We start from the raw sequence: 71,377 nt of genomic DNA, 5'->3' as shown, positions 1-71,377 counted from the left end.
CAGGTCCTCTGACTCCCAGTCCCGTGCTCTTTCCACTAGGCCCTGCTACTTCATCTTTTTACTGCATGTTGTGGATAGAACACTGTCGGAGAGCTAGGGAATATTCTTCCAACAGCACTTGTCTATCTGGATAGAGCACAGTGGGTTGTATCAAAGTGTGTGTTGCAACACAAACCTTCCTTAAAGAAGGATATGTTGGGAACAAAACCCCCACGTTATGGGAGGATGAGTTTTCGATGCTTTGCTCACGCAAAGCCTAGCCCTGTTGTGATTTTTTAAATGGTATTTGTTACGTGCTTACTGTGTGTCAAACACTGTTCTAAGCGCTGGGGTAGGTCGGACAGGGAGTCCCTATCCTGCACGGGGCTCACAGCATAAGGAGGAGGGAGAACTGGTATCGAATCCCCATTTTCCAGGTGAGGAACCTGAGGCACGGAAAAGTCAAGTGAATTGCCCAAGGTCACGCAGCAAGGAATTGGCAGAGCCAGGATTAGAACCCAGGTCCTCCGACTCCCAGACCTGTCCTCTTTCCAGCAGACCATACTGTTGGTGCCCCAGAGTTTTGCGGCGGTCAGTTAAGCAGTCACCCAAACGATGACCCGCTCACTGAGTGGACACAGCCTTCTTTTTTTTGTTTGTTTATGGTATTTGTGCCTATTATGTGCCAGGCACAGTACTAACCGCCGGGGTAGGTACAAAGCAATCAGGTTGGACACATTCCATGTCCCACATAGGACTCAGAATCTTAATCCCCATTTTCCAGATGAGGTAACTGAGGCCCAGAGAATTGAAGTGACTTGCCCAAAGGCAAGTGGCAGAGCTGGGGTTAGAACCCAGGTCAAACTAGGCTTCCCTCCTAAAGCTGGCTTGAGACCTCTGGAGGGGAAAAAGCCTTTTCTTGACTTTGTACGACATCATGTCACACTGAGAGCACAAGAGTGGATGTCAAATCGAAGTCCGCTGAACCCCCAGAACATAAAACATTTCTGCAGAGGGACACCTCATCTCCCTTCACTCCAGACCACTGCGTCTCCCTCCCGGGACCCTGCGACTCCCAAGCGTCAGTCTTCCCCTCTGACAACTCACCCCGAGCTTGCTGGCCTACTCGCTTAGCGCCTCCAGCCAGCCCTGCCTCTCTCCTAAAAAGGGTGGTATTTGTCGATCGCTTACTGTGTGCCAGGCACCGTACTAAGCGCTGGGATCGACACGAGCTACTGAGGTTGGACGCAGTCCCCGGCCCCCAAGGCACTCACAGTCTTGTTTCCCATCTGACAGATGAGGGAACTAAAGTCCAGAGAAGTAAAGTGACTTGCCCAAGGCTATTCAGTGGACCCCTGGCAGAGCGGGGATTAGAACCCAGATCCTTCCATCTCCCAAGCCTGGGCTCTATCCACTAGGACGTGTCGTTCTCCCACCGCCTGACCTGCTACTATCCCCCGCTGAGGATCAGAGCGGGCAGGGTCTTCATCGGCACCTCCCAACGTGGGAGTTGGAAGAGAAGCAGCGCAGTCTAGTGCGTAGACATCCAGACCTGGAAGTCAGAAGGACCCGAGTTCTAATCCCATCTCTGCCACTTGTCTCCTGTGTGACCCTGGGCAAGTCACTTCACTTCTCTGGGCTTCAGTTCCCTCCCCCGGAAAATGGGGATTAAGACGGTGAAGCCCATAAGGGACACGGACTCTGTCCAACCCGAGTAGCTTATATCTACCTCAGCGCGTAGTACAGTGCTGGGCACGTAGCAAGTATTTATAGAGCACAGACCTGGGAGTCGGAAGGTCATAGGTTCTAATCCCAGCTCTGCCACTTGTCTGCTGTGTGGCCTTGGGCAAGTCACTTAATTTCTCTGTGCCTCAGTCACCTCATCTATATAATAATAATAATAATAACAATGTTGGTATATGTTAAGCGTTCACTATGTGCAGAGGACTGTTCTAAGCGCCGGGGAAGAAACAGGGTAATCGGTTTGTCCCACGTGGGGCTCACAGTTAATCCCCATTTTACAGATGAGGTAACTGAGGCACAGAGAAGTGAAGTGACTTGCCCACAGTCCCATGGCTGCCAATTGGCAGAGTCAGGATCCGAACCCATGACCTCTGACGCCCAAGCCCGGGCTCTTTCCACTGAGCCACACGGCTTCTCATAAAACAGGGATTAAGACTGTGAGCCCCATGCGGGACAGGGACCGTGTCCAACCCAATTTGCACGTATCCACCCCAGCTCTTAGTACAGTGTCTGACACGTAGTAAGCATTTGACAAATAGCATGATTATTATTAAACACTATTTTTAAAAAACCACACCCTAGGGGCCGGGTCTAGGCGACACAGCCAGACTGCCGAGGCAGCTAGAGGAGTGTTTTGAGCCTCATGTGTCCAGTCCAGAGAGGAGAGCCAAAACACTCCAGCCCCAAGGCCCGGTGTCTAGGGAGCCATGTGGAGGAGAGAAAGAGAGCTGAAGAGGACATTTTGCTGATCTGTGTTCAGATGTAATTGGCTTTGGATTTATCAATGTTATTTTTAAGGGAGTTCTGTAGGAAGGTAATTATGTTCAGCTGAACTAATTTTATTAAACAATGCTGCCTTAATGACAAACAAATCTGTTATTAATTTGTAACCGGGTAGCTCTTTCATTCAATTTGCAGCATCAGTAATGAGGTTTGTGGAGGAAATGAAACGGGAGCAATATTTTCAGTGGATTCAGGAGAATTGTCTGTGTAAAATTCCCTCAAAACTTAGCGAGGGTGGGAAGGGGAGTGGGGGGGGGGGTGGAGGAAGTGGGAAAATGGTGGAGGGAGGGACGGAGGAGAATGGAGAGAAGGGAGACAGGGTTTGAAGGAGGATGAAATCAGAGACCAAGATGGCCACTCCACCTTCCCTGGAGGGGACAATACATATGAGAAGCAGTGTGGCCCAGGAGAAAGATCACAGGCCTAGGAGTCTGAAGACCTGGGTTCAGATTCCTCTCTGCCACTCGTCTGCTACGTGACCTTGGGCAAGTGGCTTCACTTCTCTGGGTCTCGGTTCCCTCATCCGTAAAAGTGGGGTTTCAATACTTGTCTTAGTCCCTGTCCCACAAAGGGCTCCCATTCTCTGTCAGACCTGTTTATCTCTTGTCTACCCCAGCATTTGGTGGGGTGTTTGGCACATAGTGAGCACTTAATAAATATTCTTCTTCTTCTTATTAATTGTGGTATTTAATGGTATTTGTTAAGTGCTCACTATGTGCCAGTCACCATACGAAGGGCTGGGGTGGATACAAACAAATTGGGTTGGACACAGTCCCTGTCCCATGTGGGGCTCACAATCTTAGTCCCCATTATCATTATTAATATTATCATCATCATTATCCTGGATAGAATGGTCACTGGTCCAGTTTTATACTGGACAGTCCAGATTTTTCAGATTTTTCCTCTGCCCGGTGTATGAAGTCACTTCACTTCTCTGGGCTTCAGTTCCTCATCTGCCAAATGGGGATTAAGAGTGTGAGCTCCATGTGGGGCGGGGATTGTGTCCAACCCTATTTGCTTGGATCTACCCCAGCCCTTAGTACACTGCCTGACACATAGTAAGTGCTTAACAAATACCACAACCCTTGGACAGAGGCTGAGGAACTAAGAAGGGAAGGAGAAAGCACGATCCAAAGGAGGGGAAATCAATCCATCAGATTTATTGAGCGCTTCCTATGTGCAGAAGACTGAACTATTCTCCCTCCTATTTAAAACTGTGAGCCCTCTGTGGGACAGAAACTGTGTCTGGCCTGATTATCTTCTATCTACCCCAGTACTTACTACAGTGCTGGGCACAGAGTAAATACCATTATCACTGTTATTATTATTATTATCATTATTATTATTAGAGCATCTGACCGAACCAACCCTTAGGCCAAGGCTGAGGTGCTGAGCAGGGAAAGAGAAATCTCTGACTGAGGCACAATCCCAGGGAGGGGAAATCAAACAATCCGTGGTATTTATTGAGCGCTTACTGGGTGCAGAGCAACTACATTCATTCATTCATTCAATCGTATTTATTGAGCGCTTACTGTGTGCAAAGCTCTGTACTAAGCGCTTGGGAGAGTGCGATATAACAGAGTTAGCAGACACGCTCCCTGTCCACAATGATCTTGCAGTCTAGAGGGGGAGACAGACAGTATTGTGTGGCACATAGTAAGCGCTTAACGAATACCACCATTATTATTATTTAATTAGTAATTTATAAAAAAATAATTTAAAGACAAGGACATAAGTGCTATGGGGTTGAAGGTGGGGCGCATCGCTAATGCCCAGAGGTCATAGATCCCAAGGTAGAGATGAGGCAAAAGAGAGAGGGCGTCCGGGAAAGATGGTGAGAGAAAAGCCAACCCGGGAGGAAATCAGGCTGGCCCTTGGAGACTCCACCTCCCAGCCGGATCAGTTCAAGGGAGCAGCTTATCTACCTTCTTGCTGCAAGAGCAAGTTTAATTTTCCGGGGAAGTTCTCATAATATGGAAACGTAAATAATACCAAGGGGAGCTGGCGTTACGATAACTTTCCAATTAAAATGGATTAATGAAGAAGAAACAGGCGCAGCGGTGTCTAGACGGCTCATTGTGAACTCCTTGGAGAAGGCAGTGGCAACGGGGGTGAAGCGGGGGAGGGAGAGGAAGAGGAGGAGAGAACGGGAAGTCCAGGGAGGGGGAAGCCTCTCCTCAGATGACCCGCCAGCTGTTCTTCTTCATCGTCGTCCTCGTCGTCATCATCATCGGTGATATTTACTGAGCGCTCGCTGGGCTCGCAGAGCGCTGTAGTGAGCGTTGGTAGGCATGTTCCCTGTCCAAAATGAGCCTACAGTCTAGAGAACTTTATGCCTTAAGGTGGGTGTAGGGAGCCCTACTTCTGCCTCTGCTGATAGGGATGGGATGAAGGTGAGCTTAATAATAATAATAGTATCTGTTAAGTCCTTAATATGTTCTAGGTACTGTACTAAGCTCCGGGGTGGAAAAGAGCTAATCAGGTTGGACTTAGTCTCTGTCCCACATGAGGCTTCAATCTTAAGGCCTTTTACAGTATAACAGAGCTGGTACCCAGCCCACAAGGAGTTCACAGTCTAGAGAGGAAGACAATATAAATAAATAAATTATGGATAGGTGAACAAGTGTAGAGCAGCAGCACGGCGTAGTGGATAGAACACGGGCCTGGGAGTGAGAAGGCCATGGGTTCTCATCCCAGGTCCGCCACTCCTCTACCGTGTGACCTCGGGCAAGTAGCTTCACTTCTCTGTGCCTCAGTTACCTCTTCTGTAAAATGGCGATTGAGACTGTGAGCCCCACAGGAGATAGGGACTGCATCCAACCCTATTTGCTTGTATCCACCTCAGCGCTTAGTACAGTGACTGGCACATAGTAAGCATTTAATAAATATCACAATTATTATTATTACTGTGTCCAAGGGCAGGGATAGCTGTAAATTAATCAGATTGAACAGGATCTCTTCCCCATACTCTGCTCATAGTCTAGGGAGAGGAAGGAGAGCAGCTGTTGAATCACCATTTTACACATGACGAAGTGAAGCCCAGAGAAGTTAGGCGACTCGCCCATGGTCCCACAGCAGGCAAGTAGCCCAGCGGAGGCAGCGTGGCCTGGTGGATAGAGCACGGGCCTGGGTTCAGAAGGACCTGGGTTTTAATCCCAGCACCGCCACTTCTCTGCTGCGTGTGACCTCGGGCAAGCCACTTCACTTCTCTGGGCCTCATTTCACTTTTCTGGGCCTCGGTGACCTCATCTGTAAAATGGGGATTAAGACTATGAGCCCCACATGCAACAACCTGATGTCACTACACCAGTATTTCGAACAGCGTTTGGCACATAATAAGCACTTAACAAATACCATAATTATCATCACTTCACGCCTCAGTCACCTCATCTGTCAAATGGAGCTTAAGACTGTGAGCCCCAGATGGGGCACGGACCGCGTCCAGCCTGATTATCTTGTATTTACTCCAACACCTGGCCCTTTGAAAGCGATTAAAAAATACTATTTAAAAAAAAACATTTTGGGATTCCCTACATGGAATGGAAAACAACAGTTACAAAATAGAAAGCAGAAAATTGCCGGAAGCAGAACGAAAGAAGACTGCTGATCCGTGAGCCATTTAGGAGCGGAAGACAAGCCCCTGCCCTCGTCCATCCTCAGGGCATATTTTGGTGCAAACTTGAGTTCGCGTTTTCCTTTTGTTTTTGTTCATATTATAAACTCTGGAATCGGTCCAGAGCCCAAGAGAGCCTTTCGAGCCCGGGATCGGCTACGAAACTCACATTCAGATGCTAACTACCACCTGCTAGAGGGACCTGTCTAAAGGAACAGCATTCATCCCCGTGAACTGTTGGTGCTGGCACGGAAGATATATTAAGTAGTGTGAACCCGTGTTTCTAGGCACCTCCTCCTCCCTCCTGCTTTAGGGTATAATAAGGAACTCCTTTTGGGGGGCAGTGTCCCTCCCCTCCTACCTCCCCCTCTTCGAGAGACAGCTGCATTGTTGGTTTCCTGGCTGAGGTAATAATCACACGTTTAGATTTAGAAACACTGGGTTTCAAATTAAATTCCAAACGACTCAAAGATGTCCTGGGGAATCTGGGAAGGGCGAAGGGGAGAGAGAGTCATGTTTATTCTTAGTTCTAACAAATACATTCAAGACTCAAAGGTCTTGGGGATTTTTGTCTGGGGTGAGGGAGTTTTTTTGCTGTTGTTTTGAAGGTATGTAAGTTAGGGAAAGTCCTTGTCAAGAAAGCTCATGATAATAGGGGTATTTGCTCAGCACTTTACTAGGTGCCAGGCACCGTTCTAAACGCTGGGGTAGACACAAGCTAGTAGGGTCGGACACAGTCCCTGTTCCACAGAGGGCTCACATTCTTAATTCCCTTTTTACAGATGAGGTAACTGAGGCACAGGAACGTGAGGTGACTTGCCCAAGATCTCACAGCAGATAAGTAGCGGAGCGGGGATTAGAACTCAGGTCCTTCTGACTCCCAGGCCCGTGCTCTATCCACTAGGCCATCCTGCTTCTCTGGCTGAAGTCTCACGTTCATTCAATCAAAGAATCACTCAATTAATCAGTGGTATTTATTGAGTCCTTACCGTGTGCAGAGCCCTGTACTAACTGCTCGGGAGAGTACAATACACCAGACCTGGTATACACATCCCCTGTCCACAGTGAGCTTACACTTAACAAATACCATTAAAAAAATAGAGGACTTGCCACTATCAACCTTTCCCTGCATACCCCCATATTCCCACGATAATAATTAACACTAATTGTGGTGTTTGTTAAGGTCTTACTAAGTGCGAAGCATTAAGTACTAGAGTAGAAAAAAAACCCCAGGGTAATCAGGTCAGACCCAATCCAAGAAGTTAAGTGATTTGCCCAAGGTCACACAGCTTCAGTCAGTCTCTCCATCGAGCATATTCACAGAATACTGGACTAGGTGCTTGAGGGAAGATGCCAGAAACCAGACACCCTTCTCCTGTCCTCCAGGAAGCTCAATAATAATAATAATAATGTTGGTATTTGTTAAGCGCTTACTATGGGCCAAGCACTGTTCTAAGCGCTGGAGTAGACACAGGGGAATGAGGTTGTCCCACATGGGGCTCACGGTCTTAATCCCCATTTTACAGATGAGGGAAATGAGGCACAGAGAAGCTAAGTGACTCGCCCAAGGTCACCCAGCTGACAAGCGGCAGATCCGGGATTCGAACCCATGACCTCTGACTCCAAAGGCCGGGCTCTTTCCACTGAGAGCCACGCTGCTTCTCTGTTTGCTTCCACCAAACGCTAGAAACCAGCAGACAAAACAGATTTATTTAGAGCGGTAGGGAGTCTGGGAGTGGGCAGTGAGCTAGACGGGATAGTAATAATAATAATGGTATCTGTGAAGCACTTATTATGTGCCAGGCACTGTACTAAGCGCTGGAATACCTACAAAGATCCCTCAAGCCATCAATCCTAACCAACCCCAGACAGAAAAGACAAGTAATAGTCACCAGCAAAGCCTACCAGCTTAGCCACGAGTCCCTCAGAACTTTCATCCTCCATTCCAGATTAGATCAATTCCAGAAAACTCCTCCCCCCACAGCCCAAACCCTCTGCCCTGCGCTTCTCTAAACAAGTACTCAGCGACAGCCACGCATAGAGGGAAAAAAAGATGGCAGGAAACTTGAATTACATATTAATTTAATTTTCCAGAAGGTCTCAAGGAAATGTTTCCAATCAAGAAGTAAATTCAGATTGTAATAAAATATTCCATAAATATTTACATCAGTTCTGGCTTGACTTTAAAAGGATGGCTTTTCTCTCCACTCCCCCCCTCGCTCTCTCACGCTGTGCCAAAGTAGTTAGCTGGCAAGCTGTGAAAAACAAGGTTCAAGACTCATTTTTTCCATAGCGAATCCCCAGCTGATGGCTCCACTTGTTGATTTTTCCCATGCCTCCCCGAAATGCCATCACTTCCTTTTCTAAAAAGATCCCATGTGTGGCCTCATAGGTAAGAAATGCTGACAGAAACCCCTGGGACAAATGACAGAAGAGAGGGAGGCAGGGGAGAGAGAGAGAGAGAAGGATGGAGAAAGAGGGGATGAAGAGGAAAAAGAGCCTTTGTCTGGAAGGGAGAGAGAGAGGGCAAGGGGAGGGAAAATGAGGGGAGAGGAAGAGAGAAAGAAAAGGGAGGAAAAAAGGGAAGAGGATTGAGGGAGAAGGATGGGGAGAGGGAGTGGAGAGAGAACATGTGACTGGAAGGGAGAGAGAGAATGAGAAGAGAGAGGGCATGGGGACATAGAGTAAGGGGAAAGAAAGAAAAAGGAGGAGAAAAAGATCAGGGAAAAGATGGAGAAAGAGGGTGGGAGAAGATGAAAGAAGAGAAAGAAGAGAAAGAAGAAGAGAAGAAGAGAAAGATGGAGGGAGAGGGTGGAGGGAGAGTGATTGGATGGAGAAAGAGAATGAGGAGACAGGGCAAGGAGAGAAGAGAGAGAAGAGAGAGAGATAAAAGGGAGGGGGAAGAGAGAGGGAGAAGGATGGAGTGCATGGGGGTGGAGAGAGCATTAAACTGAGAGGGAGAGAGAGAGAGAATGAAGTGACAGAGGGCGAAGGGAGAAAGAGTGAAGGGAGAAAGTGAGGGAGAAAAAAGGGGGAGAGAAGGAGATGAATGGAAAAAGAGCAGTGGGGAGAGAGAGAGTAACTGGGAGGGAGCGAATGAGGAGAGAGAGGTCAAGGGGAGAAAGACCTGGGGGAAAGAGAGGGAGAGATGAGAGTAGAAAAGGAGTGTGGAAAAGAGATGGAGAAGGTTGAAGGAGGGAGAAGGACTAGGAGGGAGAAAGAGAATGAGGATAGAGAGGGCAAGGGAGAGAGTGAGAGAGAAAAAAGTGGAGGAAAAAGGAGGAAGAGAGAGAGGGAGAGGTGGAAGAGAGAATGTGTGACTGAGAGGGAGAAAGAGAGAATGAGGAGAGAGAGGACAAGGGGAGAGAGAAAAGGAAGGAGAAAGGGGGAGTGAGATTGAGAAGGCCCCATCAAAGCTGAAGCGCATTACAGGAAATTTATTAAATGTGTTAGACTGGGTGGATACCAGCTAAATTTAATATGGAGCTATATAGAAAGAAAGGGCCCGGTAATACATAATGAATATTTAATCATGCCTGGATCAAGCAATTTTCAGGAGTAATTAAAAGCAGGTTTTGTTTATTGCAAAAAATTCCGGCTACCCCTTTGACCTGGAGCTGCAGATCCTTCGCCATACTGAACACGTTACCTGCTCAAATTCGGTTATTAAATAGGGATCAGGGAGAATTGCTTTTTCCCTTTCTGAAGTTAATGGTCCTTAAGGTGTCTTGTCTGGCTATAGAGGAAGTCTGTGTAGGACCAAAGCACAGATAAAAGCCAAGAGTTAAGATAAAATTATGTGGGCTACCTCACTAGCAAAGTGGGGAAGGGGTTAGAAATTAAGTAAATAAATATTTTGATAAAGTGCGGATCAGCTGTATCACAAAGGGCCAGAAAGAGAAACTAAAATTAGCTTGAATAAATATTCACTCTCCAGTCCCAGTGGGGAAAAAAATGTGCATATCAGCTTGCATTCGAGAATGGACATGGATTCTAATCCCGGCTTCACCGCTTCTAATCCCAGGTTCACCGCTTGTCTTCTGTATGACCTTGGGCAAGTCACTTCACTTCTCTGTGCCTCAGTTAACTCTTCTGTACAGTGGGGCTGAAGACTGCGAGCCTGGTGTGGGACAGGGACTGTGTCCAACCTGATTTGCTTGCATCCACCCCAGCGCTTAGTACAATGCCTGGTGCATAGTAAGCAATTAACAAATATCACGATTATTATCATTGTTAATAATAATAGTAGTAGTAATAAATTATTTTCAACATCCCCAAAGTGTTTTTTGCCATCTCAAATATGGGTGCAAGCCCAAGGAGAGGTCAAAATCTCTACCTAAAAATGCTCCTTTTTTGCACTTCTGAAGATTTTGCACTCCTTATTGGACAAGGATTGTTTCTAACCTATCTCCCATATATTCCAATGTTTAGGACAGTGGGCGGCCCATTGAAAGTACTTAATGCCAACATAATATTAACTAAAAACTACTGTTGTGAAGGAGCATAGCTCAGTGGAAAGAGCCCGGGCTTGGGAGTCAGAGGTCATGGGTTCGAATCCTGGCTCTGCCACTTGTCAGCTGGTTGACTTTGGGCAAGTCACTTCACTTCTCTGGGCCTCAGTTACCTCATCTGTAAAATGGGGATTAAGACTGTGAGCCTCACGTGGGACAGCCTGATGACCCTGTATCTACCCCAGTGCTTAGAACAGTGCTCTGCACATAGTAAGCGCTTAACAAATACCACCATTATCATTGATATTGTTTATTTCTTTATTATGGTATTTATTAAGCCTTTCCTCTGTGTCTTGTACTGTTCTAATCACTTGCCCTTGGATTTGCACCCTTTTATTCACTCAGCCCTTCAGCACCTAGGTACCTGTTGAGAAGCAGCGTGGCTCAGTGGAAAGAGCACGGGCTTTGGAGTCAGAGGTCATGGGTTCGAATCCCGCCTCGGCCACTTGTCAGCTGTGTGACTTTGGGCAAGTCACTTAACTTCTCTGTGCCTCAGTTACCTCGTCTGTAAAATGGGGATTAAGACTGTGAGCTCCACGTGGGACAACCTGATTCCCCTGTGTCTACCCCAGCGCTTAGAACAGTGCTCGGCACATAGTAAGCGCTTAACAAATACCAACATTATTCTTAGTATTATTACCTGTTTATAATTTATTTATTTATATTCAAGTCCTCTAGACTCTAAGCTCGTTGTGGACAGGAAACATGACTACCAACTGCTTTATTACACTCACCCAAGCACTTAGTACAAAGTTATGCACACAATCAGCGCTCAACAGATATTGATTGATCAATACAAATTAATCAGGTCAGACATAGTCCCTGTCCCACAAGGGGTTTACAGTCTAATTATTGCTATTATACAAGCCCCCCGTAAACCCTAAGCTCACTATGGGCAGGAAACGTGTCTACCAACTCTGTTGCTTTGTACTCTCCCAACATCTTAGTGCAGTGTTCTGCACATGGTAAGTGCTCCATAAATATGACTATTATAATTTTCATTGTTATTCATATTATAAATGTAGTACAGTTAATAGCCAAAAGCCAGCTCCCTCTTCCTGGAATTCTTGCCTGGGAATTTTATTTAAATTTCATTTAGAAACAAAGAGAGAGCAAGAAACACAATTGCCTTACATCAGTGCTTGTGAAAAATAAAAAGGTAAAGATCCTCTAATATTCATTCAGTCATTCACATTTATTGAGCTCTTACTGTGCTCAGAGTACAGAAATAAGCACTTGGAGGAGTACAATAGAACAATAAATGAACACATTCCCTGCTCACTACAAGTTTACAGTCCAGGCATAATATAAATAAATAAATTACAGATAAGTACATAAGTGCTGTGGGGCTGGTGTGGGAGCGCAGGGATGAATAAGGGGAGCATGTCAGGGCAAAATATGGAGTCCTAATTTTCATTCTGGTAGATCTGAAGCTTGAACTGCAACTTTAACTAAACCAGCCGTTGCTTCTAACTCCGGCTGGTTAAATTTAGCAAGATGAGTGGAAACTTGATTAGGTCAGAGGAGAGGTTCTTTAACGAGAACAAACGCACACTCACACAAACACAAGCATGGCCCTTTTTGTTTAAAAAGATGGATTCCAATCTCTGCTTCAGCCACCAAGTTACCGAGAGGCGGAGAGCCTGCAGGATCTCAGCAACCCTGGCTTTAATAAAAGAGGAGACCAGATGAAGTGTGGACTAGCGGAGAGAGGCCGGGCCTGGGAGTCAGGAGGATCCGGTTTCTAACCCCGTCTCCACCACGTGTCTGCTGGGTGACCTTGGGCAAGTCACTTACTTTCTCTGTGCCGGCCAGTTGCATCCATTTTCGGGACTACAGGCTTGGTCAAGTGGAAGGAGCACGGGCCTTAAACCCCGGTTGGCAATACTCCCTTCACCTGTCATCTGTAAAGCCGAGCTGTAAAATATCGTGAGCTATTGAGTTTCTCAAGCCAAGACGTTATTAGCTTAGAACAACACAGCTCATATAGCTAAGTTGACCTTTTCACACCCTGAAGACCAAACCGACTTCCAGAACCCCTCATTCCGAGCCCTTAACGGGAGACGCGGAGGCCCTGCCCGTCGGCCACTTCCTTGTCCAGAGGGAATCTGGCCCCCAGCAGATTGCTTGGCTTGGCAAACACCGGCCTTCCTGAGGAGACGAGAGAGCCCAGGCCGGGATCGCTGGACCAGCCGGGCAGCACGCTGAGAGGGAGAGGACTTCCCTCGGACAGCGGCTCAGGCTTTCTGTAAGGCCGGTGGGTGGGAGGATCGCAGCAGCTGTGCTGCCTCTTTCCTCCTTGCATCCCTGCTCACGGAAAAACCCCACGATGAAGGGGATCCCGGGACTTCCCCTCTGCCGGGAGGGCGGGAGACTGTCTCCGCAGGAGCCAGATGGGGTCCCAAGGTTTAAAAACAAAGGAGCCGAGGGAGAGTTGACTCTGACCCCAAGTACCCCGTCCCCCCGGCTAAGTCTAAGTAGAAGGGAAAACAAGAGAAGCGAAGCATAGAGAAGTCAGGTGCCTTGCCCGAAGTCACACAGCAGGCATTCGGCAGAGCCGGGATTAGGCAGTGAATGTCTGTCAGATTTGAAGAGGGAGGGCCTTCCAGGCCAGAGTCAGGATGTGGGCCGGAGGTCGGCAGCGAGACAGGGGAGACTGAGGCACAGTGAGAAGGTTAGCGCTAGAGGAGCGAAGTGTGCCGGCTGGGTTATAGAAGGAGAATAGCAAGGTGAGGGAGGAGGGGATGAGGCGGTGGACTGCTTTAAAGCCAAAGGTGAGGAGTTTTTGTTTGATGGGGAGGTGGATGGGCAACCACTGGAGATTTTTTGACGAGCAGGGTGACATGTTCTGAACACCTTGTAGAAAAATGATCGGGTTAGCAGAGTGAAGTATGGACTGGAGCGGAGAGGGACAGGATGCTGGGAGATCAGCAAGGAGACTGATGCAGTAATCCAGGTGGGATAGGATGAGTGATTGTATTAACTTGGTAGAGGTTTGGACGGAGAAGGAAAAGCGGATTTTAGGGATGTCATAAAGGTGGGACCGACAGGATTTAGCGTTGGATTGAATACGTGGGTTGAATGAGACAGAGGAGTCAAGGATAACGCAAGGTTACGGGCCTGTGAGGCAGGAAAGATGGGGGTGCCATCTACAGTGATGGGAAAGTCAAGGGGAGGACAGGATTTGGGTGGGAAGGTAAGGATTTCAATTTTGGACATATTGTTGAAGGTCTCTTTACTCCAAGAGACCTTCTCTGAAAGAGAGCTCCTTTCCTCTTCTCCCATTCCCTTCTGCATCATCCCTGTACTTGGATTTACTTCTTTTATAAACCCCTTCCTCAGCTCCACAGCGTTTAAGTATATATCCTTAATTAATTTATTCGTATTAATGTCAGTGTCTCCCCGACTAGACAGTAAGCTCGTTGTGGTCAGGGAATGAGTCTACCAACTCTGTTCTATCATCATATTGTACTGTCCCAAGGTCTTAGCACAGTGCTCTGCACACAGTAAGTGGTCAGTAAATAGGGTTGATCGATGGGCTTCTTATGCTATTGAGTCTCTTAAACTTTGCTTGAGGGGAGGGGTGGGGGAGAGAAAGAGAGAGAAGAAGGAGACTGTAGAATCTAGACTGAAAACTAACTGTGGGCAGGAAACCTGTCTACCAACTCTCTTGTAATTGCTGTGTGGCCTTGGGCAAGTCACTTCATTTTTCTGTGCCTCAGTTACCTCACCTGTAAAGTGGGGATTGAGATTGTGAGCCCCACATAGAAGAGGGACTGAACCCAACGCTTAGTACAGTTCCTGGCATGTAGTAAGCCCTTAGCATATACCATAATTATTAATTATCATCACTCTCCTAAGCCTTTGGTGCAGTGCACTACGCACAGTAAACATTCAATAAAAGCCAGTGATTGATTAAAAATAAAAAGGTTAACTGTGGAAGAAACAGCATGGCGTAGTAGGTAGAGCCCGGGCCTGGGAGTCAGAAGGTCGGGAGTTCTAATCCTGGCTCTGCCACTTGTCTGCTGGGTGGCCTTGGGCAAATCACTTCATTTCTCTGGGCCTCAGTTCTCATGCAGGACAGGGACTGTATCTAACCCCATTTGTTTGTAATTACCCCAGCACTTAGTACAGTGCCTAACACCTAGTAAGCGCTTAACAAATACCACATTTATTATTATTATTAGTTGATATCTGGGTTAGATTCACCAAGCTCCGTGCTAACCCCGGGACTAAATACAAACAGATCAGACAGAGTCCGTGACCCTCCCAGCCCTGAGTCTAAAGGGGAAAGAGAACAGGGGCAAAATCCCCATTTCCCAGAGGAGTAAACTGAAGCCTAGGGAAGTGAAGTGACTTCCCCAAGGCTGCACAGCAGCAAGAGGCAGAGTCGGGATTAGCACCAATGTCTTCTGACTCTCAGACCTGTGCTCTTTCCACTAGCCCACGCTGTTTCCCAAAATAGAGGGCAGAGAGGAGGAAAGGGGTCAAAGGGAGAGAAGAAAGCAGCATGGCCTAGTGGATAGGCTGGAGGGGCCTGGGTTCTTGTCCCGGCTCCACCACTTGTCAGCTGTGTGACCTTGGGCAAGTCGCCTTACTTCTCTGTGCCCGTTACCTCACCTTAAAAAATGGGGATTAAGACTCTGAGCCCCATATGGGACAGGGACTGTATGCGACCTGATTACCTTGTATCTACCATGGCACTTAGAACAGTGCCTGGCACATAGTAAGCACCTAAAAAATACCGTTAAAAAAAAAGAAAGAGGAAAGAGAGGATGGAGATGCAGAGGAGAAAATTACAAAGCGAAAGACCTTCACCGTATATGGGTCCATCGCTGCCGCTTCAACCAAGAGCTTAGTACAGTGCTCTGCACACAGTAAGCGCTCAATAAATACGACTGATTGAATGAACCCCAGTGAGAGTTCGGGTATCGGGAAGAGAAGCCAGAGGCATCCACAATCTCCTGTACATTCAAACATTCTGACAGCCGGAAAAATAGACTCCTTAATTAAACCAAGAAGTCATCATTTATTTTCACATCACAATAGGTTAAATGACTTTTTATTCCCATTTTCCATATCAACAGAGCCGACTTTTGGGGTAATAAAAAGCTAAACTCTAATTAACAGCTGGCGTGGCTATACTTGGCAGCCCTGGGAGGAATCCAGAACAAAAGCAAACACATTTACTGTAAGTGGCTTTTGAGTGGAGAGGCAAAGGTAGAAAATGCTACAATGTAGTGCCAGCGAGGGGCTCGGGATTATTTTATGATGCCCCAACAAGACCAGGATCAAAGATCTCTGGCCCCCTGAGAGGGTTTTTAGAACGGTGGACTCTCTAGTTGACCGGATGGTTACTGACCAGGGAGAATTTCAAGCTCGGTTGCTTCTTTATTGACCGTAGTCTCCGAATCATAGTAACAGTAATTGTCGCATTTTTATCTACCCCCACTTCCCACCCCCCAACTGAGCCACAGGCTGTGGTAGATAAAAGACAACTAGGGCTCACGGTCTAAGTCGGAAGGAGCACGGGAACTGAATCCCCATTTTCCAGATGAGGACACCGAGGCCTAGAGAAATAAAGTGATTTGTCCAAGGACACACAGCGGGTCCGTGACAGAGCCCGGATTAGAACTCAGATCCTCTGATTCACAATCGCCTGAGGCAATTTCCACGAGGCCACTCTTACCGTTTTCTGACTGGTTGCTAAGATTGGAGGTGAAATGGCTTGTCTCGGGCCCAGTCATTTCCCCATCTCCCACAAGAATACAATAATGATCTGGTCCAGCTCATGGCTAACTTGGCTACCTGAGCTCACCCCTCCCCCTTGGGCCATTTTTTTAATGGTATTTGTTAAGCGCTCACTGTGAGCCAGCGCTGTTCTAAGCACTGGGGTAGATACAGACTAATCAGGTTGGACACAGTCCCAGTCCCACAAGGGGCTCACGGTCTTAATCCCCATTTTACAGATGAGGAAACTGAGGTCCAGAGAAGTGAAGTGACTTGCCCAAGGTCACACAGCAGACAAGTGGCAGAGCTGGGATTAGAACCCATGACCTTCCGACTCCCCAGGCCCGGGGTCTAGCCACTAGGTCACGCTGCTTCTCGTGTCTTTTAAGGGCCTCCAACTGCAGCTCTAGGAGAAGTCTCTGCTCCTCCTCCCCTTGCCCCCGTTCACTTTCGTCTCCCATTTCTCAGTTACTGGTATGTGTGGAGCATTTGCCGTGTGCAGAGCACTGTACTAAGCGCTTGAGAAAATAGAACTCAACAGAATCGATAGGCAGGATCCCTGCCCACAAGGAGCTTAAAGTCTACTAGAGGGAGACAGACGTTATTGGGCAGGGATTGTCTCTATCTGTTGTCGAATTGTACGTTCCAAGCGCTTAGTACGGTGCTCCGCACATAATAAGCGCTCAGTAAATTCTACTGGATGAATATAAATTACAGATTAAGGGAAATAAAAAAAATATGGATATATAGATAAGTACCGTGGGGCTGGGGTAAGCATCACAGTGCTCAAGGAGCTTTCAGCCAAATAATTCAGCCGATTATAGTCTTAGCCCACTCTTTTCTGCATCACTCTTGCATTTGGCTTTGCACCCCTTATTCACCCCTCCCTCAGCCCCACAAAACTTGCGTACAGATCCATTATTTATTTATTTGTATCAATGTCTGTCTCCCCCCTTGACCGTAAGCTCGTTGTGGGCAGGGGACGTATCCACCAACTCTGTGGCATTGTATTTTTCCAAGTGCTGGTACCTTGTACTTTCCCCAGCACTTAGAACAGCGTTTGACACAGAGTAAGCACTTACTAAATAGAATAATAAAACTGTTATAGTGTCCCCTCCTAAGCGCTTAGTGTAGTGCTCTGCACACAGTAAGTGCTCAGTAAGAATGATTGCTTGATTGAGGGACTGATTGCAGAGGGGAGGGTGGATCAAAGAAACAAGGGCTAAGTCCGGGAAGACCTCTTGGAGGAGATGTCAATTTTTAGGAGGGTGTTGAAGGTGGGGAGAGTGGTGGATTGTCATAAAAGAAGGGGGGAGGCAGTTCCATGGCTTAGTGGCAAGAGCCCGGGCTTGGGAGTCAAAGGTCCTGGGTTCTAATCCCGGCTCTGCCACTTGTCTGCCGTGTGACTTTGGGGCAAGTCACTTCACTTCTGTGTGCCTCAGTTACCTCATCTGTAAAATGGGGTTTAAGACTGCGAGCCCCACCTGGGACAACCTGATAACCCTTCATCTACCCCAGTGCTTAGAACAGCGCTTGGCCCAGTGAGCGCTTAACAAATACCGTCATCATCATCATCCAGGCCTGAGGCAGGATGTGGACGAGAGGTCCGCGGTGAGATAGATGAGATCGAGGTACAAAGATAGGTTGGCACTAGAGAAGCCAAGTGTTGTATTAGGAAATCAGCGAGGTGAGGTAAGAGGGGGAGAGCTGATCGAGTGCTTTAAAGCCAAGAAGCGGCATAGCCTAGTAGTCAGGCCGGGAAGTCTGAAGGACCTGGGTTCTAATCCCAGCTCCGCCACTTGTGTGCTGTGTGACCTTGGGCACATCACTTCACTTCTCTGGGCCTCAGTTACCTCACCTGTAACATGTGGATGAAAACTGTGAGCTCCATGAGGGACAGAAACAGTGACCAACCCGATTAGCTTGTGTCTAGCCCAGCGCTCAGTACAGTGCCTGGAAAATAGTATGCAGTTAACAAATACCATTAAAAAAAAGCCAGGGGTGAGGAGTTTCTGTTTAATATGGCGATGGATAGAGGTTTTCTCTCTTTTCATCCCAGCTCTGTGGCTCCTTCTTCCCTCTTCTCTCCCCTTCTCTGCCTCCTCCTCCTTTGGCTGCTGAGCATTAGTTCTCCACCTGTCAAGGCAGACAACGCTCCAGAGGAGGGAGGCTTTCACCTGAAGGCCAGGGAATTTGCTGTGAAATCGACTCCTCGAACCTTTCCCAAGGCTGAGGTTTATCTCTAGGCCCAGTACCGCCATGCCCGTCTCCCCTCTCTTTAATCTATTTTATCTACCAGGCGTCCGGGGATATTGACAAGCGCTTGCAGCCCGGGGGCTATAAAAATTATTTGAAATCAATCCTTCACACTTCAGGTACTGATTTTCCATCTAAACATTCTCCAGGGAGGCCGCAGGACCACCCACGGCTCTTGGATGGATCTTCTCGGGGAAGCGATTGGTCCTTCTGCCAAGCAGACTCGCCGATTGGTCCTTCTGCCGTCCTGACAATCCCTGCTGATTGGTCTTCTGCCAGGCAGACGACCTCGCTGATTGGCCCATCTGCCAGGCAGACAACCCCATTGATTGGCCCTTCTGCCAGGCAGATGGCCCCACTGTCATCCTTCTCTCTGGCGGCCGTCCCCAATAATTGGTCTTCCATAATTTATATCTTTCTACGTCCATTAACGGCCATCTTCAACTGTTCACTCTCCAGTGGTTTCTTCCCCACGGCTTTCAAACATACCCATGTCTCCCTTATCCTAAAAAAACCCCTCCCTTAACCCCACGGCTCCCTCCAGGTGTCGTCCCGTCTCCCTCTTACCATTCCTCTCTCCTTGAGTGAGTTGTCTACACCCTTTGTTTCAAGATCCTCTCCTCCAATTCTCTCCTTGACGTCCTCCGATCTGGCTTCCGGCCCCTTCGCTCAACAGAAACCGGCCTCTCGAAGGTCACCGATGAGCACCTTCTTGCCAGATCCAACGGCCTCTATTCCACCTTGATCCTCCTCGATCTCTCAGCTACCTTCCACACTGTGGACCACCCCCTTCTCCTGGAAACATTACCCAACCTCGGCTTCACTGACTCTGTCCTCTCTTGTTTCCTCTTTTATCTTTCTGACCGTTCACTCTCATTCTCTTTTGCGGACTCCTCCTCTGCCTCCCACCCCCTAACTGTGGGGTTCCCTCAAGGTTCAATTCTGGGTCCCCTTCTATTCTCCATCTACACCGGCTCCCTTGGAGAACTCATTCACTCCCGTGGCTTCAACTACCATTTCTATGCCGATGACACCCAAATCTACATCTCCAGCCCTTATCTCTCTCCCCTTCTGCAGTCTCTCATTTCCTCCTGCCTTCAAGACATGTCTACTTGCATGTCCTGCCATCACCTCAAACTTAATAGGAGTAAAACCAAACTTCTCATCTTCCCACCCAAACGTTGTCCTCCCCTTGACTTTCCCATCACCGTAGATGGCACCACCATCCTTCCTGTCTCACAAGTCCCTAACCTTGGCATTATCCTTGACTCTCCTCTCTCATTCAACCTACATATTCTATCCATCACTAAATCCTGTCGATTCCACCTTTGCAACATTGCTAAAATCTGCCTTTTTCTCTCCATCCAAACTGTTACCATGCTAATCCAAGCACTTATCCTACCTCTGCCTTGATTACTGTATCCACCTCCTTGTTGACTTCTCAGCCTCTTGTCTCTCCCCACTCCAGTCCATATTTCACTCTGTTGCCCGGATCACTTTTCTCCAAACAACGTTCAGGTCATGTTGCTCCACTCCTCAAGAAACTCCAGTGTCTGCCCATCCAACTCCTCATCAAACAAAAACTCCTCACCTTTAAAACTTTAAAGCACTCGATCACCTTGCCCCTCCTACCTCATCTAGCTACTCTCCTACTACAACCCAGCCCGCACACCTCACTCCTCTAATGCTATCCTTCGTATTGAACCTCGATCTCATCTATCTCGCCGCCGACCTCTCGCCCGTGTCCTACCTCTGGCCTGGAAGGCCCTCCCTCCTCGGATCCCAGGCCTCTGCTCAATCCACTAGCACTAGGCCACGCTGCTGCACCTGCCCTCCCCCATCCCCGCCACAACCATCTCCATCCCATTCCTCCCAGGGCCCTGCAGCCATCTACTGCGCCCGTCTAATCAACGCTCCATCACCACCGGCTCCTAAAGTAAACAGTAGGCCGGGCTGGAAGAGTATTTAAGCAGTTATTAGAGACTGTTTGATTCCAGCCTTGGAGGAGTCGGGGGACGCGTGACGTTTGTTTGACCGGCACTTAAACGGCTGTCCTGTCGGAGGAGCGGAGAACAAAGTGGAGGTGCGATAAAGTAAATAATCTAGCAGGATGCCTGGGCAGAGGTGCCCCTCGCTGGCAGTTTTCACACTGTGACGATAACAGCGATGCAGAAGGTCGGGCCTCAGGTGAAGTCGATATCCTCCCCCGGCGTGATTTTTTCCTCAGGCACGGGAGATTCTGCTCCCAAGAGCCACCGTTTCTTTGTCCGGCAGGATGACGGGGGCTTTCTGAATTTCGAGAGAAAGTGTAAGGTTGGCGGAATTGTCTCGAAGCCGCCGGAAGGAAAGCTCACAATCTCCAGTTGTTCTGTTGTCCTTCTGATGGCATTTGTTAAGCGCTTTCTATGCGCCAGACGCTGCACTAAGCGCTGGGTGACAGAGTGAAGTATGGACTGGAGTGGGGAGAGACAGGAGGCGGGGAGGTCAGCAAGGAGACTCATACAGTCATCATGGCGGGAAAGGATAAGAGCTTGGACTGATGTCGTAGCAGTTTGGATGGAGAAGAAAGGACAGACTTTAGCTACGTCGTGAAGGTTGAACGTACAAGATTTAATTATTTATTTACAGCCCTCCCTTCCCTTCCTTTTCCTCCTCCTCCTTCTCTCCTTCAGAAGCAGGCACTTCAGCCCCCCCCCCCCCCCCCCCCGCAGCTTGGCCGAAGAAACACCCTCTCTACTCCTGTTTGCACAGCTAATGTTAACGCTGTGTTCCTAAAGGGGCCTAAATGACAAAATTAATTACACATTGTTTGGGATTTAATGCACTTCGGAGGAAATAAAAATTATAATATTTCTCTTTTTTCGTTTGTTAAAAGCTTACTCTGTGTCAAACACTGTACTGAGAGCTGGGGTAGTTACAAGGTCATCATGGGGCTCACGGTCGTAGAAGGGTGAACAGGGTTCGAATCCCCAATTTGCAGGTGGCGATTCAATCCTCGTTCTTTCACCCAACTTGCTTGACAAGGTGATTTCCCCAGTGTCCCCGTGCGGCCGAGGCCCGGGATGGGGGGAGGGGAGGGGGTCTCCCCTCTGTACAAACTCAGTCCTAGCTGCTGCCCTTGATCGATAGAGGTAGTAGTGATGCTGAGAGTTGGGGTGGAGCCACCCAGAGTGGCTGCCTCTGTTCTTCTCCGGTTGCCCCCGTCCCCCGACCCCGTCCTCCCCAATCTCCGGGCTATTTCCCTTTCCTGAACTCCCATTTGAGCATTTGCGCTTAGCAGCCTCCTTACCGACCTCCCTGCCTCCTGTCTCTCCCCGTTCCAGTCCTTATTTCACTCTGCTGTCTGGGTCATTTTTCTACAAAAACATTCAGGCCGCGTTTCCCCCCTCCTCAAGAACCTCCAGCGGTTGCCCATCCACCTCCGCATCAAACTGAAACTCCTCACCATCATCTATAAGTATTCAAACATCTTGCTCCCCACTCCCACCTCACTCCACTTGTCTCCTACTACAGTCCAGCCCACACACTTCACTCCTCTTATGCCAACCTTCTAACTCTACCTCCATCTCATTTATCTTGCTCTCACTGTGCCTCCGGCCTGGAATGCCTTCCTCCTTCGTATCCGACAGACGATCACTCTCCCCACCTTCAGAGCCCGATTTAAGACGCATCCCCTCCAAGAGGTCTTCCCCGACTGAGCCCTCATTTCCTCTTCTCCCACTCTTCCGCTCCTTTCTCTGCGGGGACTATCCGCACGCCCCTTCAATGCCCACTCAATCCGTTTTGATTATTATTATTTACGTATCTTAAAACTAGATATTATGAATTATTTATTCATACTAGTATCTGTCTCCCCCTGAAGGCTGTAAGCTTGTTCGGACAGAGAATGTGTCTGCTAATTCTGTTGGGTCATACTCTCCTAAGAGCCTAGTACAGTACTCTGCGCTGCACATGGTAAGAGCTCAATAAATACCTTCGATTTTTTTATTTCTATTATATTTGTTAAGTGCTTACTATGTGTCAAGCACCGTTCTAAGCACCGGGATAGAATAAGCGCTCAGTAAATTCGATTCGATGAATGAATCAGCTTGGACGTAGTCCCACGTGGGGCTCGCGGTCTTAGTAAGGGCGAGAACTATCTGACACACAGTCAGCATTTAACAAATATCATTATTATGATCGTATTGTATTATTAATTAATTAATAATAATTAATAACAGTGACCCTAATCCTAACTCTCGGTTACCTCATCTGTAAAATGGGGACTCGATGCTTATTATAATAATTACTAATAAAAAGCACTGTATCCCCATTTTACAGATGAGATAACTGAGGCCCAGAGACGTTAAGTGACTCGCCCAAAGTCTTACAGCTCAGAGGTGGCAGAGCGGGGATTAGAACCCAGGTCCTCTGATTACCAGGCCCGAGCTCTTTCCAATAGGCCACGCGGCTTCACAGTGGTATTTACTGAGCACCGCACTAAGCCCTTGGAAGAGAACAGCAGAATAACTATACGTGATTCCTGCCATCGAGGAGTTTAGCCATCCATCCAGCTACCTGAGAATGACACGGGACCCCGTGTGCCAGCCACCTTCGAATCCAAACTGGGCCAGTTCCCCATTTGGAGAACCGAGTTGGACAGCACACTTTTCACCGCACACATCTGGAAACAAAATCCAAACTTGGGGAAGCAAGGAGTAGGATCTCCTGCCCGTTAATCATTAAGAGGTTCGCCAAACAGCAGAAGAGATACAGGCTAATCAGGCTGGACTCATTCCCTGTCCTACATGAGGCTCACAGTCTTAATCCCCATTTTACAGATGAGGGAACTGAGGCCCTGAGAAGTAAAGTGACTTGCCCAAGGTCTCACAGAAGACAAGTGGTGGAGCCAGGATTAGAACCTAGGTCCTCTGACTTCTAAGCCCGTGCACTTTCCATTAGGCCACGCTGCTTCCCCAGGTTGGACAGTCCTCTAGAACGTAAGCTCTTTACGGGCAGGAAATGTGTCTGTTTATTACTGAGAGCTCACCTCCTCCAGGAGGCCTTCCCAGACTGAGCCCTCCTTTTCCTTCTCCTACTCCTCCCTTCCCCACTCCCCTTACTCCCTCCCTCTGCTCTACCCCCTTCCCCTCCCCACAGCACTTCTGTATATTTGTATATATTATTTATTACTCTATTTTATTAATGACATATATATATATACGTATATATATGATTCTATTTATCTATTTCGATGGCATTGATGCCTGGCTACTTGTTTTGTTTTGCTGTCTGTCTCCCCCTTTTAGACTGTGAGCCCGTTGTGGGGCAGGGATTGTCTCTCTCTGTTGCCGAATTGTATATTCCAAGTGCTTAGTACAGTGCTCTGCACACCGTAAGTGCTCAATAAATATGAATGAATGAATATTGTATTCTCCCAAGCGCTTAGTACAGTGCTCTACACCTAGTAAGCGCTGAATAAATGCAAGGTAATGAAGGAATGAATGACAGCCATCCGGCTGGGGACCTGGGTTACAGAGTTGGGGGAATGGAACCTCGAGGAAGCTGTGATTCTCGTTATCCCCCCTCCTTCAACTCGGAGGTAGTGAATCGGAGGCACAGCAAGGTCAAGTGAGTTACCTATAGATAGAGAAGCGGTGTGGCTCAGTGGAAAGAGCCCGGGCTTGGGAGTCAGAGGTCATGGGTTCGAATCCCGGCTCCACCACTTGTCAGCTGTGTGACTCTGGGCAAGTCACTTCACTTCTCTGAGCCTCAGTTCCCTCATCTGTAAAATGGGGATGAAGACTGCGAGCCCCACGTGGGATAACCTGATCACCTTGAATCCCCCCAGCCCTTAGAACAGTGCTTTGCATATAGTAAGCGCTTAACAAATCCCATCATCATCATTATTATTATTATTATTATTACCTAATAATAAGAAAGTGAATGACAGCGGCGATTCAAAGCCTTGCGTCCTGACTCCGTGTCCTCGGCTTTAGACCCTAGACAACACTACCCTCTGGTGGAATATTGGAATTTGGGATATGAATATTTCCCCGTATGTCTTTCCCAGGGCAGTCATAACAATCATGGTATTCGTTAATCGCTTACGATATTCCAGCCTCGTACTCAGTCCTGGAGTGGAAACCAGATAATCAATCAATGTTATTTATTAATAATAATGATGACGGTATTTGTTAAGCGCTTACTATGAACCAAGCACTGTTCTAAGCGCAGGGGGCCGGGGGTACACTGTAATCAAGCTGTCCCACGTGGGGCTCACAGCCTTAATCCCCATTTTACAGATGAGGGAACCGAGGCCCGGAGAAGAGAAGCGACTGGCCCGAAGTCACACAGCTGACAAGTGGCAGATCCGGGATGAGAACCCATGACCTCTGGCTTCCAAACCTGTGCTCTTTCCACTAAGCCACGCTGCTCGTCTACTGAGCGCTTACCATGTGCAGGACAATGTGCTAAGTGCTTGGGAGGGTGCAACACAATAGAATTAGCAGACATGTTCCCTGCCTATAATGAGTTTAGATAATCAGGCCTAACACACTCCCTCTCCCACTAAGCCACATTACTACTTAGCCCATGATAACAAAAGCAGCATGGCCAGTAGATAAAACACGGGCCTGGAAGTCAGAAGGAGCTGGGTTCTAATCCCAGCTCAGCCACTTGTCTGCTGTGTGACCCTGGCCAAGTCACTTCACTTCTCTGGGCCTCAGATCCCTCATCTGGAAAATGGGGATTAAGACTATGAGCTCTATGTGGGACACAGATTGTATCCAAAATGAGTAGCTTTTATCTATCCCAGCCCTTCATACAGTTCCCGGTACATAGTAAGCACTTATCAAATACCGTAAAAATAAGAAAAAAGAAACAACCTTAAAGCAAAAAGCAAAGAGTAACCCCTCCCCGCCCATTCCCAACCAAGGCTAACTTGCACTGCTGGTTTGTTGACCAAAAACTTAATCGGTTTTTCATCGCCCAATTCAGAAAACAAAGTCACCCGATGTCAACAGTTTCCAGGCAACAAAGGCAAATCAAACATACCGTCACCTCACCTGGGAAGATTGGCTAAGCTGTTCCTTCGGCAAACAGGGGGGAGAGGGAGGAAGCCACACAGGAAACTCCTTCTTTGATTTTGCTGTCCGTTTGTTCGAAACAGTTGTGGGGTTGTGAGTTTGTACAGTGAGTTCCATCTGGTCAGGAGGGACCCCGAGACTTAGCTAGAGCAATGGGTCGTATATATTGAGCACTTACGGTGGGCAGAGCACCGTGCTAGGCATTTTGGAGAGTACAACAGAACGATAAACACATTCCCTGCCCATAACAAGCTTACAGGCGATTAGATAAACAAATTACGGATATGTGCCTAAGTCCTGTAGGGCTGAGGGAGAGGTGAATAAAGGGTGCAAATCCAAGCACCAGGGCAGCACAGAAGGGAGTGGGAGAAGAGGAAATGAGGACTTAGGGAGGGAAGGCCTCTTGGTGGAGATGTGCCTTCATTAAGGCTCTGAAGGTGAGGAGAGCAAGATGGGGATTGGGGAAGAAAGGCCCAATCCTCACCTGTTCCCTACCAAGGAGTATCATCAGTTTGTCTTCAAACAATCCCTGGGGAGGGATCGTCTCTATCTGTTGCCGAAGTGTATTTCCCAAGCGCTTGGTACAGTGCCCTGCGCACAGTAAGCGCTCAATAAATATGATTAAATGAATGAAACAAAATTGATTGAATTATGGTGCTTGGTAAGTGCTCGCTGTATGCCAAGCACAAAGGTGGATGCAAGATAATCGGTTCAGACTCAATCTCTGTCCTACATGGAGCATACGGTCTAAGTAGGAGAAAGTAGGATTTAATCTCCATTTTACAGATGAGAAAACTGAGGGTCCGAGAACAATAACAACAATGTTGGTATTTGTTAAGCGCTTATTATGTGCAGAGCACTGTTCTAAGCGCTGGGGGAGATACAGGGTCTTCAGATTGTCCCACGTGAGGCTCACAATCTTAATGCCCATTTTACAGATGAGGTAACTGAGGCACAGAGCAATTAAGTGACTTGCCCACAGTCACGCAGCTGACAAGTGACAGAGCCCCAGCACTTACTGTGATCCAAGCTCTTTACTAAGCGCTGGAGAAGGTACAAGATAATCGGAACAGAAGTGATTCCTGTCTCCTGAGGGGCTTACGGTCTGGGACGCGAGGGAGGACAGATATGTAATCCCCATTTAACGATGAGGAATCTGAGGCCCAGAGAAGTCAAGTGGCTTATCCAAAGTCACCCAGCCGACAAGTGGCAGGGCCGGGGGGAGGACGCGAGTCCTTTCCAATAGGCCACGCCGCCTCTCGCTGTCCCAACGCAATGGACAGGCGCTAACAATGGCTGTCAACCCCAGCTTCTGGTGGCATTCACCGAGGAACACTTTCAACGCCTTTTCAAAGATGTGCGAGGAGAATTCACCCCTCACCGCGCCGGAGGAGAGACGTCCTTAAGAGAGAAAGCTGGCCTAGGAAAGTGCTCGGGGCGCGAAGCCCTTACAGAGTGGACTTCTGTTTGTATTAACATTTCCCACCAAATGTCAAAGGAGGCTAAAGAATGATGAGTCAACAACGATACCCGCAATAAATGCCAAGACTTGTTAGCAGAGTAAACTGGCAGGCTTCGCCTGGTCTTAAAGAAATCTTGACAGAGTAAACGGGATTGATGCTGGACTTGAGAGTAAATGAAGAGAAAAGCAGAGCAGAAGAGAGACTTAACTGGAATCCAAGTCCCGAGAGAAGTAGGGTGCCTCAGTGGAATAATAACACTAATGATGATGGTATTTATTAAGGGCTTACTTTGCACCAAGCACTCTTCCAAGCACTGGGCTAGTTACAAGGTAATCGGTTTGTCCCACGTGGAGCCCACTGATCCACACTGCCCGGGAGACAGATGACCTGAGTTCTAATCATGGCCCCGCCACTTGTCAGCTGCGTGACTTTGGACAAGTCACTTCACATTTCTGTGCTTCAGATTCCTCAGCTGTAAAATGGGCTTTAACTCTCCGAGCTCCCTCTCCTCCTAGAATGCGAGCTCTTCATGGGATAGGAGTACAGCGCTCCACATATAGTCGGTTCTCGAAAAATACCATCAATTAACTGAGTGATCCGATTATCTTTTACCTGCTCCACTGCTTCCTGAAGAGCTTGGAACATAGTAAGTGCTCAACTCCCCCCTTCCTCCCTTCATCTCCCCTCAGCTAAGCCCCTTTTCCCCCTTTCCCTCTGCTCCTCCCCCCTCCCTTCCCCTCAGCACTGTGCTCCTTTGTATCTATTTTTATTACCCTATTTATTTTGTTAATGAGGTGTACATCCCCTTGATTCTATTTATCGTGATAACGTTGTCTTGATTTTGTCCGACCGTCTCCGCCGATTAGACTGTGAGCCCGTCAGTGGGCAGGGATTGTCTCTATCTGTTGCTAAATTGTACATTCCAAGCACTTAGTACAGTGCTCTGCACATAGTAAGTGCTCAATAAATACCATTGAATGAACAGATAATAATAGTAACAGTCATCATCTTTCAGAAGTCTTGCCCATATTCTGCCTCTGTCCTGGAACTCCCTCCCTCCTCATATCCAACAATGACCCTCCCCCACTTCAAAGTCTTAGTGAAGGCCCATCTCCTCCAAGAGGCCTTCCCTGACTCAGCCCTCCTTTCCTCTTCACCCACTCCCTTCTGCTTCACTCTGACTCGCTCCCTTTATTCATCCCCCCTCCCAGTCCCAAAGCACTTACGTACATATCTGTCATTTATTTCTATTAATATCTGTCTCCTCCTCTAGACTGTAAGCTCACCGTGGGCAGGGACTGCGTCCGTTGATTGTCCTGTTGTACTCTCCCACTTAGTACAGTGCTCTGCGCACAGTAGGCGCTCGATAGACTTGACTGACCGACAGAGGTTGCTGAAAGGGAGGAAGCCGTAATAATCCTCATTCTCCCCGAGAGTCTAATTTCTCTTCAGAAGGCAGGAAAGAGGCAACCGAGCCACTCCACTCCAACACTCTCCTTGGTCACCTTCTCTACTCTTCACTGACTGTGGGCAAGTCACTTAACTTCTCTGGGCCTCGGTGACCTCATCTGTAAAATGGGGATTAAGACTGTGAGCCTCATGTGGGGCAACCTGATTATCCTGTCTACCCCAGCACTTAGAACAGTGCTCTGCACCCAGTAAGCGCTTAACCGATACCAACACTGTTATTAATATTATTATTTAATAAATAATAACAACGATGGGATTTGTTAAGCCCTTACTATGAGCCAGCCACCGCACTAAGCACTGGGATGGATAAAAGCAAATCAGGTTAGACAAAGTCCCCGTCCCACGTGGGGCTCACAGCATGAAAACCCATTTTATAGATGAGGTAACTGAGGCCCAGAGAAGTGAAGTGACTTGCCCGAGGTCACACAGGAGACACGTGGCGGAGGTGATATTAGAACCCACGACCTTCTGACTCCCAGGCCCGTGTTCTACCCATCACACCATGGGTAGGTATTGTGGAATTCTGTCAAGCGCTTACCATATTCCAACTGTACTTCTCCCGTTCGGGAGCGTCTCACGGGGACGGTGTCCAATCTACTTATAACGTATCTACTCCAGCATTTACTGCAGTGCTCGGCACATAGTAAGTGCTCACAACAAATGCCATGATTGTTGAGCCCTGGCGGAGATGCAGTGTAAGCGGATCAGAGTCCTTATTCCACACTGCTCTGGGGTTAGCACCGTGCAGTTTCACCTGGTTTCACAAACAGACCCCCCCCACACACACTTCACTCCTCTAATGCCAACCTTCTCGCTGCACCTCAATCTCCTGTCTCGCCGCCACCGCCCTCTCGCCCCCGTCCCGCCTCCTCCCTCCTCGCATCCGACGGGAAATTACCCTCCTCCCCTCAGAGTCTTATTTTAAGGTACATCTCCTCCAAGAGGTCTTCCCTCAGCCCTTCTTTCCTCTTCTCCCGCTGCCTTCTGCGTCACCCTGACTTGTTCCCATTATTCACACCCCCCACCCTCCAGTCCCACAGCACTTATGTCCATATCTGTCGTTTATTGATTGATATTAACCTCTGTCTCCCCCCTAGACTCTTATCTCCTGGCGGACGGGGAACGGGTCTGCTACTTTTGTCGGCAGTCCTCAGTACAGTGCTCTGCGCACAGGAAGAGTTGGAAAAATACCATAGATCTATTGGGGGTAGGGAACGTGTGTCCCAACTGCTGCACTGTACTCTCCGGAGTGTTTAGTATAGCGGTCTATACACGGTAAGGGCTCGGAAGAGAGGAGTGATTGAAGATGAGGAAGACTTTTTGAGGTCAAATTCCCTTCTTGCTGCAACCGGAATACCATCTTGTGGGCACTGTCCAAATTACAGCTGTAGCTGAAACAGATGGGCACTTCAGCTTGAGGGAGCTAAGGTATTTACTCTTTCAATCATATTTACTGAAGGCTCACCTCCTCCTGGAGGCCTTCCCAGACTAAGCCCCCCTTTTCCTCAACTCCCCTTCCCCCCCCCACCTCACCCCGAATCACTTCCTTTCCTCCACCCACCCCGTTCCACCGCACTTGTGTATTTGTACATATCTATAATTCTATTTATTCATATTAATGCATTTTACATGTTCTGATGCACATATATAGCTCTAATTCTATTTGTTTATACTGATGCCTGTTTACTCGTTTTGATTTCTGTCTCCCCCTTCTAGAGCGTGAGCCCGCTGTGGGCACGGATTGACTCTGTTGCCGAATAGCACTTTCCAAGTGCTTAGTACAGTGCTCCGCACACTGTAAGCGCTCAATGAATACAAGTGAATGTAATGAGCACTTAGTGCGTGCAGAGCACTGTACTAAGTGCTTGGGAGAATGCAATGTAATAGACATTTTCCCTGCCCACGAGTGCACAGTCTAGAAGGGGAGACGGACATTGCTAAAAGTAAAATTACAGCTATGGACGTAAGTGCTGTGGGACTGGGAGGGAGGACGAATAAAGGGAGCAAATCCGGGCGACGCTGGAGGGAGTCGAAGAAAAGGAAAAGAGGGCTTAATTAGGAAGGCCTCCTGGATGTGCCTTCGATAAGACTCTGAAGGCGGGGAGAATCGTTGTCTGTCGGATACGAGGGAGGGCAAGCAGGCAGTAAGGCTGGGGTAGGTACAAGAAAATCAGATCATCCTTCTGGATGTGCCTATGACCTATTGCATTATATTTTCCCAAGAGAGCTTAGTACACTGCTCTTTATACAGTAAGTGTTCCAAAAATACAACTGATTGATCAGATTGGACACAGTCCATGTTCCACGTGGGCTCACAGCTTTAAGCCCCCATTTAAAGATGAAGGAACTGAGGCACACAGAAGAGAAGTGACTTCCCCAAGATCACACAGTAAATGCTCAATAAATATGATTGAATGAATGAATGGGCACGGGCCTGAGAAACAGAGCACACAGTAAGTGCCTCACAGATACCACCCCCTTCCCCCCATTCCCCAGAGCTGGGATAAGAATCCAGGTCCTGACTCCCAGGCCCAGGATCTTTCCACTAGAGCACACTGTTTATTGTTGCTAATTCAGAATATACTTTTTCCTTTACCACTACAAAAACTAAAGGAAAAACTCACCAGGGGCCCCAAATATTTCACAGGTTTGTCACAATTAGGCCCAGGTTGTTGTTTTTAACGGTATTTATTAAGCGCTTACTATATGCCAGGCGTTGTACTAAGTGCTGGACTCTAGAATTCCTCCAGGACCCTGACACAGAACCAAGACCCACCTTCGCACTTCCATTTTGCTCCCTTATGCATTTAGTGTTTCAGACATTCTTGGAATATATTTATTTATTAAGTTGACAGTTCCACATTTAGGATAGTTCTCCCTTACATTTTAGGATATAATCTTCTCAACCTTTTTCCACCCTCGCGCGGGGTATCTACGGTGTGTCCGTTATATTACGCCTCACATCATATTACTATTCTAGGGCAGGATGATGGGGTCCAGTGCCGGACAACTGATTCCGTTTGTCGGGAGAAACGCAGAATACAAAAGCCATTTCGTTTTCATTCTTGGATAGCTCGAGCTAGTGACTGAATTTCATTCGCACAGTCCAACGTGTTTAAAGTGCATCCTTACAGCTAAATAGCAGCGCTTATTTTGTTTTTTGGTTTTTTTTAAAAAAGAGGACATCCCAAAGGCTCGGGACTGAACGGGAGACAGTGTTAAATTGTCAATAAAAGCCTGGCCCCGACCCATCCCAAGGCAGAGCATTTGAGAGTCCACGAGTGTATGAGAAATGCAAACAGAGTAGCGCACGCGTGATTAAAAAAAAGAAAGAAATTTTCCTATACAAACAGTTTCTTCCTGAAAGCGGAGAGAGGCACGGCGGTGCCCAGAGAGCACGAGCCTAACGCACGTTACGCCTCTCCTCGGCCGGGACCGGAGGAGCCGACTGTTGGGAGAGCTTCAACGCTGAGAGAGGTGACGGCGGTGGCCACGGACTCTTTCTGAAGAAATCCTCGTTCGCTCGAGGCCCACGTTCCCGCTGGTCGTCACCTCACGGTTTCCGGCGCCTGGAACGCAAGGCCCGCATTTCAGTTGGAGCCGAGTGCCTTTCTCCACAGGAGAATTCCCGTTTCTCCCGTCACGCGTGCCGACAGGAGACGGATGGGCCACAGGGGAGAGGGGACAGGCAGAGCTGGACGCTGTAGGCTGTGGCGTGGGGGTGGCGCCAGGTCCCCACCCCCGGCCCAGGGGATTCTGACAGCCAACCCCTCCCTGTGCGGCGGAAGAACTCCGCTCTTCTGCTCCTCTCGGATTTCCAGCCCCACTGACCCGTTTGGATCGAGACGGGTTGCATAGTGACCCCAGCCCTGACGTAGACTCCGAGACTATAGCAGAATTCTTTCTAGTGGATTCCAAATTAAAGGATCGGGGAGGGGGTTCCTTTGCTATTTCCCTCTCAAAAACACCCCCCACCATGAAGTTTAATCCCACATGGATTCATTGGTCTCTGAGCTGAGGAATCCCGAGAGCTCGGGTCCCTTACTCTCTTATTATTGGGATCATCCCCAATATCACCTTTCTGCCTTTTCCAGAGTCGTTCGCCTTTACCATACCGCGCCACTTCCAGGAGGCACCTCCAGCTGCCCAGGGTCATTACTCACGCTTGCTTTTTCTACCCAAGCCAAAAGGTCTCTTCCCATCCTCATGGGGCGGCTGCGGGGGTTGGGGGGGATACGTTGGATTCAACCGCCTGGAGTTTGCCATCTTCGAGAGGCCGTGGGACGCTTCCCCCCGTCTGTCACTTCCGCAAACCGAGGCGATGTCGCCACGTGGTACTTACTTAGGGAGTGCGTGGTGCTGGTATCCTGGGCCCAGAGTGGACCCCGCCCTCATCTCAACGGCCACCGAACACTGTGGTCAAAGAGGAAGGGGGGGGATGGGGTCAGTTGCCTCCCTCGGTCAGGACGAGCCCCCGGGACCCCCAGGTGCAGCTCTACTTGAAGGAAAAGGGCCGGAGGAACTGACCGGGAGACCCCCTTCCCGGGTCCGCGGTCTGCCGAGGGCCCCCACTCGGTCCGCTCCTCGCTTCTCTAAAACTCACCCTGGTCTCGACGTCCGTCCACTCCGATTCGGTAGTGGGTTCGGGATGGGCGGGGACCGCCGTGGAGGACCGGCGTTTTCGACTGGGAGAGAGGGATGGGGGGTGGGATGAATCGCTGGTTATTCCTCCGGAGACCCTCGGAGCTACCCAACACAAATAGGGAGCCGGTGGGCCCAGCCCTTGGTGGGGGCCGGGGGGAGAGAAGGCGGGACCCCAGGTCCGTTGCTCCCCGCCTTGGGGCACAGTGACAGCAGGCGAGGGAACCCGTCCCAGTTCCTCAAAGGCGGAGCCAGAGGGGCTACTCACCCGGGAGGCGACTCTTGCTTTAAAGTCTCGACGTCGGTGAACTGGACAGATTGTCCGCCACCCCGCGTTTTGAAGACATCGCCCTGAAGCCCAGAGAGAGGAAAAGGGGAGGGGAGGGAGAGGCGGTCAATGCCCCAAGGGCCGACTGGTCAGCGGTGGCCACAAATCTCCTACCCGAACATCCCATTTTCTCACCCTTCAGGCAGAGCGTGCAGATTTTCACACATGCACACACACCGCCCCACCCCCCTCGCGCCCAGCAAGTGCCAGGCCATCCTCGACTCCCAGAAGCCTCCTGTTCTCTGGGCCAACAATTCACGGGACAAGCATCGCCGAGATAGGGGCGGGGAAACCCCGAGTCACGGACTCGCCTTCGGAATGACCTTCCAGTTGCGCCTGCAGGCGCTTAGGTCGATCGCTTCGCACAGTGCTCTCCGCACAGCGAGCATTCAATAAATACCGCTGACCGACTTTCCTACATCATCCCACCCACCGCCCAGCCGGGGCGGCCTCTTTGAAGGGAATAATCCCGAGAATCTGGAGGCCGGCCCGTTTTCCTGGCTCATCCCCTTGTTCCCGTCGGTCCGCTATTAAGCGGCGGGGAGGAATCGTTTCCATCTTGGAAAAAAATTTCGGCAGGCTTCTCCTCTTGAATCGATTGGCCAAGCCAAACCGGGTGGCTTCCGAAGAGAAAAGGTAACCCCTTGCCATATTAGCGAACTCCCCACACCGCCCGATTCGACAGCCCAAGCGAGCACCCTGCTACGCTCGGCTTCCCGCACGGATCAAAGGCGGGGCTTCCGTTGGCCCGTTCAGACCCCCTTGAGTGTTCCAGAAAGTGTTCCCGGCTGACACGCGAAACCGCCCCCGGCCCCACCGCGGCCCCCCGAAATTAGCTCCCGTCGTCCGTCTTCTGTCCGTCATCACCTAGAAGGGGGAGAGAGTTCCGCAGTACGTTCTGGGGACTTTTTTCTCCCCACCCCAGCGGGGTCCGTTTCCTCTTTACCTTAATGAGTTTAGTTTCAATCTCCCCATCGGAGGCTAGTTCCTGGTGGGTCAGCATGTACTTCTCACACTTAGCTAGCGCCTTTTCATTGGCCACCGCCACCGTGATGGCGTGGGGGACGTGGGGCTGCATGACTGTCTCGGTCTGCACGTTAGTGGCGGGCTTATGATCCACCCATCTGTCCCCGGCAGAGCGGGATCGTCTGTGGCGGACACGGATTGGTGGCGCGTTCTAAGCCAGTCGGAGGAGGAAATCGAGAAACAAGCACAACCCAGAATTAATTCCCCGGAGGGGCCCCTTAGAAGTGCAGCAGACTCCGTTGATAACATCGAGAAGGATTTCCCCCCCTCGTCACCCCCCAGTCTTCCTCCAGCCCCGTCTGACCCAAAATGGTTTCAAAAAAGTATTGAAGCACAAGCTGGACGTAGGGAGGGAACGCACCTATTTGCTCTGTTGTTCTGGACTCTCCTAAGCGCTTAATACAGTGCTCTGTACACAGTAAACACTTGATAAATTGGAGAAATGCAAATGGTCCTTCTTTCTCCGCATTGAAAATATTGGAACTCAAAAAAAAAAGCCCTTCGTTGAGCTACCCAGTGCTTCAGTGACTATCTATAGTGGTAAAATGAGCCCGGGGGAAGAGTTCTTAAGCCCATCTCTGGATGAGACTAAGTAAACGCCCTGTCGTTCTCTCTCCCAAACACACGGTAGGGTGTTCTGCACACAGGAAGCGCTCAATAAATACGATTTACTGACCGAAGGACATTACGCCTGCCTTCCCATGGCGTAAAGCCAGAACCTGGTACGGCTTTGACGGGAAACGGAGCGTGACCGAGTCTACAGAGCGGGAACCCTCCGTTCAATAAGGTTAGTGCCCTCGGGGCCACTGCCACCCGCGTTCTCCCTCAGCGAGTGTCTGCCTGGACCGAGCGCGGCGGTCGGACGTGCGTGTTTGGGGCGAGGAGTCCCACGTTGAGCCCGGAGGCCACGGGACCTCCCCGTGGCTGGGGGAACTGGGTCCGGGGCAGATGGGGTTTCCGCTCCCAGAACAAGAAAGTTCCAGAATAGGGCGGTTAAGTCCATTCTGACGTCCAGGCCCGTACTCTACCCACTAGGCCACACTAGTCATTCCTAAGTGGTTGTCAATAAGAAACTTGGAAGCGGGGCCGGGGAGCTTCTAAATCTGTCGGCTAATTCTGTACCACTGTACTCTCCCATCCGCTTAGTACAGTGCTCTGCACGTAGTAAGCACTCAATAAATATCCCTGACAGATTGCCAAGATCTTTAGCCTTTACTTAACCCAGCCCACTTCGCCACGCTGCCGTTTCGAGGGCAAAAGGTCACGGGGGACGCCGTCTTCTCTCCAAAACAGAATGAGTCTTTCCACCAAAGCCCGAGGCCCGCTAATGCGCATTTCTCTGGGATCGACCCCCCGTCTGATCCTGAGCCACAGCATCCGAGGACGCGGACCCCTCTGCGCAAAGTGCCACCCGCCACAGGAATTCGGCTCATCCGGGGAAGCTCCATTTTACTGATGGGGCTTCATCGTGGAGGGCAAAACTAGAATGATCAAGATGACCTAGTTCCACATCAGACTAAGTTTCAAAAAAGAATTTGGAGTCTTGGAGGCGGGGGGGGGGAAATTCCCACCTCATTCAGGCGGCACCTAACCCCAACAAGGCTACTTTGGGAAAGAGTTCGGTCCCTCCGTGTGCTAAACGTGGCTGGGAAAAAAGTCTTGATCGGGGAAATACAGCATTTACTGCTGTATTTTATTCTCCCAAGCACTTAGTACAGTGTTCTGCACACAGTAAGCGCTCGATAAATACGACCGATGGATTCCCCTCCACCATAACCACCACACCAAGCTCCCTAACCATGGGAAAATTCTCTGCTGCACTTCTAAATCTTGAGTTGATTTCCGTTTCAGATTTGAGGGATCAAAGGTTCTGCAGTACACCCTGTTAGGTCTTTTTCGTTAGGTGCGTTGTTAAGCTGTCAAGAGCGTGGACCAAAGGTCAGTCGGTCCCGTTGCACGCGCCTCTAGACTGTCACCTCGTTGTGGGCCGGGAACGTGTCTACCAACTCTGTTGTACTGTTACACTGTGCTCTCCCAAGCGCCTAGTACAGCGCTCTGCACACAGTAAGCGCTCGATAAATACAATATATAGATTGATGTACCCCCCAGAACTTCAGGGTTTTTCGTTTTAAGAGGGTCCCCCACCGCGCTGATCCGAAAGCAGACATTTGTCCGAGTTTGCTACCAAAAAAGGATTAAGGTAAAATGAAAGCCTCCGTCTATGTTCCAGAAAGTCCCGATTCCTGCAGCGGTGAAGAGGAACCACCGTTCAAATACGGACCGCAGGACGGATTTGGCTTTTGGCGGGCTGGATTTGGGTTTTGTGCCGTGAGCACGTTCTCCGAATGGCCCTGGAAAGTGTTGGCATCTGATCGGGTCGGAATAGATTTGAGTGAAAGTTTGATACTAAGTAAAGACACTTACTCGAATTCACAAGAACGCAGTTTACCTTAATCCCCCGTTAGGAGCAAAGTGGTGGAAAATCAGGTAGAGTTACAGAGGTACGGCAAACCTTTTTAATTCCAACTAGGGTCCCCGAGGAGTCGGAGGTTAAGTCTTGTAGAGTTGCAAAAAATCAAATCCATATAATCCATGGATGGGGGAGCAATCTTCCCCCATCCCACCCCCAAAATGGAGATTTGACCTAATGCTTGTTTCTGGACAGTATGCGAGGATCTAGAGTGCCAATTCTCGAGCAGCTCTGATCCAAAGACAAGCCACCCTCCTAGAATCAAGCATCATTCCCCATCTTTAGGATTCTCCAGATAGGCAGCTGACATTTTTCAAGCAATTTAGTGACAATCCAGCAGAACAGAGCTTGCACTGGGGCACCACTCTGGAATCAGCTCTCATCCCCCTCTAGACTGTCAGCTCGTTACGGGCAGGGAATGTGTTCATTGTTCAACTGTAATTATTATTATTATGGTATCGGTTAAGTGCTTGCCATGTGTCAAGCACCGTTCTAAGCGCGGGAGTAAATACAAAGTAATCAGGTTGGACACGGTCCCTGTCTCACACGGGGCTTAATCCCCATTTTCCAGATGAGGTCACTGAGGCCCAGAGAAGTCATGTGACTTGCCCAAGGTCATACTGCAGACGAGGGGCGGAGCCGGGATCGGAACCCAGGCCCGTGCTCTGTCCATTAAGCCACGTTGCTTCACGCGCTGAGTACAATGTATTCTCCCAAGCGCTTAGAGCTCCGCGCACAGTCAGCGCTCGATAAACGCGACCGAAGTGAGACGGTCACAGGGACGTAGAGCCCGTGAGCTGCCGGGGGTTTCGGGGAAACATTTTAGCCCCAACCTCGGGCCTCCCCTACAGGAAGAACCACAGGGACAAGAAGGTTTGCGATACCGGAACACACCGAACTTCCCCCGGGGCTTTCTGAAGCCCCCTTTCTCTCCCAGAACGGCACTAACCCTGCAGCATGGATCCTCTTCTACTTCTAAGACCTCATCTCTGCCCGTGGGGATCACCTCCCCGCTTCCGAGCCAGTACATCCCTTTCCTTCTGGCCGCTACGACACAACTCTTTTTGGGTTCGGGCTCCTGGGGCCTGTGCCGAGGGAAGGACGGGGCATGGGAGGGTGTCCTGAACGGAGGAATTTTCTGCTCCCATTCCGAGACGGAGGAAGCCACTGAAATGCTGCCGCAAGAATTAGAGCGTCTGTGCGGCTGCGGCTGGCTGGCGGGGTGCTGGCTGTTGGCGAGCTGAGCGCCATGGCTACTAGGCGGCTAGAAAAATTAAAGAGAAATCAGAATGAGCGACCAACTAGCAAGAGAGGGGCACTATCTTCTATACTTTACAAGGGTGGGGGAAGAAATAATAACTGGGGACTTAGGAATTAAAAAAAAAAAAAATAAGATACTCATTCACAAAAATGAAAAGGCTAAAAAAAAAAAAAGTGGGGAGGGGCAGGAGGGGAAACATATAAAAGGAAACATATAAACATATAAAAGGAAAGTCAACTTAGGCAACCCGCGTTTGAATATTTTCAATTAAACCGGGATCACAAATGACCCATCCCACCCCCTTAGAGAGACAATGACTCTCCCCCACTTCAGAGCCTTATTGAAGGCCCGTCTCCTCCAAGAGGCCTTCCATGACTAAGCCCTGCTTTCCTCTTTTCCCACTCCCACCTGGGAGGCCGACTTGCCCCCTCTACTCATCCCCCCTCCCGGCCCCACAGCACTTACGTACATTTCCGCAATTTATTTCTATTAATGTCCGTCTCCCCCTCTAGACTGTAAGCTTACTGCGGTCAGGGAACGTGTGTGTTATAGTGCACTCCCCCAAGCGCTTAGCACAGGGCTCTGCACACAGGAAGCGCTCAATAAATACGACCGAATGAACGAATGAGACTGTACGAGCCTCGCGGGCAGAGTTCGCGCCTATCCGCTCGGTTCTACCGAACGTTCCCAAGCGCTCAGTACAGTGCTCCGCACAAAGGAAGCGCTCCATCAATGCCACCCATCGCTCGATCTCGGGCTGGCTCTCAAAAGGGTGAGACGTACCGGTACCGGCGAGGGAGAGACGGATCGCGGGAGGATCTTTTCTCGGTCCCTTTCCCGCGACGGCCTCTCTGGCTTGTCGCTCTTGGGCTCGGTGACGATGGCCTTGAGCTGCTTCAGTTTCTCGTCCTTGACCCAGAGCTTGTTCTGCATCTCCAGCTGCTTGGCCGCCACCCGGCGTTCCTGACATCGGCAAGGTCGACTAGGTCCGTCGGGGACCTCGCCGGCCCAGCCCCGCTCCCCCCACCCGGGGGCCCGCGGCCCGCCCCCTCCCTCCCCGGCTGCCCCGGGGGGAAGCCGGAAGCCCGGTCGCTACTCACGCATTCCTTCTCCCACTTCATGGTGGTCTCGGTCACCATGCCTTGCAGCCTGGCTTCGAGGCGCCGTTTGTCGGAGAACTGCCGCTGGAGTTTCTGGCTCTTGTTCTCCAGCTCCTGCTGCAGATTCCGTTTGTCTTCCTCGTAGATCGTCGTCGTCTTTTCCAGAATCTCGATCTGGAAAGACAGGAGACCTCAGGCTCGGGGATCTCACCCCGGGTGCTTTCCGCTGAGCGCCGGCTCATCTTTCTGCGCTGCCTCTGAGGGGGGCGGCGGGACTCGGGAGGATTGGTTACACACCCATCGTCTTTTCAGAAAAAAATAAAGAAGACGTGCTGCCTTCTAGGGAGCCCTAAGCGACTTGGAAATCAAGACGATGCCTGGGAGTCAGAGGTCCTGGGTTCTAATCCCGGCTGTGCAGCCTTGGGCAAGTCACTTCTCTGTGCCTGAGTTTCCTCATCTGTCTCACGGGGGATTCGATACCCGTTCTCCCTTTTCAGCCTGAGAGTCCCATGGGAGGTGGGGGGGTTATCTTTCATTCACTCCAGTGCTTAGTACCACAAGTACCATATTATTATTATTACTGCAAGGGAAGGAAACGAGCTTCAGGAGAGAACAGGTTGCAGTGACACGTTGCCAACGGAGTCCGCTATGTACCTTGAGAGCTGCAATAAGGCCAGTAAAGCAAAGGTCCCTAGAAAGCCAAAGGTTTGTTCCCTACCCGGTTCTGGTTGTGACTTTCGGGCTCCGAGAAAAACCTCACACTCCCAATTCTAAATAATTGCCAGTGCGTGCCCCAAAGACACACCTTATACTCCAGAGTTTTGGTTTTCTTTTCCAAGCGCTCGATCTCGGCCTTCTGTCCAGAGATGACCTTATCTTTCTCATTGAGCTTTCCTTGAACGTAGCTCTCCTTATTCATAACGTTGCTGTCAAATTCTTGCAGCATGGCTTTGAAAGCATTCACTAGAATAAAAGGAGAGAGAGACCAGTTTTATCCTGATGTGACTTGGACAAGTGACATCGGACGTCTTCACCTTTGGGCCCGGAAGACGTGTTGGCCCCGACCGGAGGTTTCCTGTCGAGGAACGTCCTGTCGTGAGCGGTGTTATGAGAACCAGCGTGGCCTAGTGGAAAGAGTATGGGCCTGGGAGTCAGAAGGACTTGGGTTCTAATTCCGGCTCTGCCACTCGTCTGCTGAGCGACCGCGGCCAAGTCACTTCACTTCTCTGGAATTCAGTTACCTCACGAGGAACGTGGGGATTAAGACCGTGAGCCCCGTGTGGGACGTGGACTGTGTCCAACCTCGTTAGCTCGTATCTAACCCACCATTGAGTACTGTTCCTGGCGCATAGTAAGCACTTAAATACCATTTAAAAAAAGGGGGGGGGGGCCTAAGGATGGCGCTGGGGGGGACACTCCTGGGTCCAAACCTGGCTGCGGCATCAGAGGATGACGGTTCTGGACGGTTCGTGTCCAGAGCGCTACCTGGGCCCAAATTCTTCCAGCCTGGCCTAACCCAAGATGACGTTCCACACGGGGCGGGGGGGTCCGACTCCATTCTCGAAGATTAAATCGGAGGGAGCTCACGGGGGCAGCAGAACAACGGCCCCCCGGCCCAACTTGGGACTTGAGCGGGGAAGAGTCCCTAATGGCACACAGACCACCCGTGGCCAAGTCCTGTTCGACTGAGGGTCGGGAGTTGGATGCGCAGGGGAGACGAGTGATCTAATCCCCCAGAACCTCAGACGTCTACCTCCTCCTCTTGCTCTCCAGCCCATCTACCATCTTCCCTTAGGAGTCACAGCATTTATTAAGCACCCTTTCTGGGTGCGGAACATGTCTGCTAATTTTGGGGGGCTATACCCTCCCAAGTTCTTAATACAGTGCCCTGCACACAGTAAGCACTCAACAAAGACCACCGAATGAACGTCTTACCGTGTGCGGTGCGTGGACAAAAGGGACGGCCGGGAATTGGACACGGTCCCCGTCCCTCGAGCAACTGCCTCCCCCAACCCTCAATACTCCTGGAATCGGCCATAGAGCCCAACACTGTTACGTGTGACCGTCACGTCGTGCTCCCCAGGCGCTTAGTGGAGCGCTCTGCACACAGTAAGTGTTCGATAACACGATCACCTCGGGACTCCCGGAAGACAGAACGGGCGGGTGCGGGAGGGGGTTACTAGAAGCTTCGAGCGTGGGCTTGGATGTTACGTTTTCGCTTGGGAACCGTGTCTTAATCTCTAATTTTCTTGAGACTAGAAAGGGCTTCCCCACAGATGAACGGTAAGCAGCAAGTGCCATCCAGTGGCAGTTAAACAGCAGGCCCAGCAGCCCAGAGCTTCCCCAACTGCAACTTCCACCTCTCGGCCACGTCGAGGTAACCCTGGAAGACGCCCGCTCGACGGCACCTTGCTTGGTGAACTCGTCCGTCATCATTTGCCGCACTTGGTGGCGCTTCTCCAAGACCTCGATCAGCCGCGGGAGGGTCTGATCGTCGTTGACGTCCAAGAGCTCGCAGGAGGTCAACGGCGGGAGACTCTGCAGGAGCAGCTCCGTGACCGACGGTTCTGTAGCCGCAAATCCGAAGGGAACAGCGCGGTTACCTAAAGCGACCGTCACCCCCCTTTCCTTGTATCCGTATCTGTAATTCACTTATTTGTACTGATGTCAGTCTCCCCACTCTAGACCGTAAGCTCACTGTGGGCAGGGATGTTTTATTGTTGCAGCACACTCTCCCAAGTGCTTAGCACAGTGCTCCGCACTCAACCAGCACTCAATACATTCAATCGAATTAGTGAATGAAAGGGTATCATCACCCACCCGTTTTCTCAAATTTGTTCACCGCTAGACAAGTTTGGGAAGATGGCGACGTAGTAATTTATGTACTTCTATTAACGTCCGTCTCCCCTCTAGACTCTGAGCACTCTGTGGGCAGGGAACGTGTCTGTTTCTTGTTATACGGTACGTTCCCCAGCGTTTAATACAGTGCTCCGCACACAGTAAGGGCTCCATAAATACGATCGAATGAACCAATAGCAAAACGCCAGAATCGTAACCAAAATGGAGATGCAGTTCCGAGGGCGGTGAGACATCAGACAGATGGGTGGGAGAGTTCCCTTATCCCCTCCCAGCATCCTGGAGGGTGACTGACGAGAGAGGCCCAGCGCTCTCACCAAAACTCCCCCTGCGGAGCCAGAGCCGCAGATGCTCCGGACATCAGGGTTGCAGGGCAGAGCGACCCAGGTGGGATCGTCGGAATACGTGGGGGAGCTGGAGAGGTCGGGGGCTCCGGAAACCCAGCCCGACACCGGTTACCGCAGGGACCGCCGACGCGGTCGGAAATGGCTGTGGCCACCCACCCCGTACCGCTCCCCGAGTGCCCCGGCGCCCTCTTCCTTCAGCCCAAGGTGGCTCAGAACTCCGCCTCCTAACCACCTTCCGGGGAGCTTCTGCTTTTATAACAGCCTGGCTAGAGCACTCAACTCCGTGGCTCCCCGAAGAAGTCAACGGGGTGACAGTGGCTCACAATCCGGGCTCTTGGGAAAGTGGGACACGGCGATGGAAGGAGGGGATTGGGGCGGGGGAGGAGAAAGGGTTGGGGGAGAAGACCCGGACACAGATCCCAAACGGAAGCTCCGACCCGCACCGTCGCCAATGGGTCCTCCCCGGAGCTCGAGCCGGCGGGTGAGTTCCTCCCGGAAGGCCTGGTTTCTGTAGCGCCTGCCCGGCGTTAAACCGCAGATGGCCTTGTCCACTGGTCTTGCCACTTCCACTTCTTGGGTCATCTCGGCAAAGCGCATCACTTGCTAAGATACAAACACACAAAAGGGGGAAGCTGGCACCGCGGAGCCAAGCCGACTGCTCCGTTGCCACGACGACCGCCTTCCAATTCCCACCTCGCTTAAACGACGACAAGCCCCAAGGTGTGCCCGATGTGTCTGGACTCTCTAACCCGCACTGGCCCCACAGTACCCCACCAAACCACCCGTGCTGCTTAATGAATGCTTATTTGGCACTGAATAGTCACTGTGGTATTTGTGAAGCGCTTACTATGTGCCAGACACTGTAGTGAGCGCTGGGGTAGATATAAGATCATAGGATTATTTTCCTCCAAAACATTCTGGACGTTCCCCCACTCAAGAACCTCCAGTAGTTGCCCATCCGCCTCTGCAAACAAAAATTCCTCACCACTGGCTTTAAAGCAATCCATCCCGTTGCCCCCTCCTACCTCGCCTCGCTACTCTCCTACTACAATCCAGCTCGCAAACTTCGCTCTTCTAACGCCAGCCTACTCTACCTCCAGCTCGTCTATCTCACCGCTCGTCGTCGGTCCTGCCTCTGGCCTGGGTCACCCTCACTCCGCAAATCCAACACGGACAATTCCTCTCCCCCTTTTCAAGGCCACATCTCCTCCAGGAGGTCTTCCCTGATTAAGGACTCCTTTCCTCTTCTCCCACTCCCTCCCGAGTCGTCCTGACATGTTCCCTTTATTCACCGAGTAGCCGTACGGCTTAGCGGACAGAGCCATTCCGGAAGTCGGAAGGAATAGAGTTCTAATCCGGGCTCCGCCACATCTGCTGCTGTGTGACATTGAGAAGGTCACTTAACCTCCCTAGACCTCAGTTACCTCATCTGTAAAATGGGGATTAAGACCGTGAACCCCATCTGGGATAGGGACTTGTGTCCAACCTAATTAACTTGTATCCACCCCACTTCTTAGAACGGTGCTCGGCACGTAGCAAGCGCTAACGTGTAGCGTAATTATCATTATCCCCCTTCCCAGGCCCAAAGCACTCCTATATCTGCAATTTTTTTTTTCATTAATGTCTGTCTGCCCCTCTAGACTGTAAGCTCGTTGTGGGCAGGGAATGTATCCGTTTATTGTTATATTGTACTCTCCCAGGTGCTTAGTACAGTGCTCTGCATCTAGTAAGCACTCAATAAATATGAATGAATGAATCAGGGTGGACACAGTCCCCGTCCCACTTTGGGCTCACAGTCTTAATCTCCATTTGGCACATAAGGGGACTCAGGCATACAGAAATGAGGTGACTTGCTAAAGGTCATAGGACAGACAAACGGAGGAGCCGAGATTAGAACCCAGGTCCTCTGGCTCCCAAGCCTGTGCTCTTTCCATTAGGCCATGCCGCTTCTCAATATTATCATCATCATTATTGATGATAATTCGTTATTACTAATGACGATGATCATAATGGTATTTCTTAAGCATTTACTATGAGCCGGGCACTGTACTAAGGGTTGGGGGAGATACAAGATAATCAGGTTGCACTAAACCCTCCCTTGGGAGGGAGCTTCACCTCTAAGTATCTTCTTGGATAATGAAGGATAACCACTTAAACAACAATGCAAAATACAAGGCTTGAGGGGCTTTCCGCTGGCAACTCTAAATAGAGAAAAAGGGGGGGAATCCAGTTACCAAGCTTTCCTCGTAATCTTCAGCCTTTGGATTTACGCACACGATCATACGCACTTTGCCTTCGCCGTCAAAATAGTTCTTGAACAGATGGGTTAACTTGGAGTCTCGATATGGAACCATCTAGAAATTCATTTAAAAAAAAAAAAAATAGATTTATCCCACCAGCGGAATCAGGCAAATGAAAGAGCGCAAAGGTTGCTACTGGAAGCTGTTTACCTTACTGGTTCCATATAACTGGTTCTCCCGAAGGACCTCGATGCACGTCCTCAGTGTCATGAGCGACTGGTTAATGTTGCCTGCAGAAAAATGGGACAAGTCAGAACCCTGTCATTTTTAAAAATCAAACCGGGGCTGTATTTTTCTGTAGTCATTAAAGAAATGAATACCTCTCTCAGGATCGTACCTGGAGAGCTTCCAGTCCTCTACCAGTCTCAACTATGGGAGGGAGAGTCAAGCAGAGGCCTACCCATTCCATTCCTAGCTTGGGCAGTGGCTAGTGAGTGGAAGGCAATCTGCTACAGGTCAAGACTTCCCTGTTCTGGGCAGCAGCAGCATGGGAGAGAGTCGAGGGCAGAGACTTTAGTTTACTGAGCAGAAGGAGGCAATGGAAAAATCACTTCTGGATTTTTACCAAGAAAACTCTATGGACACCCTACCAGAACAATTGCAATTGGAAGTGGAGCGTTCCGGGAGAGCTACGTTCAAGGAGTCGCTGTGGGTCGGAGACGACGCAGCAGCATAAGACAAGACAAAGAAATGCCTGGGTCCGAACTAAAAACAAAAAACCTCCCAAAAAACCAATCACTTTTGCCCACTCAAGGTAGATGACTCTAAATCGCTCCAGCCTGTAAGCTCATCTCCAGACTGTGAACTAGTTGTAGGCAGAGAATATATCTGTTTGCTACCCCAAGTCACACAGGAGATAAGTGGAGGAGCTGGAATTAGAACCCAGGTCCTTCCGACTCCCAGGCCTGTGCTCTATCCAATAAAACACGCTGTTTCTTCTCTGTTGAGTGGCCAAGGGCAAGCCATCTTACATTTCTGCACCCCAGTTGCCTCCGTTACCTATAAACTGGGGATTTAAGACTGTGAGTCCCATGTGGGACATTGACAGTGTCCAACATGATTAGGTTGTATCTACAGAAACAAAAACAAAACAAAACACACGGCACACTGAACCCAATTCAACTTTCCTAGAAACTTCCTTCTGCTCAGAGCCCGCATGGCTACGCCCATAATCCCAGAGTCTCACATCAACAGTAACTAAACTCTTACCAGCTTCTCGAAGTCTGTTTCCTTCTGCTTTTGTCCTGTTGGTTCTTTCACTCCCAGCAAGGTCAACCAAGGACAGCTGGCTTAATGTAATTTGTTCTTTTTCCTGAAATAATAATAATAAAAAAGGCACTGGTTAAGTACAATTCAATTAGAAAAAGATCTGTCTCTGGCAGTCTTCATGTCAATAGGAAATGACAACCGTGAACTAATTAATCATGCACTTTTCCAAAAAGACACTAGGATAACTGGGGGGGGGGGGGGGGGGGGGGGAGAGAAGGGATCTAATTGGAAATCAATATGGAAAAACCCTGTAATAAACGACAAGGGGTTTTCTAATCTCACAGCAGGGCCGAATTACGGGACAAATCATTCAGAGGTAAGATCTGCCTGAATGGACTATTCTTACCCCCAAAATGTATGACGTGGTTAACTCCTCATGAATTGTTGCTCAGTTGCTTTTGGCCAGAGGACTGACTGGTAGAAATACTTATAACAACAACTGTAGTATTTGTTAAGCGCTTAATGCGTGCCGAGGACTGTAATAAGCGCTGGGAGTAGATCCAAGATGAACAGGTCCCACACAGACCTCACAGTCTAAATAGAAGGGAGAACAGGGATTGAATCCCCATTTGCAGATGAGGGAATTGAGGCCCAGTGGAGGTGGGTGACCTGCTCAAAGTCACACAGCAGGGTAAGTGGGGGAGTTGGGATTAGAACTCGGGTCCTCTGACTCCCAGGCCTGTGCTCTATCCACCATTCATTCATTCATTCAATAGTATTTATTGAGCGCTTACTATGTGCAGAGCACTGTACTAAGCGCTTGGGATGAACAAGTCGGCAACAGATAGAGACAGTCCCTGCCGTTTGACGGGCTTACGGTCTAATCGGGGGGGATGGACAGACGAGAACAACGGCAATAAATAGAGTCAAGGGGAAGAACATCTTGTAAAAACAATGGCAACTAAATAGAATCAAGGCGATTTCATTAACAAAATAAATAGGGTAATGGAAATATATACAGTTGAGCGGACAAGTACAGTGCTGAGGGGATGGGAAGGGAGGAGCAGAGGGAAAGGGGGAAAAGAGGGTTTAGCTGCGGAGAGGTGAAGGGGGGGGTGGTAGAGGGAGTAGAGGGAGAAGAGGCGCTCAGTCCGGGAAGGCCTCTTGGAGGAGGTGAGTTTTAAGTAGGGTTTTGAAGAGGGTAAGAGAATCAGTTTGGCGGAGGTGAGGAGGGAGGGCGTTCCGGGACCGTGGGAGGACGTGGTCCGGGGGTCGACGGCGGGATGGGCGAGACCGAGGGACGGTGAGGAGGTGGGCGGCGGAGGAGCGGAGCGTGCGGGGTGGGCGGTAGGAAGGGGCAAGGTGATGGAGAGCCTCGAAGCCTAGAGTGAGGAGTTTTTGTTTGGAGCGGAGGTCGATAGGCAACCACTGGAGTTGTTTAAGAAGGGGAGTGACATGCCCAGATCGTTTCTGCGGGAAGATGAGCCGGGCAGCGGAGTGAAGAATAGACCGGAGCGGGGCGAGAGAGGAGGAAGGGAGGTCAGAGAGAAGCGAGAGAGGAGGAAGGGAGGTCAGAGAGACCTCTCTGCTTTGCTAATCCTTCCTGGGTTCTAATCCTTCTTTGGCTATTTGCCCGCGGGTGACCTCGGGCAAATCACTTCAGCGCTTGACACACAGTAAGCACCTGACAAATACCAGCATCACGTCTCTCGGCCATAATTTCCTCGTCTGTAAAAAGAAGAATCGAATACCTGTTCTCTCTCCTATTAGACTGTGAGCCTCCCATGGGAACTCTGCCCAACCTGATTGTCTCCTACCTACCCCTGTGTTTACTAGAGTGCACGTAAGATACTAAGCACTTGGCAATTATTTTGAGTTATGCAGAGGGCTGAAGCAGATGAATCAATCAGTGGCATTTATTGAGGGCTTCCCGGGTGCAGATCACTGTAGTAAGCGGTTGGGAGAGTCCAATGGAAGGGAGTTGGTCGGCACGTTTTTTGCCCACGAGGAGCTGCCGGTCTGGGTTTCCCATCCTTCCCAACCAGACCCTCACCCATGCGGCAGGAGGGCGGTCACCTCTGCCCAAAGGGACACCCTCCAAACCTTCTGCGGCCAGTCGGTAGCCCACCTGGCTGTTCTTGGGGTCCCGGTGAGCCAGGAGAGGTTGCTCTCTGGGTCTGTGGCTCGGCCCAGGGCTGGACGGGAGTCACCGGGGGCATGAGCGGCTAGCCCTAGCGCCCTGCAGACCACAACTGACCCACTCCTGCCTCAAATCTTCTTACAGCTCTCGAAGACCAGTTCGTTCATCCATTCATTCAATACGATTTATTGAGCGCTTACTGTGTGCAGAGCACTGTACTGTACGCTTGGGAGAGTACAATAGAACAATAAACTGACACATTCCTAGTCTAGGGAGGGAGACGGACGCATACGGCCGGTTCGTTCGGACGCAACGCCCGCCGCCTCCCGGATTGACTTTAGGTAACTATTTTTCTTACAAATGCTGTTTAAAAGGTTTTAATTTTACTCTGAGCAGCCTTTGCCCAAAATCCATTTTCAACATTTTCAACAAGAAACAGCATGGCCTAATGGATGGAGCCAGGCTGGGGAGTCAGACGGACCTGGGTTCTAGTCCTGGCTCTGCTGGGCAACCTTGGGCAAGTCACTTCAATTCTTGGGCCTCAGTTCCCTCATCTGTGAAACGGGGATGAAGACTGGGAACGGGGACTGTGTCCAACTCAATTTGCCCATACCCATCCCAATGCTTAGTAAGCACCTAACAGATGCTATAATTACTATTATTGTTATTATTATGACTATTTGGAAATCCACCAGGATGTGCAGGCCTTCACCCCGGGTCCAGAATACTGTTATATTGTACTCTCCCGTGCGCTTAATACAGTGCTTTGCAACCAATAAACATTGAGCTCAATAAATACGAATGAATGAATAAAGGCACAAACGACTCTCCCGAAGGACATTTTTACCTGCAACACGTTATCTCCCTCGGCATCTAAAGGAGCTTGAGCCAGTTTGATAATGAACACGCTATGGGAGCGACTGGATTCCCGGTTCAGCTGGGTGTTCGCAATGCGGCGCTTCTTCTGGCCTGTGAGAAGACAAGAGTCCCCGTTAACGCTGAAATAATAATAATAATAATAAAATAATAATGATTATGATAATGGCATTTGTTAAGCGCTTACTTAAGCACCAAGCACTGTACTAAGCAAATCGGGTTGGACACAGTCCCTGTCCTACATGGAGCTCACGGTCTTAATCCTCATTTTTTACAAATGAGGTAATTAAGGCACAGAGAAGTTAAGTGACTTGCCCAAAGTCACACAGCACACAAGGGCGGGGGAGGTGGGATTAGAACCCAGGCCCTTCCGACTCCCAGGCCCCATCCACTAGGTCACTAGGTGGAGGCTTCCGATCTATTATTTCTACTAGGGCGAGGACGGTGTGGGTGATAAGTACTGTAGCAACTTTTTGACTGTGCGTTCCATGAATCGTATTTACTGAGCGTCTACTGTGTGCAGAGCACTGTACTAAATCGCTTGGGAGAGGACGAGGCAACATTTGCTGGCAGCTACATTCCCTGCCCACAGTGAGCTCACAGTCTGGTACAGAAGCAGCGTGGATAGAGCACGGGCCTAGGAGTCAGAAGGATCTGGGATGATGATGATAATAATTATGGCATTTATTAAGCGTTTACTATGTGCCAGGCACTGTACTAATCTAATCCCAGCTTGGCCATTGGGCTGCTGTGTGACCTTGGGCAAGTCACTTCACTTCTCTGGGCCTCAGTTCCTTCATCTGCAAAATGGGGATTAAGACAGTGAGCCCCATGTTGGTCCGCTCCCTTTGCTCTACCCCCCCCCGCCCCACAGCACTTGTGCATATATGTACATATCTATAATTCTATTTATTTATATAAAATTTATATATATTCATTTATATAAATTTATTGTATATGTGTTATTATATGTTTATTTATTTAATATATATTTATTTATATAAATGCCTGTTTACTTCGTTCAATGTGTATATACCTATAATTCTATTTATTTCTATTGATGTCTGTCTCCCCTCACCAGACTGTAAACCCGGTGTGAGCAGGGATTCTCTCTCTTTTTGGCTGAATTGTACTTTCCAAGCGCCTAGTACAGCGCTCTGCACACAGTAAGTGTTCAATAAATACAATTGAATGAATGACTGTGTCCAACCTGATTAGCTTGTCTCTACGCAGCGTTTAGTACAGTGCCTGGCATATAGTAAATGCTTAAATTCCATTTCAAAAAAAAAAACAAAAACACTAACGAATTTTTTTTTAAATTTAGCTGCAGGGAGGGGGCAGAGGTTTGATGACAGGAATGGGGGGTCTAGGGGTGGCCCTCACCTTTCCAGAAGACTTCAAACGCTTCCTCGGTGGACTTCACCTCTATTTCTGTACATCCAGACACGTACATATTGTGATTCTTATCCTCCCTCAGGATTTTAGACTGCGGAGGTCTGCGGGGCGGAGGGAAAAGACAAAGAAAGCTTTTTACTCTTCGAGCGGAAAGGGCGACGACGCCTTCGTCAGATACCAACCGGGAAACCGAGACTTGACGTCGGAGAACGGAGAAGTCAAGCCTGCGGGGCCGCCTCTTACCAAGACGGTGGGAAGCAGATTGCAAGGAAGGACCGGCGCTCAACAATGAGGTTAGTCACGCTTCGAGAAATCGTGGAAGCACACGGGTTGGCTCTAATTCTAATTCGCCGCCGATTTCCCGCCCAGGTCGGGGGTGAGAACTCGCCACTATGGTCTCATGCACGGACTACGCACAGGACATCTAACGTTGGACTAACGGTACGAGACAGAAGCGGGGGAGGGGGCTCCGAACCCATCTACGACAACGGCGGAAAATAAAATTCAGCCAGGGGGCCTCTGGTCCCGCCTCAAGGGGAAGAAAACGAGACAAAACTGCCAACGTACATAAAGTCTGTGTTCCGCACCGGAGTGCTGCAACTGTTCCACCTACCAAAGGAATAGAGGAGATGTTATTGTCTCGATAGAGTCGCTCCTTCCTGTCAGTAATGATAGGGATGATAACTGTGGCCTTTGTTAAGTGCTTACTATGTGCCAGGCTCTGCACTAAGCGCTGGGGTAGATACAAGATCATCGGGTCCCACGTGGGGCTCACACAGGAGGGAGAACAGGTTTTGAATCCCCATAGTGCGGATGAGGGAACTGAGGCACAGAAGAGAACCGACTTGCCCAAGGTCACGCAGAAGGCAAGTGGCGGAGCCGGGATTAGATCCCAGGTCCAAGGTCTAACCACTAGGCTATGCCGCCTCCCACAGAACACAAGAGAGAAGCAGTGTGGCCTAGTGAAGAGAGCCCGGGCCTGGGAGTCAAAGGGATCTGGGTCCTAATCCCCGGCTCTGCCAAGTGCTTGCCTTGTGGCCTTGGGCAAATCACTTTGCTTTTCTGTGCCTCATTTTCCTCAACTGAAAAATGGGGATACCGCTTCTCCCTCCTAATTGGAGTGGGGGCCCCTTGTGAGACAAGGACTGGATCCGACCTAATTAACCTGTACCTATCCCAGCACTTAGAACAGTGTCTGACACATAGTAAGCACTTAAATACCATAAAAAAGACAGGAACCAACTCTCCAAAGAATTCCTAAAGTAACTAGAGAGGCCATGTGCCAAAGTGTCTAGAACTTTGGCAATTTTTTTTTTAAAAAAGAAAGCTCCATAAGACAAGGCCGGTTTATAAGATTCTCCATTCAAAATGCCTTTGCCATTTAGACAAGGGAGAAAATGGTAAGCGGTGAAATTACAGCAAAATGAATCCAAGTGTAGCCTAATGATGGAAACTGCTATCCCGATAATACAATCGCTCATCCTATCCTGCCTGGATTACTGCATCAGCCTCCTTGCTGACCTCTCAGCCTCTTCTCTCCAGTCCATACTTCACTCTGCTGCTCGGGATCATTTTCCTACAAAAACTTTCAGTCCATGTCACCCCACTTCCCAAAAAACTCCTGTGTTTACCCTTCCACCCCACATCAAACAAAAACTCCTCACCATTGACTTTAAAGTACTCAATCACCTTGCCCCCTCCTACCTCACCTTGCTACTCTCCTAATCCAACCCAGCCCACACATTTCGCTCCTCTAACGCCAACCTTCTCACTGTTCCTCTATCTCACCTAGCTCGCCGTGAACCCCTTTCCGGAACGTCCTGCCTCTGGCCCGGAACACCCTCCCTCCTCAAATCCGACAATTATTCTCCCTCTCTTCAAAGCCGTATTGAAGGCACATCTCCCACTCCCTTCTCTATCACCCTGATTCGCTCCCTTTGTTCATCCCCTCCTCCACACCACTTATGCAAGTATCTGTAATTTATTTATTTATATTAATGTCTGTCTCACCCACTCTAGACTGGAAACTCAATGTGGGCAGGAAATGTGGCTGTTTATTGTTGCATTTTATTCTCCCAAGCCCTTAGTACAGTGCTTTACACACAGTAAGTGCTCAATAAATATGACTAAATGAAAAGGTGGAGGGATGTGTAAAGCAGTACTGCACACCATACACACACACATAAAAACAAAACAGATTTTGTAGGTTTCCGTTTCATCTATTTTTCCATCACAGTAATCCAGTGAAGCTCCACCTCAAGAATGATTCCTTTTTGGAAAGTCTTACTTGAGCATCCAAACTTCATCAAAGAAACACACAAGAACGGAGAGGAAAAAAAAGAAGAGTTCAGGAGTGACTAGGAAATCTCAAAGAAACTCCAGGGGCTCATGCTTGGTTAGGTGCAGGTTTTCCAGGATCCTTCTGCAACCCGAAACCATGCATTTCTTAATCATCCCATCCAATCCGGAACGAGGAAAATCAAAGAAGGCATCCAAAGAACGCACACCTTACCTCCTGCTCAAACGTGAGCTTCCAAAAATTAAGTCTTGGTACCGTGCGTGCACAGATCCAAATCTGTGTGCAATATCTCCAGGTTCAAGCCTAAACCCTAACCTTTCTGCTCCTCGGGACATTCAGCTGCGTCAGAAAGAACGCCTAAGGCCGACGAGATTGTTAACTCTTAGCAGAAGAAACTCAGGAGCCTCAATCAACGGTATTTAATTGAGCGCTTATTGTGTGCAGAGTCAAATCATCCTTTCACCTTAAATCAGGCTTCAGGGAGTATTTATGGAGTCCCTAAGAGGAACACTGATTAGCCGGAGAAAGCTGTTACTTTGAGAAGTCATCCGGAGACAAGAGGCGACTCGATAAAACTGGTGACATCTGTTCGATCTTAAACGGGCTGCCGTTCCACCATAAGTCGCTCCCGCGACATCCAACCCTCGCCCGAGTAGGATCCTATCACTGAATGCGATGTTGAAGTCGTCAGGCCTTAGTTTCTCTCCCCGCCAACCCCCGCAAAAATAAAAGATCACCATCCATTCCTCTCTGGTCTTGCCATTTCGAGAGGATCCGGTCCCTCCGGGGAGCGAACGACAGCTAAGCTGGTCACTTACTTTGGTTTAATGGGGTCGAACGGAGCTTCCTCCAGCAGATCGTAGATGTAGTTATTGTAGATTTCGATATAAGAGACAAACACACCGTACACGCTGTCCTCGTCCACCTCCTCCGCCTTGCAGAACTCCTGCACGTTGATCATGTCGGCGAACTCCGGGTCGATGGGACGTCTGAAAAACGGGGAACGGAGGCATTTCCGTGACCCGGTTCTGGGCCGCCGCGCGGGCTAACTACAGCGCTCATAGCTTAACCGCCGCGGCCTGTTTTCCCCGGGTCGGCAGAGCCGTCGACCGGGCCTGTGACTATCGACTCTGTTGTACTGGACTCCCCCGAGAGCTTAGAACAGTGCTCTGCACACAGTAAGGGCTCAATGAATACCACCGGTGAGGACGGTGACCCATCGCTTACTTGCTCGATGGGGTCTTCGGCGTTGGCATGGCATCTCTTTTCTGCCGCTCTAACAGAGCATCCACTTCACACTGAATATCCATGCTGTTCCGGTCGTTGGACTTAAAGACCTGAGTGGGAGAGGAGGGGAGAGAGTCGGGCTGAGACGGGAATCAGCTTCTCTGGGCCTCAGTTTCCTCACCTGCAAAATGGGGATTCAATTCCAGTTCTCCCTCCTATTTAGACCGTGAGCCCCACGTGGGCCACGGGACTGTGTCCAACCTGGTTAACTTTTTTTTTTTCCAAATGGCATTTGTTAAAAACGCTCATTATGTGCCAGGCGCCGTTCTAAGCGCTTGGGTAAATACAAGGTAATCAGGTTAGACACAGTCCCTGTCCCACGTGGGCCTCACTGACTTAATCCCCATTTTACAGATGAGGTAACCGAGGCACAGAAGAGTTAAGTGACTTGCCCAAATTCACACAACAGACAAGCGAAGCCGGCACTAGAACCCAGGTCCTTCTGACTCCCAGGCCCACGCTTTAACCACTAGGCCATGCTGCTTCTAACCTCAGCACTTAGAACAGTGTTTGGCACATAGCACGCGCTTAACAAATACCATAAGGGAAAAAAAGCGGCAGTGTTTGCTAAGGGAAAGAGATGGGCCTGGGAGTCAGAGGATCTGGATTCCAGTCCCGGCTATATCACTGATGATGGTATTTGTTAAGCACTTACTATGTGCCAAGCACCGTTCTAAGCACTGGGGTAGATACAAGGTAATCAGGTTGTCCCACCGGGGGTTCGCCGTCTTAATCCCCATGTTACAGATGAGGTAACTGAGGCACAGAGAAGTTAAGTGACTTGGCCAAAGTCACGCAGCTGACAAGTGGCAGAGCTGGGATTAGAACCCACAACCTCTGACTCCCAAACCCGTGCTCTTGATTCTGGGAAAGTGACTTCACTTCTCTGGGCCTCAGTTTCCTTATGTGCAAAATGGGAATTAAGACCGGGAGCCCCATATGGGACAGGAAGTGTGTCCAACCTGATGAGCTTATGTCTACCCCAAGGCTTAAAACAGTGCACGGCACACAGTAAGCGCTGAACTAATACCATTTAAAAGCAAACAAAAGCAGCCCAGCGATACATACATTTAATTGCCACAAAGTAAATTTGAACGGACACAACCAAATGTTAAGAATAGGGTGGAAACGGGAGGCTTTGTGCTGCCGCCCTTCACTCGGGTGGATGTCAGACACCCCGGAACTGAAATTAGGGCCCCTGAAACTCACGTATCTCTTGGCTTGAAATGCTCCGATGCTGTTGAAGATCATGTCGAGGCAACGAGGGAGGAGTCCGCCGTCACCGGGAGAGCCCGTCATGGTGTGGGTTTTTCCGCTTCCCGTTACCCCGTAGGTGAACAGGAGCCCTAGAGTGAGGACGGAGACCGACACCGCTACAATTAGAGCCTGTCAAAATCTGCAGTTCGGCCGCTAAAAGGGCTGAGGCAACAAAATTGAGAAGCAGAGAGGCCTACTGGATAGAGCAAGGACCTTGGAGTCAGGAGGACCTGGGTTCTAGTCCCATCTCGCCTCTTGTCTGCTGTGTGACCTTGGCCTAGTCACTTGACTTCTCTGGGCCTCAGTTGCCTCAACTGTAATCATCTATAAAATGGGGATTAAGACAGAGAGCCCCATGTGGGGCATGGACTGTGTCCAACCTGATTAGCTTGGATCCGCCCTAGCGCTCACTACAGTGACTGGCACATCGTAAGCACCTAAATATTATTTAAAAATATATATATTATCGATTGACATCGGAGAGGGGCTGAAGATGGAGAAGCAGCGTGGCTCAGTGGAAAGAGCATGGGCTTTGGAGTCAGGGCTCATGAGTTCGAATCCCAGCTCTGCCACTTGTCGGCTGTGTGACTGTGGGCAAGTCACTTAACTTCTCTGTGCCTCAGTTCCCTCATCTGTAAAATGGGGATTAAGACTGTGAGCCCCACGTGGGACAACCTGATTCCCCTATGTCTACCCCAGCGCTTAGAACAGTGCTCGGCACATAGTAAGCGCTTAACAAATACCAACATTATTATTATTATTCTCTCAGGGGCTGAAGGGCAGTGAGGAGAGAAAGAGTCGAAACAATGAGAGAGACTCTCAGGGAGGCCAGACAATTACAGCATAGTTTAGTGGGATGCAGAGTGGATAGAACATGGGCCCGAGAGTCCGAAGGACCTGGGTTCTAATCCTGCTCTGCCACTTGTCTGCTGTGTGACCTTGGGCAGGTCACTTCACTTCTCTGGGCCTCAGCTGCCTCATTTGTGAAATGGGGATAAAACCGTGAGCCTCACGGGACAGGGACTGTGTTCGACCCAAGTACCCTGTATCTACCTCAACGTATAGAACTGTGCTTGGTACATAATAAGCGCTTAAGAAGTATCATAATTATTGTTATTTATTATTATGGGGGGGAAGGGAGATGACACCTAAAGAAGTTCCAAACAAAGGAGAAAACGTACCTCCCCTTGAGGGCAAGGAGGTGGCATGCAGTAAAAAATACCAAGGGGCAGAGCCCACAGGGCAAACAACCAGCCCCTCAAACCTGGAAAAAATCAGGTCGGTCGATAAATTAATGGTATTTATTGAGCCCTTACTATTTGCAGTTTGCCGTATTAAGTGCTTCGGAGAGTATAATGCACCCGAATTAGTAGTCGCATTCCTTGCTCATGATGAGCTTACAGATTAGAGGACTTGTTGCAGCCCAAAGCGAAACAGTTCAACTTGAGCATTTGGTTCAGTAGAAAAAATTCCAAGGAATTGTAAAAAAAAAGGGAGCGGGTGGGTGGCCGGCCAGGAAGGGGTGAGGGGACACAGGTGGGAGAACTGTCTTTTGGCAGGAAAACTATTTCAGGCACAGGCCCATTCCTACATTTCTTCGAAGCTACTCAGAGATTTCACTTGTACTGACAAAAAAAATGAAAAAAAAAGCTTCATTTTCTCCATTCTAAGCACCGCATTTAAGAAATGAAGATGAATTTTCCACACCAGATCTTAAATGTAAACTAAAGCCAAGCAGGAACAGGAATGTCAGTCAAAAAAAACCACACCCAAAACCAAAACAAACAAAAAAACAAAACAAAAACAGAACTCTGCAGTGCCTCTGGAGCCCAGAGGACAATTTTTCAAAAGCCAAACCCCAAACAGCACATACCGTTTTTACCATGAATCAAGTCATCTACCAAGGGACAGGCAACAACATCAAACAGCTCCTTCTGGGTAACCAGGGTACCAAACACTTGTTTGAATGAATACTGCGTCTGAGAAGAGAGAAAAAAAGCCTGGTGAAGACGTGCTCAATCAATCAATGGTATTTACTGAGTGCTTACTGTGTACAGAGCACCGTATTAAGTGCTTGGGAGAGTACGATATAACAGACACGTTCAGAGCACGGGCCTGGGAGTCAGAAGGCCATGGTGTCTAATCCCGGCTCTGCCACGTCTCTTGTGTGATCATCATCACCACCTTAGGCAAATCACTTCACTCTCTGGGCCTCAGTGCCCTCATCTGTAAAATGGGGATTAAGACTCTGAGCCCAGTGTGGGACAGGGACTGCGTCCAACCCCACAAGCCTGTATCTAACCCGGTGCTTAGAACAGTGCCCGGCACATAGGAAGCGCCTAAATTCTACATGGTATTCATTAAAGACTGTTTTAATGAACGAACACGTGAATGAGATCGTAGCACTGAGCTTCACCGTCCACTTCCCCCCGTTTCCAAAACAAGAATCTGTTCAAGTATTTAAGCCAGTGCCTGGCACATAGTAAACACCTGAATTCTACATGGTATTCATTAAAGACTGTTTTAATGAACGAATACGTGAATGAGATCGTAGCACTGAGTTTCACCATCCACATCCCCCCGTTTCCAAAACAAGAATCTGTTCAAGTATTTAAGCCACGTGGAGAAGTACCCATCTAGCGCTCGTGCCATGCACGAGGAAGCAAACGAGACCTGCGTGTAACCTGATTACTTGTATCTATCCCAGCACTTAGAACAGTGGCTGGCATGTAGTAAGCGCTTACCAAATACCATAAAAAAAGGGGGGGGGGGGCTATCCTGCCTGGCACTTCAGCCCCCTGGATGCCATTTTGCTGCCGAGGAGGAAGGGAGCAGATTGAACAAAACCAGGAGAGGGGGTGCTCTGACCCCTAGGCCATCCTTCCAGCAAATGCCCCTCTCTGAGAGGAGCAGCGCGGCTTAGAGGATTGAGCACGGGCTTGGGAGCCAGAAGGAACCGGGTTCTCATCCTGGCTCTGCCACTTGTCTGCTGTGAGACCTGGGCAAGTCACTGCACTTCTCTCAGCCTCAGTTACCTCATCTGTAAAATGGAGATTAAGACTGTGAGCTCCATGCGGGACAGTGGACTACGGCCAACCTGATTATTTTGAATCTACCCCAATGGTGAGAACATTCCTCACCACTGATGATGATGATGATGTCATTTGTTAAGCGCTTACTATGTGCCAAGCCCTGATCTATGCAGTGAGGAAGATACAAGGTTCTCAGCTTGTCCCACGTGGGGCTCATGGTCTTAATCCTCATTTTACAGATGAGGTAACTGAGGCACAGAGAAGTGAAATGATTTGTCCAAAGTCACAAAGCTGACAAGTGAAGCAGGCAATCCCCTCGAGCCCTCGTACCTCACCTAGTTACTCTCCCACTCCAACCCAGCCTGCACACTTGGCTCTTCTAATGCTAAACTCCTTCCTGGACCTCGATCTCATCTTTTTCGCCTCCAACCTTTCAGAGAGATGCCCTCCTCCTATCAGACAGGTAACGGCTCTCCCTCCCTTCAAAGCCTTGTTGAAGGCACATCTCCTCCTAGAGAAGCCTTCCCTAAGCCCTCCCTTTTCCTCTCCTCCCACACCCTTCAGCGATACCCTGACTTGCTCCCTTCATACATCCTCCCTCCCATCCCCAAAGCACATATGTATATATCTGTAATTTATTTATTTTAAGTATATTAATGTCTATCTCCCCCTCTAGACTGTGAGCTCATTGTGGGCAGAGAATGTGTCTGCTTGCTGTTGTACTGTACTCTCCCAAGTGCTTAGTACGGTGCTTTGCACGCACTAAGCGTTCAGTAAATATAATTGAATGAATGACTGAACGATTAGCTTGTATTTTCCTCAGTGCTTAGTTCATGGCACACAGTGGGCACTTAATAGCACTAAAAGAAAAAAACACCTTAAGAGGTCGGCAACATTCACACGAACATTATCTGCCTTTCAAAAAGTATCCCAGAGAACATGAATTCAGCTTTGGGAGTGGGGGGATATAAGGTCCTTGTGGGCAGGGAATGTGTAATTCTGCTATTTGTTAAGCGCTTACTATATGCCAAGCACTGTAGTAGGCACTGAAGTACATACAGTAAAACCGTGTCCCACAAGGGGCTCTCAGAGTAAGCAGGAGGAAGAACAGGTACTGAATCCCCATTTTGCAGGTGGGGCCATTGAGGCACAGAAGTGAAGGGACTTGCGCAAGATTAGAATCCGGGGCCCCTGACTCCTACACCCGTGTTCCTTCCACTAGGCTGTCCGTGTCTACTAACTCAGTTATGTCATAGTCCCCCAAGTGCTTAGTACAGTGCTCTGCACAGGGTAAGTACTCAATGTCATGAATTGATGGATGTCTGGCAATTTTAAAACCGCCTCCCTAGTGGCAGGGATGACTTCGCTTTTGGACGTAGGGGTGGGAAAAGGTGGGCTGTGATTTTAGCAGGGGAATGCGAACGGGGAGGGGAACGGACTTCAAAAGGTTTAAGCCAAAGAGCCACCATTTCCACTTTGATTGGAAACTCGGATCTTTTCGGAGACCGGGGATGAGCAAATCTGGGAATGTGGCTCATAGAACCGTGGTCGGCCCTATGCCCGGCGGGCTGAGGCTAAGAACCGGGTAACCATTCTCAGACAGCACCCGCCGGGTCCTTTGCCAACTTAATGTGATTATTTCAAGGTCAGAAAAATCAGGAATCTAAATCCTTCTACTCGCCCAGAGATCTGCAGGGATTATAACCTCTGCGGTTATCACTCCTCTAGCACCTGCCACCCCCAAGCAGTTTCCAGGGTACGAATGCATAGCCCCTCCTGAACTCAGAGGAGCGAGAAAAATGTATCCCCCTAAACCACAAGAACCAGCTTAAAATGAAATCAGTGGTTTGTAGCGAGCACTTTTGGGCCTGCAGAGCACTATACTAATAGTACATTATCACTATACAGTAACAATGTGGCGTTTTCACTTACACCGCGAATCGCCAAAAACCAGTGTTAAATTCATTTGGTAAAAATAGCAAAAAGCTGTCGATTTAAGGAGGAAAAGGCACTAAATGCAGCATTTCAAAGTAATAAGAGCTTCACAAAGAATGCGAGGCGTAGGGGTACCCAAAACTGCTGCACTGCCAAAAATCTCTCCTAAGCTTATTTTCACACATCTAGAATAAGAGAAGATACTAAAGTATAATTGTCGATTGGCACCCAAAACCTCCCATCCCTTCGCTCTACACAATCAGCTGTCGAGCACTGGGCCAGACCCGAGTCACCGGACCACCTGCAGAAGTTCCCCCTCCTGCCCGGTCAGCCGGTCATATTTACTGAGCGCTTACTGTGCGCAGAGCGCTGTAACTAAGTGCTTGGGAGAGCACAATGAAACAATAAACAGAAACATTCACTGCCCACAATGAGCTTATAGTACGGCCCCACTCCAGTTGACATTATCAGAGGAAGCTTGGCTACGACGACGTCATATGGAAGTTTCTCGACGCCTCCAGATCCGGAGCGTTTCTCCTGGAGAAGGGGGGGGGGGCTCTCCCGATTCCCACCCCGTCTTGCTCCGGAGCCGTTCACACGGGTGCCGCTTCCGGCTCGAGAGGAGGGAGGCTGGGAGCTCGTGTCTCCAAGTGTCCGATAAATACCACTGAATGATCGATTCCAGGTTCTCAACCTCCACCACGCCACCGGAAGCCGCCTCTGTCGACTCCTAAAAATTTCATAAGTTCACAGGGCTTCCCAGGTCAGCATCAGAAATTCTAGGGTTGGCATTCTAGGGTGGTTCTATTGTACTCTCCCAAGCTCTCAGTACAGCGCCCTGCCCACAGTAAGTGCTCAACAAATACCACCGACTGGCTGACGGACAGATCAAGGCCAGGTAATTGGCTGTCGACTCTACGAGTGGGCGATTAAACTGAAATAGCCAACGGGAACACAGGCTTACCTCCTTGAAGTCTCCATTTCGGTTTATTCGATATCCTTCGGGGGTATGGAGTTGAACTGTCGTTTCATTGATCACCTCTATGCAACACTCCTGATCCTGAAAGCTGAGGGGGCGAACTCGACAGTATACCTAGGAAACAGGAAATATTGTGACAAAAAAACCAACGATACCTTGATGAAACAGAAAGACACACCAGCCTCCTCGGTGTACCTCGATCTCGTCTATCTCACCGGCGACCGTCCCGCCTCAGGCCTGGTACGCTCTCCCTCCTCATATCCGACAGATGATCCATCTCCCCACCTTCAAAGCCTCATTGAAGGCACATCTCCTCCAGGAAGCCCTCCATGACTGAGACCTCATTTCGTTTAATTGCATTTATTGGGCGCTTACTGGGGGCAGAGCACTGTACTAAGTGCTTGGGAGACTTCAACAATAAACAGACACGTTCCCTGCCCACAAAGAGCCTACCTGCTCCCTTCTGCCCTGAGTTGCTCCCTTTATTCACCCTCCTTCCCAGCCCCACAGCACTTATATCCAGATCGGTAATTTATTTCTATTAATGTCTGTTTCCCCCGTCGGGTGAACAGGGAATGTGTCTGTTACATTGCTGTGTTGTACTCTCACACAGCAAGCACTCAAAAAATACAATCGATTGATTAAATGCAACCCCCACCCCGGTTATAGACAAACTGCCGGAGACACTCACCGAGATCTAGAAGCTAAAGCCCAGGCCCGGGAGCCGGGAGGACCTGGGTTCTAATCCCGGCTCCGCCACTTGTCTGCCGGGTGACCTTGGACAAGTGACTTCTCTGCTGTGGGATTATGAGCCCCACGTGGGACAGGGGCTGCGTCCAACTTGATTTGTTTATATCTACCCCAGCTCTTAAGGCACACAGTAAGCGCTTAACAAACATCATTAAAAAAATCTTTCCACAAACAATTAGAGGATTCTTTTTACCTTCCCCTGATCTTTCGTGAGAACTGGAAGCCAAATTCATCCAATTAAGCTTTTGAAAAAAAATAAAACTTTGACATTCCCGCAATTAAAAAGGCAGTTTCTCTTTGAAGTTAGAGGATTTGGGTCAGGGTATGAACGTCAAATCCTACTTTCCTTTACGTGCTTTGCAATTCCAGGACGCCCAGCTTTTCCATCTCCTGGGGGGATTGGGTTTTTACAGAACTCACGCACGCCCGATATCTTAGGCAACTTGCAGTCACAGTGCAATCAGGGGGCTAATTTCTAGAAAAGACATCCCTTGCTCAGGGAGGCAGCGTGGCCCAGTGGATAGAGCCCGGGCCTGGGAGTCGGATGGCCCTGGGTTCTAATCCCGGCTCTGCCACTTTCATTCATTCATTCAATAGTATTTATTGAGCACTTACTATGTGCAGAGCACTGTACTAAGCGCTTGGAATGAACAAGTCGGCAACAGATAGAGACGGTCCCTGCCGTTTGACGGGCTTACGGTCTAATCGGGGGAGACGGACAGACGAGAACAATGGCAATAGAGTCGAGGGGAAGAACATCTCATAAAAACAACGGCAACTAAATAGAATCGAGGCGATGTACATTTCATTAACAAAATAAATAGGGTAATGAAAATATATACAGTTGAGTGCCACTTGTCTGCTGGTTGTGACCTAGGGCAAGTCACTTCCCTTCTCTGAGCCTCATCTGTGAAATGGGGATTAAGACTGTGAGCCCCATGTGGGACAGGGACTGAGTCCAACCTGATTATTATTATTTACTTCTCTTAATGTCTGTCACCCCCTCTAGCATGTAAAGTTGTTGTGGGCAGGGAATATGTCTATTGTTCTACTATACTCTCCCATGTGCTTAGTTACAGTGCTCTGCACACAGTAATCCCTCAATAAACACAATTGACTGACTGATCTACCCCAGCACTTAGAACAGTGCTTGACACATAGCAAGCGCTTAACAAATACCATCATTATCATGCAAAGAGCACTTAAGACTGTTTCCACTGCTGTCCAATTTGAGGGGGAGGGTGCTTCTGGGATGGATTCCATTTTAACTGACAAATTTAACGCCGCCGTAAAACGCCAGAAGCAGCGTGGCTCAGTGGAAAGAGCCCGGGCTTAGGAGTCAGAGGTTATGGTTCAAATCCCAGCTCTGCCACGTGTCAGCTGTGTGACTGTGGGCAAGTCGCTTCACTTCTCTGGGCCCCAGTTACCTCATCTGTAAAATGGGGATGAAGACTGCGAGCCTCACTTGGGACAACTTGATTACCCTGTATCTACCCCAGCGCTTAGAACAGTGCTCTGCACATAATAAGCGCTTAACAAATACCAACAATATTATTACCATGTCTCGCTCATAATGAAGTACCACGTGCCAACGGATTGATGGGCAAGGAGTAGCTAGAGCCCAGGTGGTGTTATTTGGCAGGAGGCCCTGTGCCCCGGACACCGGGGCCTTGGGTTCTAATCCGTCTTCTGCAGCTCACCTGTTGGGTGACCTTGGGCAAGTCAACTACTCTGGGTCTCTCTTTCCTCATCTATAAAATGGGGATTCGTTACCCGATCTCCCACCTGCTTAGACAGTGAGCCCTGCGTGGGACAGAGATTGGGTCTCACTTGATTAACTTGCATCTTCCCCGGCCCTTAGCACTGTGCTTGTAAGTGCTTAACAATTACCATAAAAAAGAAACAACTGCCTATGACAACAATTAGGGAGAAACGATGGGATTTGAAATTCCATCATTCATTCATTCAATAGTATTTATTGAGCGCTATGTGCAGACACTGTACTAAGCGCTTGGAATGTACAAATCGGTGAAAGATAGAGACAGTCCCGGCCCTTTGACGGGCTTACAGTCTAACTGGGGTGAATGGCAGGCCCAAAGCTCATTTGAAGTTCACTGAAACGAACTTATCTGCCATTTCCCGCTGTAGTCACTTAGGCCATGATGAGAGTTCCTTCGAGTCCACTCTAATAATAATAATGTTGGTACTGGTTAAGCGCTTACTATGTGCAGAGCACTGTTCTAAGCGCTGGGGTAGATACAGGGTCATCAGGTTGTCCCACATGAGGCTCACAGACTTCACCCCCATTTTACAGATGAGGTAACTGAGGCACAGAGAAGTGAAGTGACATGTCCACAGTCACACAGCTGACAAGTGGCAGAGCCGGGATTCGAACCCATGACCCCTGACTCCCAAGCCCGGGCTCTTTCCACTGAGCCACGCTGCTGGGATACCCTTAGGGCTCCCGGATGTGTGGGGGGAGCGGGGGCGTGGTTGGGGGGGTCCCTGAAATAACCAAAGGCAAAGGGCCAATCTGGGAGTTTTCTCCTTGGGTGGTCACACCCCATCTACTTATTTCTATTCCTGGCTGTCTCCCCCTCTAGACTCTGAGCTCGCTGTGGATAGGATGGGTCTGTTTACTGTTATTCTCTACTCTCCCAAGCACTTAGTACAGTGCACTGCACACAATAAGTGCTCAGTACGACCGAATGAATGACTGGAAGGGATCTGCGCCTTCGGCTGCACTGTACTCTCCCACGCGCTTAGTACAGTACGGTGCACATAAGAAGCGCTCGATGAATACCACTGACTGATTTGATTCGCTTCAAGTGCTACACATCATCACGAGCATCTTCACTCCCCTGTCGCCTCGCCCGGCATTGTTCCTTTCCATTCCTTTCCAGGCCAAGAGTCAGCTCCATCAGGGCCGGGAAATTGGAGAATTTCCGGAATCGGGCAAGGGAGTCCGTTGCGTTCTCGGGGCCCACTTTATCCGGACAAAAGACGGAGTACACTGCTCTAAATTCCACTCTCTCTGCTGCCCCAGTGACTCCAAGAGAGCAACACAAAAATCAAGGACGGACACACACGCACACCAAAAAAAAAAATCTTACCCCAACTGGATCTTTCAGACTGGTGTTGGATCCTTTCTTTGGAAATGGCTTCCTGGGAGTTTTAGTTCTCCTGGTCATAAAAGGAAAAAAAAGAGAGAATTCGTCCACACCAGCAACAAAATGCGGCCATTTCGAGGAAAAAGAAACAAGCAATAAATACCAGCAACTCTGCCTACTCTCATCCATGGTGTAAATGCTTCAATTTCCAGCACAAAGGCTGGTGAGTTTACAGTGTTCTGCAGAGAACACACTTCAAATGCCACTGATTGACAACCACAAAAAAGGCTATATCTCAGAAAACAATGTAAAGAGAACAATTTTCAATAAAAGGAATGATTGCTTCTAGAAGAATGCTGTTTCCATCCTTAAAAAAAAGCAAAAACTAAATCCCAACAAAAAGTAGGGAACGGGAGGGGGGATTAAGATAATTGCCTAAACTGCTAGCTTCCTTGATCAATAGGAACGTGAGAGTAAAATCTGTGCAGTTTAGCTACAAACTCAATCTTTTCCTTTTTCACTCTGCAAGGATACACTAAACCAACTGAAAGGATTTAAATAGCCTGACATATGTCCCTTTTGAGGAAAAAAAACCCCACGTTTTCCAAAGACGATGTTCCTTTCCTGCTCTCGGAATATTTTGTGTGAAGTCCGCGGATATCAAGGAACACACAGTTTGAAGGGTTTAAAGTCATAACAATCTACAACAGTGAGACTTGAACACATGGTTGATTTTCTTGGAATGGTGTCAGAGGGCTCCCTGTGGGAAGAGATCAAGTCTGCCAAGTCTGCTGTACTGTACTCTCCCAAGCGCTTAGTACAGTATTCTGCACATAGTAAGGGCCTAATAAATACTATCGACTGATTGTTAATGAAGCCTGAATGAAGCAGAGGGAGCAGAATCCCTCAGTCTCCAGAAACCGCACCTCATCCACACCTACCCTCCCTCTCAATGAGGTGCAAACAGGACCAAAGCTGATTAGCTAGACGCCCCTGACATTGCGGAGCACCAAAAAAAAGGGGGGCGGGGGGGGGATGGAGGAGAGGGTTTCCTCTCCTAACAATAGCAATGATGTAATTGGAGATTTCAGCAAATGCTCAGTAAGGTGGGAACTTAAAAAGGAAAAAGTAATGAATGCGAAACGATGATCTCTTTAGCGTCTAGTACAGTGCTAACGGGATCTGTTTTAAAGAGGTGTGAGCAAGGAGCAGAGAAGGAAGCCCCGTGGCCCGCTGGAAAGAGCCCAGGGTTGGGAGTTAGGAGACCTGGGTTCTCCCCCCATCTCCACCCATCATCTGCTGCGTGACCACAGGCGTCACCTAATTTTTGTGCCTCGTTTCCTCATCTGTAAAATGACGACAGGGAACGTGTCTGCCAACTCCGTTAAACTCACCCAAGCGCTTAATACAGTGCACAGTAAAGCGCTCAATAAATACCATCGTGATTGGAGACAAGAAACCTGTGGCCTTTGGCTGGGAGCCCCGGGTGCCTGTTTCTGACCTGATTATAATAATAATAACGTAGGTATTTAAGCGCTCTCTACGTGCCGAGCACTGTTCTAAGCGCTGGGGAAGATACGGGGTAATCAGGTTGTCCCACGTGAGGCTCACAGTCTTAATCCCCACTTTACAGATGAGGTAACTGAGGCCCCGAGAAGTGAAGTGACTTGCCCAAAGTCACATAGCAGACAGTTGGTGTGGCCGGGATTAGAACCACATCCTCTGACCCCTCAGCCCATGCTCTTGTATCTACCCCAACGCTTAGTACAGTGTCTGACCCCTATTAAGGCCTTAACAAATACCATTAACGACAACAACCCAATGATCTTGTATCTGAGGCATCGCGGAAGAGCTTGACCAACACCATCAACCACCACCACCGGACGACCTTATATCGACCCCGGCGTTTAGTACGGCGTCAGGCACCTCGTAAGCGCTTAACAAATACCATCAACAACAATCACCCGATGATCACAGGATCTACCCCAGCGCTTAGTCTAGCGCCCGGCGCAGAGTAAGAGCTTAGCAAACACAATCGACAAGCAGATGAGCTTGCATCTACCCAGCGTTTAGTTCAGTGCCTGGCACATGGTAAGAGTTTAACAAATAGCATTAAGAGGGCAGCCAGCGCTCAGAGGGGCTGGGTTGCGGGTCCCCCGCCCACCATCTCCTTGGGAGCTCCTTCCTTCCTCCTTCCCTCCCACCCCCTGCCTCTGGACTAGACGCCCCCGCTCCTCAAATTTGAAAATCCCTCTCCACCGCTTCAAAACCTTACTGAAGGCCCACCTCCTCCAAGAGGCCTTCCCTGATTAAGCCCCCCTCTCCTCCCACTCCCTTCTGGGTCGCCCTGGCTTGCTCCCTTTATTCATCCCCCCCCCACCCCGTCCCGTCCCCACAGCACTTAATAATAATAATGATGGCATTTGCTAAGCGCTTACTATGTGCCAAGCACTGTTCTAAGCGCTGGGGGAGATACAGGGTAATCAGGTTGTCCCACGTGGGGCTCACAGTCTTCTCCCCCATTTTCCAGATGAGGGAACTGAGGCCCAGATAAGTTAAATGACTTGCCCAAGGTCACACAGCAGACAGGTGGTGGAGCCGGGATTCGAACCCATGACCTCTGACTCCCAAGCCCGGGCTTTTCCCACTGAGCCACGCTGCTTCTCTAATGTCCACTTCGGTCCATCGCTGTCATTTATTGATTTCTATTCACGTTAGTCTCCCCGCCTCTAGACTGTCACCTCGTTGTGGGCAGGGCATGCTCGGCCTAATCGGCGGAGCCCGAGTCGGAAAGTCATGGGTTCTAATCCCGCCCCTGCCACTGGTCTGCTGGGTGACCTTGGGCAAGTCACTTCACTTCTCTGGGCCTCAGTTCCCTCATCTGCAAAGCTGGGGATTGAAACTGTGAGCCCCACATGGGGCAAGAACTGTGTCCAACCCCATTTGCTGGTAACCGCCCCAGCGCTTAGTACAGTGCTTGGCACATAGAGAAGCGGCATGGCTCAGTGGAAAGAGCACGGGTTGGGGAGTCAGAGGTCATGGGTTCGAATCCCCGCCCTGCCACTTGTCAGCTGTGTGACTGTGGGCAAGTCACTTCACTTCTCTGGGCCTCAGTTACCTCATCGGTAAAATGGGGATGAAGACTGGGAGCCTCACGTGGGACCACCTGATTACCCTGTATCTACCTCAGCGCTTAGAACAGTGCTCTGCACATAGTAAGCGCTTAAAACAAAAACCAACATTATTATATAATAAGCGCTTAAACACCACAATTATGATGTGTCTTTTTATTGTTGTATTGGACGCTCCCAAGCGCTTAGTTCGGTGTTCTGTAGATAGTAAGCGCTCAATCAACGCGATGGAATGAATGCACGGGCCTGGAAGCCAACAGGTCATGGGTTCTAATCCCGCCTCGGTCACTCGTCTGCTGTGTGACCTTGGGCAAGTCACTTCACTGTGCCTCAGCTCCCTCATCTGTCAAATGGGGATGAAAACTGTGAGCCCCTCGTGGGGCAACCTGATTGCCTTGTATCCACCCCCGCGCTTAGCACAGTGCCTGGCACATAGTAAGCGTTTAACAAATGTCAGAATAATAATCAACCCCAGCGTTTAGAACAGTGCCTGGCACCGAGTAAACGCTTAAATGCCAGACTAATCTCCAACCCCGGTCTTAAAACAGTGCCTGGCACATAGTAAGCGTTTAACAAATACCAGAATAATCAACCCCAGCGCTTAGAAAAGGGCCTGGCACGTAGTAAGCGCTTAACCAATGCCGGGATAGTAATCAACCCCAGCGCTTAGAACAGTGCCTGCCACATAGTAAGCTCTTAAATCCTAGAATAGAAATCGACGCCAGCGTTCAGAAAGTGTCTGGCGTTAAGTAAGCGCTTAAATGCTAGGACGAGAATCAACCTCAGCGCTTAGCACAGGGCCTGGCACAGAGTCAGCGCTTGACAAATAGCAGAATAATCAACCCCGGCTAACGATCGACCGCAGCGCTTCGCACAGGGCCAGGCGGAGAGCAAGCGCTTAGCAAACAGCACGATGCGAGGGACAAGGCGGCCGGGGGGAGGCGGGGGGAGGGAAAGACTCACGCGGACTTCATGGCTGCCGGTGGGTCCTGCCCGTCCCGAAGCCCGTTTCAACTTTCCCTCCGCGGCCCGGAGGCCGCACGGCCGCCGCGGATTTCAAACCAGCCAATCAGCGCCCGAGGAGGGGAAAGGGCGGGGTGACGTAAGCAGCGTAAGGAACGTGAGGGCGGGGGGGGCCACGTCAGCCCGCCGGGGGGCGGGGCCAAGGCCTCCTCGGCTCCGGCGCAGCCGCACTCCCTCCCTCCCTCCGGCTTACGTCGCTCACGCATTCGTTCCTTCATTCATCCGATCAGTCATTCCCTCGAGCATTCATTCATTCGAGCATTCTTTCACTGGATCATTCGTTCATTCCAGCCATCATTCATTCATCCGCGCGTTCGTTCATTCCAGCATTCTTTCTTTCATTGGATCATTCGTTCATTCCAGCCATCATTCATTCATTCGAGCTTTCTTGCTTTCATTGGATCATTCGTTCATTCCAGCCGTCATTCATTCATTCGAGCATTCGTTCATTCAAGCAGTCATTCACTCATTCGAGCTTTCTTGCTTTCATTGGATCATTCGTTCATTCCAGCCATCATTCATTCATCCGCGCGTTCGTTCATTCCAGCATTCTTTCTTTCATTGGATCATTCGTTCATTCCAGCCATCATTCATTCATTCGAGCTTTCTTGCTTTCATTGGATCATTCGTTCATTCCAGCCGTCATTCATTCATTCGAGCATTCGTTCATTCAAGCAGTCATTCACTCATTCGAGCTTTCTTGCTTTCATTGGATCATTTGTTCATTCCAGCCATCATTCATTCATTCGAGCAGTCGTTCATTCCAGCCATCATTCATTCATTCGAGCATTCATTCTTTCATTGGATCATTCGTTCATCCAAGCAATCATTTATTCTATCGTTCATCCATTCACTCTGTCATTCATTCATCTCTCACTGGATCATTCATTCATTCAAGTGATCATTTATTCATTCGATCATTCATCCATTCACTCTGTCATTCATTCATCTTTCATTGGATCAGTCATTCATTCAAGCAATCATTCTTTCATTGGATCATTCATTCATTCAAGCATTCATTCATTCTTTCATTTGATCATTCATTGATTCAAACAATCATTCAGCCAGTCATCCATTCGATCATTCATTCATTCAAACAATCATTCATTCATGCATTCGATCATTCATTCATTCAAGCAACCATTCATTCATATTGGCTGGGTACTTACTGTGTGCAGAGCACTGTACTAAGCACTTGGAAAAGTACAATTTGGCAACAGAGACAGTCCCTGCCCAACAATTTTTGAAAGCTTACATTCATTCATTCATTTACTCCTATTGACTGAGCGCTTACTGTGTGCAGAGCACTGTACTAAGAGCTTGGGAAAGTACAATTTGGCAACAGATAGAAACAATTGCTACCCAACAATTTTTGAAAGTTTACATTCATTCATTCATTTAATCGTATTGAGGGTTTACTGTGTGCAGAGCACTGTACTGAGCATGTGGAAAAGTACAATTTGGTAACACGTAGAGGCAATCCTTGCCCAACAATTTTGAAAACTTACATTCATTCATTCATTCAATCGTATTGATTGAGCACTTGCTCTGTGCAGAGCACTGTACTGAGCACTTGGAAATTTCAATTTGGCAACACATAGAGGCAATCCCTGCACAACAATTTTTGAAAACTTACATTCATTCATTCAATCGCATTGATTGAGCACTTACTGTGTGCAGAGCACTGTACTAAGTGCTTGGAAAGTACACTTTGGCAACATGTAGAGACAATCCCTATCCAACAACGAGCTGTGCAGAGCACCGTAGTAAGCGCTTGGGGAGAGTACAGTAGAACAATATAACATACATTTCCTGCCCATAGCGACCTTATGGCCTAAAGTGGGGGGGGCAGACATTAATAGAAATAAAGACATGACAGATAATAATAATAATTACTATTATGGTATTTGTCAAGCAATTACTACGTCCAGGCCCAGGCACTGTATAAAGCGCTGGGGTGGAGACAAGGAAATAGTGTCGGACACAGACCCTGTCTATGTAGGGTCACAG

The 71,377-nt window shown here is 49.3% G+C and overlaps 1 protein-coding gene and 1 non-coding gene across 7 annotated transcripts; one reads left to right on the top strand and one right to left on the bottom strand.

Moving 5' to 3' along the window:
• Positions 1-31,437: 31,437 nt before the first annotated feature.
• Positions 31,438-69,477, bottom strand: KIF23 (kinesin family member 23). 6 transcript variants are annotated; one of them, XM_007655820.3, is made up of 24 exons: positions 69,308-69,477; positions 65,217-65,286; positions 61,339-61,467; positions 57,281-57,386; positions 55,360-55,496; positions 54,091-54,200; positions 53,682-53,852; positions 51,132-51,173; positions 50,553-50,665; positions 49,141-49,262; positions 46,154-46,256; positions 45,095-45,174; positions 44,879-44,998; positions 43,088-43,247; positions 41,850-42,008; positions 40,247-40,404; positions 39,442-39,615; positions 39,125-39,304; positions 38,030-38,344; positions 34,531-34,761; positions 33,525-33,607; positions 33,219-33,300; positions 32,958-33,028; positions 31,438-32,184 (listed from the first exon to the last, which is right to left on the bottom strand). In XM_007655820.3, the coding sequence occupies exons 1-24, from the start codon at positions 69,316-69,318 to the stop codon at positions 32,169-32,171; spliced, it is 2,943 nt and encodes a 980-aa protein (XP_007654010.2). In that variant the 5' UTR covers positions 69,319-69,477; the 3' UTR covers positions 31,438-32,168. The 6 variants fall into 6 exon arrangements, with proteins under 6 accessions (XP_007654010.2, XP_028922408.1, XP_028922410.1 ...); XM_029066575.2 differs by lacking the exon at positions 34,531-34,761; XM_029066577.2 differs by lacking the exon at positions 38,030-38,344.
• LOC114812333 lies at positions 45,264-45,401 on the top strand. Its single transcript, XR_003759989.1, has one exon. It is a non-coding gene; the product is annotated as a small nucleolar RNA SNORA7 (small nucleolar RNA).
• Positions 69,478-71,377: the final 1,900 nt, after the last annotated feature.

Source organism: Ornithorhynchus anatinus, chromosome 5, assembly GCF_004115215.2.
Source record: "Ornithorhynchus anatinus isolate Pmale09 chromosome 5, mOrnAna1.pri.v4, whole genome shotgun sequence".
In the NCBI taxonomy this organism is placed as follows: Eukaryota; Metazoa; Chordata; class Mammalia; order Monotremata; family Ornithorhynchidae; genus Ornithorhynchus; species Ornithorhynchus anatinus.
The sequence above is the reverse complement of the archived record's forward strand: the minus strand, read 5'-3'. Positions and strand labels throughout refer to the sequence as shown.

What these genes read in the sequence shown, in the direction of transcription:
- KIF23 (XM_007655820.3), bottom strand. An exon ending in AGGGAGATAACGTGTTGCAG is followed by an intron (nt 46,257 to 49,140) that starts GTAAAAATGTCC and finishes TTATTATTTCAG; the next exon opens with GAAAAAGAACAAATTACATT. An exon ending in CCAAAACTCTGGAGTATAAG is followed by an intron (nt 39,616 to 40,246) that starts GTGTGTCTTTGG and finishes CTGTCTTTCCAG; the next exon opens with ATCGAGATTCTGGAAAAGAC.